General features: G+C 40.8%; 4 protein-coding genes across 5 annotated transcripts in view; 1 reads left to right on the plus strand and 3 right to left on the minus strand.

Annotated features, from left to right (window-relative positions):
- LOC115794739 (periodic tryptophan protein 2 homolog) overlaps positions 1-1817 on the minus strand; it is a 7801-nt gene extending 5984 nt beyond the window's left edge. Inside the window, exons 1-4 of the mRNA XM_030750383.1 lie at positions 1677-1817; positions 1226-1338; positions 628-722; positions 450-549 (exon numbers count right to left, since the gene is read on the minus strand). Coding sequence (XP_030606243.1) covers positions 450-549; positions 628-722; positions 1226-1338; positions 1677-1694 — 326 coding nt within the window. The 5' untranslated portion in view covers positions 1695-1817. The remainder of the gene's footprint in view (positions 1-449; positions 550-627; positions 723-1225; positions 1339-1676) is intronic.
- Positions 1818-6282: 4465 nt separating this feature from the next.
- pjvk (pejvakin) lies at positions 6283-12743 on the minus strand. Of its 2 annotated transcripts, XM_030754944.1 has the most exons (6): positions 12533-12743; positions 9929-10124; positions 9303-9444; positions 8444-8561; positions 6667-6810; positions 6283-6584 (listed from the first exon to the last, which is right to left on the minus strand). In XM_030754944.1, exons 1-6 carry the CDS (start codon positions 12741-12743, stop codon positions 6283-6285), a joined length of 1113 nt encoding a protein of 370 aa, XP_030610804.1. The 2 variants fall into 2 exon arrangements, with proteins under 2 accessions (XP_030610804.1, XP_030610811.1); XM_030754951.1 differs by lacking the exon at positions 6667-6810.
- A 4356-nt stretch (positions 12744-17099) lies between these two features.
- Positions 17100-53025, plus strand: col5a2b (collagen, type V, alpha 2b). The gene is made up of 54 exons (XM_030749047.1): positions 17100-17321; positions 30136-30354; positions 30479-30703; positions 30993-31009; positions 31093-31125; positions 31247-31279; positions 31523-31576; positions 31834-31926; positions 32030-32104; positions 32195-32239; positions 32342-32395; positions 32486-32539; positions 32612-32665; positions 32803-32856; positions 32940-32993; positions 34769-34813; positions 34894-34947; positions 35037-35081; positions 38247-38300; positions 38485-38583; positions 39953-39997; positions 40079-40177; positions 40275-40328; positions 40440-40547; positions 40637-40690; positions 40774-40872; positions 41668-41721; positions 41819-41917; positions 42052-42105; positions 42219-42272; positions 42360-42413; positions 42711-42764; positions 42886-42930; positions 44923-45021; positions 45127-45234; positions 45409-45462; positions 45987-46040; positions 46254-46307; positions 46426-46479; positions 46600-46707; positions 47864-47917; positions 47991-48044; positions 48180-48341; positions 48419-48526; positions 48651-48758; positions 49463-49516; positions 49611-49718; positions 50582-50743; positions 50870-50923; positions 51005-51112; positions 51271-51625; positions 51716-51906; positions 51995-52240; positions 52316-53025. Exons 1-54 carry the CDS (start codon positions 17228-17230, stop codon positions 52460-52462), a joined length of 4770 nt encoding a protein of 1589 aa, XP_030604907.1. The 5' UTR covers positions 17100-17227; the 3' UTR covers positions 52463-53025.
- Positions 53026-69354: 16329 nt separating this feature from the next.
- Positions 69355-71050, minus strand: part of LOC115794396 (calcitonin gene-related peptide type 1 receptor-like) — a 13837-nt gene continuing 12141 nt past the window's right edge. The window contains exon 13 of the mRNA XM_030749898.1: positions 69355-71049. Within this exon, the coding sequence (XP_030605758.1) occupies positions 70843-71049 (207 nt within the window). The 3' untranslated portion in view covers positions 69355-70842. The remainder of the gene's footprint in view (position 71050) is intronic.

Below are 71050 nucleotides of genomic sequence, written 5' to 3' on the forward strand. Positions count from 1 at the left end.
TTTGAGCTCTTCTTTTTGGTGTCAATCAACAAGCTTCTGGCATAATTCTGGCTGGATATTTGAGCACTCTTCTTGGCAGAATTGGTAGAGTTCTTTTAAACTGGTTGGTTTCCTGGCACAGACCCGGCTTTTAAGAAGAGTCCAAATTTTCAATAGGGTCAGAGGTCGGGGCTTTGGGAAGGCCATTCCAGAAGCTTAATGTTAGCCTGATTTTGATGTGTGTTTGGGATCATTGTCCTGTTGGAACACCCAACTGTGTCAAAGTTTCGACTGTCTAGCTGTTGAGGTGAAGTTGAAGAATTTGGAGGTAGTCCTCCTCCTTTCATTACTCCATCCAATCTGTGCAGTTTACCAGTACCATTAAGCAGCCCGAGAGCATGATGCTACCACCACCATGCTTGACAGTTGACAGGAAGCAGTAATTAGCCACACAGTTTGAACATCCTCACCTTCCATCAGGTGAGAAGCGGATGCTGCTCACAGGCTTGTGAAAGTGGAAATGATGGAGGACGGCTCGGGTGATGAGACTGATCAGCAGCGCTGCACCATCTGTTTGACACATATGTGATCAGACACTTTTTTCTTGTCTGAGTCCTACTGAAGATTTTAACAGTAAATACTTTGTACCTTCATCCACCACAATCGCCAAGTTCCCATCAGGAGAGAGACCCACACAGGTTATATTCTTTGTTGTGGAGAAAGGCAGCGTCTCAGATGTGTTGCTACAGGAGAGAGTAAAGTTTCAGTATTATTTTCATTTTTTTAAGGTATGGGGCTTTAAGGGCTACTGAGTGTGCTTACCTTACCGTATACTATATATGTCACGTTTCAATATAGCATTAAATGTGGACAAAGTGTCCAAAATGTAAGGTAAATACATGTAAAAATAACAGTTCAGTTGGTAAAGCTCTTCATGCAGCCCCTCTGCAGGCTCACAGAAGGTGTCCAATTAGAGGAAAATGGGCTTTTAGGGAGGAGGGAATTAAAGAAATTTATGCTGTTCAAAACACACAAACTGCAGCAGGTCAGCAAATACGATGTACTGTATTTTTAAGTGGACACCAGGGAAACAAAAACTTTTAAGTGAGCATGAAAACAGGCCTCATAACATCTGGATGCTAGGATCAACATCCAGATGTTATATGGCAGGACTTTTCACAGACACCACACATGTGTCTGCATGTAACCGTTTCCAGCTTTTGCTGTATGTTCCTCCTTGTCTTACTTCTTCAGGTCGAAGACAGTGACTCTGTTCCCAACTGGACTGATAACAGCGTTGCCATCTTTGGAGAAGTTCAAATTCCCCTGACGATAGACGGCCCCGAGCAAATTGGAAAACTACAAAGAAAAAAAAAAAAGAAAAGGATTTTTACTTTTAATCATAGATTCTTGTGTAACCAGCTCATGTCAAAATGTGGGAATTCAACACACTCAGGCGTAAACACATCAAAACACACAACTAATCCTTTTTCTTTATCATTAACATAAGCCGCAACAATTATGAATGCTACAATCTTGTAAATAAAAACTCGTGAATGTGCTGTGCCGTTTACAGCACTTCCAACATGCATCAACTTACTAAATCTAACACTTTTTAAACGGAGTTTGGTCTGACGCGTATTCCTGCTGCCAAAGCAGCGCGATTACACCAAAGTAGCTAACAGCGGCGCACTTACCCTATAAGCGAACTTCATTTTACTAAATATTCCTTAACTTTGGCACATTTATCTTCTTTTTTAAGCTCTTCTTATATCCCAGTAGGAGTATGAATGTGGGGCAGACATGCTTCTTCTTCCTCCACACGTGTTTGCGTTTTGTTGACACTCCACGCATCCGGCTTGAGTTGCGCTGTGTTGAAAAATAATACACGGCGCCCTCTGGCGACAAGGAGGATACCAAAGTAAAAGAATAGACACGCAAAGAGCCAAGAGCTGCATACTGGACTTGACCTCCACTAAATGAAGCGACTGAACTGAACCTCTCAATGTATGTGTGTTGTTGGTGCCTTCTGGGGGCATTTTAATCGACTTGTGTGACTCATTTTGTGGTACAGAACATCCAAGAAGTCTGTACTTCAGGTTTGGAGAGTGATATTCTAGTTGGCAGATATCTGCATCTGTGCATTGTTTATGTGCTGCTTTCGGGTAACTTAGCACTCCACCCTATCAACAAAATATAATAGAAACATCCTAGTGGCAGCCAAAAACATCAATGACGCCCTATAGTATTATCATATTGTAGGATTTTACTTTGGCCCATTCATTCCATTTTTTTAGATGTGCAAATTACTATCAGCAAACTATGTCAATCCTACCTTAAACTTGTAGCATGCCAGAGTTTAGGTGGAACTTGTAACATTAAAAAGCCTAAAAATAAGACTAATAGTAGCAGATTCTTAAACCATGGCCTTATGGTCCACCAGGAGGGGACTCAAACCCTCTAATCTGACCAATGACCACTTGATTTTTTAAAACCACTCCACTACTTAAACCTGAACTGAGAAAAAAAAAAAAGCACAGTTTTAAGTGCTTCAGTGCTACACATGCTACGTGTTTTGGAGAAAACTGGACAGTTTTGACGTGGTACACAAAGCTATGGGAAGGGGCCTTGAAGTTCAGGTGCTGAAGTGTGTTTGTGGACATGTGTGTCTTGTCCCATTTTAACAAGTATGCTACTACTATGCCCTGCTTCACACAGCAGGTAAGACACAAGCAGCCAAAATTAAGCTGATCCCACACAGCTGAGAAAAAAATTCCCAGACACAACATTATAACACAGACGCCACAGTAATTACACCACACACATCAGTGGCGCACACACAGGTGAGCCAATGCATTATGAAAGCATTAAAAACTGTGTCAGTTTTGCAACTAAGACACAGCAGTTAAGCCATCAAACAGGCCTACTAGAGCCTATCCAAACATGAATAATTTACCTGACCATCACAGAAAATATTCCAGCAGAAAGATGCACTTCTTAATAGGAATTGCACAAACTTTCAGGTCCCACATGTTATTCTATAAAATGGCCCAAATCAGGTGAATGGTTCCCCAGGTTCTTCACCATGGGCCAAACCCAAATGAACTTCTTGAGAAAGAACAAGTTTCCGTACATATCCAGTATCTGTGATTGTGTTCTGTCTTGTTTTCCCAATATTCATTTTTTAATCAATCATATTTATGCAGCCAAAGATCGCTTTGGAAGCAGACCAAGATGTTTAGATTCAGTTTAAGTTAAGCACCGCCATGGCCCACTGTGTGATTTAGCCTGTATCCTCAAATGGAAATCACTCCACAGGCTGTTAGAGGCAGCTCAGACAGTCTGGAGCGCCATTATGTTACTATCCTTTCAGACACTGCCAATAAAAGCAGTTTATCACATAAAAAAAGAAGGTGGTGTGTTTATTTCTCAGCTGGAGAGAGAGAGAGCAATGAAGGGGACTCAAACCCTCAATTACTCCCGATTTACCATCAGACACCTCAGCCATCAGGCCACATGGTCTCACACTGATGTCGCCTAGATGAGAGTCCTGATGGGTGACTTTAATGTGTTATAGGTTTTGAAAGACAGTAGTTATCTAAGTATCCCAGAGGATGATGTTTAACTAACAACTCTTCTGTAAGAATGAGATGCTTTGGGATGATTTCTATACTTCAAGGATCCTTAAAGGTATTTTTTGTAATAACCATTGGCAGAATTTGACTACAACCTTCACCTCAAGGGGCAGCATTTTACCAGTGGTTTTGGTTGTGTGTGTTGACGCTTAACTACCCCCATTTCCCCGAGAGGTTTTACCTTTTCCCAGGCCTCCATTGTAAATCTACTTGTTATAAGTGATGACGCATCAATCATCTCATGTCTGAATTCCTACTTCACTCACTGAGGTTGTCGTCTTTTTAACACGTTGGAATGCTTTGTATCTTATTTTATTCAATGGAAACAAGGCCCTAAAAACAATCAGCGGTCATTTGTAAAATCTCATGGTGAACACTACAGCCCACAGTATCCTGGACACCCAATATTTATTTTATTTTACTGTTGAAAGAAAAGGGATTGACAATACAAGTTTAGATTACAACAATAAGTTCTCTTGTTTTCTCTCTTTCTTGTCTCTGTGCATATAAAAAAAAATGATAAAGAAATGAATAAAAATAAATAAAAAGTAGGGACAAAGATAAATAAATGAGTAGACATTGTATAAGGAGGTTAATCTACAGTGAGAGTCGATAAAGAATTAAAATAATCAATGAAAGAATTTCTGAGTAAACAGAACAGCCTTCAATGGTTAAAGCTGATACTTCCTGCTTTAAGAAATGAGAAACATCCTTAAGCCACAAAGAAATAACTGGAGGACTGAGTGACTTCCAGAGGTGTGGGATGTGATGTCTTGCCAAGAGGGATTAAAAGTGAGTCTTTTGTATTGCAAAGAAGATACCTTGAGGGTAACAAACAGAACCCAAAATATGTTTTGTATGTAAACTCGAAACTGTTGGTTTGTACGTAGGTTCCTAAAAACTTAGACAAAATCATAAAAAAAAAAAAAATCACTCCAAACCTTAAACAGTCTGGGGTACAAGAAAAACATATGGCTCAGGTTGCAAAATGAGGCATGACATCTCTCCTGTTGGTCCAACATGTTGGGATACATTTTTGATAAATGAGACTTTGACCTATTCAATATCTTCAACTGTATCAGTTGCGACCTAGTACAGGAAGTACCTGAACGTAAACTAAGCACAGCACTTATCCGACCATTGATCTGTCAGCTCGATTCCAGTTCAGCTGAACACCACACTTTTGAAAGCTTCAGAAAAAAAAAATTGATCTTGCACCACCTAAGATTTCAGCGTGGATATTAAGCTTAGGATCAGGGCTTTCTCACAGTGAACAATCTAAACCACGCAGCAACATATTCTCGTGTTATGGATGCATCATCTCAGACATATTTCCGGGGTTTTCCTCTTGCTATATGATGGCATTTGTCTCTGCCCATTGAGAACTCGAAAAATGAATTTTTACTGAGAAAAAATAAACTGTGTTAATGTGTTTTTATTAACCTAATCATAGCTCTGTAGCTAGCCACCAGGTAGCACATCAATATATGTCAGCTAGCCCGGCTTTGCTAACCTTCCAAACAAGGCTGCTGTTTAGTTTTCTGCCTTCATCTGTGTCCAGAGTGATTGCAGAGCTGTACATTTGATTTTTTTTAGAAATCCTTCAGTCAGAAAATGATGTATCATCTTTAGATGAAAACTAGCAAGCTAACTTCTAACTCCGTAAAACCTCAAAAATCCTCTTATTAATAAATGCCTGAACTTCATTGTAACACCTGGGAAAACAGCCCCACATTTACTGGAGCTGAAAGAATTTGGATTGTTTTTAAACTCTTGGTTTTTTGTTTGATTTTGAAAACCGAAGGAGAGTTAGGACCAGGAAATGGCGAATAAGACTTAAGCAGATAATAACTTGACCTGGTTAAATGAACTTTGACTCACTGCACCATCTTGTGGTACAAACTAGTATTACACAAAAGTATAGCCTGGCCTTATTTCAGCTTCTCTTCAACACAATACATGCATAGGCATTTTTGTACATACAGTCAAAAAGCAGCAGTTTTTTCACATTCTATTTTTTCACATTCTATAGCTTCAGTTAATTTCAGAAAGTATTTTTAAACACAGGTTTTTGCATTAAAAGCTGTTTTCTCTTAATCAGATAAAATCAGAACACAAAGACAGAAACATGAAACTCAGACCCCACAGTCACGTCATATTCCCAGAAAGAAGAAATACAGCCTTGATAGATTTGCTGACTTTATGGCTCTTTTGCAGTTGAGTGTCTGTTGAACAACATCTTGTCAGAGGTACACTACTGATGAAGTATCAGAAAATAAAATTCAGGTGAGATAATTTTAAAACAAAAACTCAGTGTCAGTGACACACTTGGAGCTTTCTCAATCCTCACACAATCCCATCTCCTATCCATTTTTAATACCTTCAGTTAATAATTAATCAGCTGGCAGATACAATATACACACAGCACATGTGTAAAAATGGGCCAGTGCCAATGTGAAACCAAAAACGATACACCGCAAAGGTAGAGATAGCAGCAGGTTTATGTTTACATCTTTTACTGGATCAGTTGGCCGCGACTGAAGTAATGGCGCGTTGAGGCTGTGACTCTAGTTTTCCCAACAGCTTGTTAAAAAGTCACATTTCTATGTTACAATTGATGCTGCTCATGGGGGTAAAAAAAAACAAAAAAAACCAAAACAAAACTTTTTCACCTCAAGGTTTTGTGCCACAGATCGAAACAGGGTACCGCATGCAGCCGGACATATTTCTGGCCCCCGGTCGAGCACTCTAGGCAGCCGTACACAGTCTCCCGCCTCTGGTTTCCCATCCCGCAGAGCACACAAGGGCCCTTGGGGATGTTGTGTTTAAGGAGGTTGACCCGTGTATGGGAGCTTTCCCTCAAGTAAGCGGTGGAGATGTCCGTCATGCTGGCAGCCTTCTCGTAGTAGTCGGTCACCATGTCGTCCATGTAGGTGTCAGAGTGGGTGAGCTCTTCAAATGTTCGGTCATCTACACAGGCATTGGAAGAAAGTGGATTCAGTGTAGCAGAAGTAGGGCTTTGTTTATTCAGTGTAAAATATTGTTATCACACCTGCTCTAAAGGGGTTTCCATAGATGATCCCAGAAAGGAAACGGCGCAGTTGCCCCATGGAGAAGCGATTGATGAAACCACCGAGCTGCTCCCTGATCTGCTCCCGTTCAAATCCTCCTTGTGACTCTGGGGCCACGCAAATATCTGACACAGAGGAAGAAGCGGGTTATTAGTTTTGATTCAAAAAAATGAATGTTCAATAGATGGAGCCTGGTGGTACTGAAATGTGACAGTGTGAGAGGATCGAGTCCCTTTGTTGTTCTGGCGTGGCTCAGATCTGCAAGAACACAAGGGACCATGTGACCCAAGGTGTCTAACATCAGATGCCTTATCTGTTAGAACATACAGCTGTCATGATCCTGAGCCATTGGCCCAGTGCGCCTTATGTTTCGTTGAGTTGTGTTTTGAGTTATGAATTAGGATTTTAGGTTATCCTGATTTTTGGTTATACTTATCTGTGTTTTTTCCCATGTCCTCCTGTTCTGTCTTTGTTCTCGTGACTTAGTCCCTTGTCTCATGTCTTGTGTTTAGTTTGACTTCCCGGTGTTTTCCTGTGTGTTGTGTTTAGGTTTCTGTTTTGCTTATGTTTAGGTTTTCTCTGTGTCAGTCTGCATAGGCCATGTTTAGTTAGTTCCTGTTTTATTGTGACAGTCTTGTCTCCCCTGTACTTAGTGTTTAGTTTTGCTTCCCCTTGTCTTGTTTCCGAAATTATGTTCAGCTGTGATCCCACCTGTTGTCACTCCCCTCTTCCAAGTGTGTATATATTATCTGTGTTCATGTTCTCGTTAGGTCGTTGTGTTTAAGTTCTTGTTTCTTGCTGTCAAGTTAAGCCAAGTTACGGCAAGTTAAGCCAAGCCAAGCCAAGCCAAGCCATGTTAGGTTTTGTTTTAGAGGTAAAGTTTGTGCTGCTCTCCCCGACCAGCTCTTCCTATGTTCTACACCAGGGATCCTCAAATCCAGGCCTTGAGGTCTGGTGTCCTGGTCCTTTTAGATGTGTCTCTGCTTCAACACACCTGAGTCAAATATAGAAGTCATTAGCAGGACTCCGGAGAACTTGACTGCATACTGAGGAGGTAATTCAGCCATTTGATTCAGGTGTGTTGGATCAGGGATGCATCTAAAAGCTGCAGGACAGACCTCGAGGCCTGGATTTGCGGATCCCTGTTCTACACCCTATAATAAAGCTAACATTTTAAGTAAAGCTTTTTGGCTCTGGTGTCCTGCATTTGGGGTCCTCTGCCTTGCCTGCCACAGCAGTACATGACAGTGGTCATATTCAAGCAACAGAAATCCAGCTGAGATTGAAGGTGTCTACAAAGGTGAAGGTGAACTACAAAAGCTTTTGGTTCCAGATGTTTGTAGCCAAAGTGTAGTCAACCCAGTTAAGCAATTAACTGCTAGTAGACTGCTATTAAGCCTGCCATCGACCCAAGGCAGTGCCTAGCTTGGGTTGATGACAGGCTTTAAACCCTCAAACATCACACAAGCTTGCAGAAATGGTTTCACACCATTTTGACTATTTCAGTTAATTTTGACCTCTTTCAAAACTTACATTTTGCCATACAGATTTTGTCAGTGCCTTCTTGTCAGTTAATGTTTCAGTTTAGCCAACTTCAGCTGTTAGTTCACCTGTTTTCATAGTGACAGTCTGGCCTAAAGGACTTGAAAGACTACATCTAAAATTTCAAAAGCTTCTGGTGTCAGACACTTAAACTCCTTTTCAGTGCTTTGTTTTTAGAAGAATTAATTTAAAAATTAACATGGCTCGCCCTCCTACCAAGCCGTCCATCCAGTCGAACAAACAGCTCACAGATGCTGAAGGCGATGGTGGTGTGAGCTGGGATGACAATGGCCTTGTCTTGACCTTTGGGGTTTCTGCCATCGTCTATCTGAAACTGGAACACAGCAGAAAATTACAGGTTACAAGAGTTACAGATGGATAAGGTGGTTGAACAGAGAATTCAGGGTTCAGGGCAGGAAAAATATTTGGGTATTTGTATCAGTAATTGGGAGCTGGATTGTTCAAATGAAGCGTTCATATCGAATATAAAGGGTTTCTCTCTTTATCCTCTCATCAGCCACTCAGTTAGCTTGTTTATGGTTATGCCTTTAAGCACGAGGCCTTTGGCCACATGTTAAATGGGCAGATACATTTTGGCATGAAAATCATGAAATATCCTCATCCAAAGTCAGATACCTTTTCCTTTAGGACACATGGTAACAAGCAAAATTAAAGGTACTGACCATATGAACTTCAGCTATGTTTGGTGCTAGATGTTTCCAATAAAATCTAAAAGGAATTCATTGTTGGAGATTAAATCCAAGCCTCTGCACATCTCAGCTTACCTGCCAACAGTTAACAAGATTTTTTTTAGTAAATTAAAATGGATCTGGGCACTTTGGATGGACTTCATTCTTAGGTAATCTGAAAAATGTTATAAAAACTGCTCCATTTGTGGATTCCAGTCAAGTCGATCAAAGTCAAAGTATATTTCTTTTTAAAACCTCAGTTGAAAAAGATTGGGGGCCACAACCAAAAAGACTACTTTTTGAGCCATGGCTATGAAGTAATGGTGTATGTATGTGGAAGGAGGTAAGCTCTTCAAACAGGTATCCTATGCTAGAGGAATGTTTACCCTCATGGTGGTCCCTCTCATGCCAGCATGGACGCTCAGAGAGCACTGACGAGTGGTGCGAATACTCTCCACGACGACACAGAGGACACTACGTCTGCTCTCCTTAGACTGACGAACCAGGCAGTGATCCAGGTCCACTTTCCTGGAAGGCCGAAAAATGAGAACCTCTGTCAAACATGAACCCGTTAGCAACTGCTAAAGTCAAGCAAGGCATTGTCCACTTGCATGTAGCCCCTGTAAAGGTGTAGAATAACATGACTGCTTATTCATCCTTACAGAGAAACCCTCTTCTCACATTCTCCCTGTCACAAAGAGGTCAGAGGTTAGACAGCTTATTGTGGACGTCAGAAAAGGTGAATGTAGGTATCTGAAATGTCCCATTTAGAAAGAGCTATCATAAAATAACTCTTCTTACAGTATGCGTCTCTTTTCAAATTGATGAATAATTAATCAAAGAAATATATTCTTCTACTTGATTATTAATAAAGCATTACATCAAAGGCCCTTCATCCAATCTGTCTTGTGATACTATAATGATATGGATGCTTTAATACCCAGCAGATGATGACAGGAGCCCCCACTGAGCAACTGTCAAACCCATACAAGCGCACTGTTTGTTGGGATACCTGGAGTTGAGTTCACGCAGTAACGTGGGCACCTCCAGCTCATGTTTGGTCACGATCCCAAAGGAGGCTTTGACTGCCACTGAGTCTGACCCACTGATGTTGAGCCCAAAATTGTTAATGATGTGGTTCCCTAACCGACCGTCGAGAGCTACGTCAGATTTGTCCTCATAGTTGAGGAGCTGGTAAGAGGACACCCCTGTAAAAGAAAACAATTGTTAATACTATGCTTTTTAAAGTATGTCCAACTCCATAAGCCACAACACTAAAGCACTACTTGCTAGTGCTAATTCAAGCATCAGTAGAATAATACATTTATGTAACATGTAAATAGCTGTTAGGTATTTTTATATTTGCCTGTTTAAGTACATTTTCTAATATTCTTTACTTATAGTGGAATATAGAAGAGCGTCTCGGCATGCACAACACATTGAGCTTAGAAGCAGATAGGCAGCAGAAGACCACATTGGGTGCCAGTGTCAGCTACGAACAGGAAAATGAGGCTACAATACACATGGTCTCAACAAAACTGGACAACAGAAGATTGGAAAAAAATTGCCTGGTCTGATCTGTCTCGATATCTTCGTGATGCTGTCATCTTAATATGGACCAAAATCTTTGAGGAATGCATCCAGCACCTTGTTGCGTCTATGCCATGAAGGGTTATGGCAGTTCTGAAGGCAAAAGGAGATCCAACCCAGTACTAGCAAGATGTGGCTTACCTAACAAAGAGTCTGGCGGTGTGGCATACTGTGTGTCAAATGTTGTACAGCATGGAACAGTGAATGTCCTGATGATGCTGCCACAGACCAACAGCCCTACACCAGGGAGAATATATTGGAGGCAATGGAACACGCATGTGATGATGTTACTGTAGCGTCCTGTCAAGGCTGGATTCGACACAAAAGGGGGGATGTTCCCCCATTGCCTGGCAAGAGACCGCATTGCCTGTGATGTGGATGACATCCTCTGGCTGGACCACGCACACAGACACGACGGTGCCCACTGAAGCTGTGTCCTACAGTGCTGTGCTTTTCATGTGCTTTTTATTTTGTATTTCTTATTTTGTCTACATTCAGCACTGTCATGTCACTCCGACTACGGCAGTATTTCACTGTACACTCTTGAAATAAACATTTTCTGTCGACTACATGCCCTGGATGCTGTCTTAAATTATTTGATGTAGTGTCTAACAGATGGTCTTTGTGAATTTATTACTTGCTGTGTGTGTGATCTGCCCACAGTGTTTGTTTTTGCACACAGGTAACTGATTTTTGCAGTGATAGTTTGATTTTAACAGGAAAGTCTGGGATTTTGGGAAATTAGCTTGAGTTTTTGGATTTGTTTTTAAGGTTTTTGGACTCAGGAAATGTGTGATAGCGATTCAGAAATACTGTAATTTGACCACCATTTAAATCATGGTGATAATGTAGGATCAAGTGAAGAATGCTCCAATCACATAGACCTGGAGACAGGTCTGCAACCATCTGACAACCACCAGTAGTGAGGGAAAAATTAGTATTCTTCGACTGGTTGCTTATGGTTGCTAGAATTGATGATGGCAGATGCAGGGAAAATCACGCAGACCTGCAGATTGGTCTGTGACCCCCTGGCAAACTAACTATGGAAAAGTGTGTATTCCGTAACCAGTTAGCAAAATCCTCCTTGTGGTGGCTTTGGTTGCTAGCATATTGCAGCAGTCATGGTTTGATGGCACTTCTCACTTGAATCTTACAACTCATCAAAACAGTTTTTACTTTTGTCAGTCACACCTCCAGACCGCACACTTTCCTGAATACTGTCCAGCACTGCATTAGTGTGTTCAAACAAATTACTTTGAACTTTTTTTCAAATCTGTATGACAGCTGGGACAGGCTCCCCGATGACCCTTCAGCGGTCTGTCTTGACCATGTTTACATACCTAAATACTTTAAATAGCAGATCCATGATTGGCCAATTAGATATTTGCATAATGAGCAGTTGAACAGGTGTACCTAATAAAGTGGCTGCTGAAAGTGTGTAGCATGACCTTATTGGGCTATACAGTAATTGATGCTCTGTGCTCAGATTATAAATATTTTCTTTGTCTCTATTCTCTTATGCATATAGTTTCACAACTATGATTTTACTTTTCTCTATTACAGCAATTTTGTAAGTTTCAAATAATTCCTTCACATTTCATTTTTGCGTCTGAACACTTTTTTACTCTATATTAGGCCCATATTTTTGCAGTACTCTTTTCAAAGTCGGTAAGGTTTTGAAGTGAAAGGGTTTTTAGTCATTGGTCACAGAGTTGAAGTGATTGACTGACTTTTCATGTTTTCACATATGTGAAAAAGAATTTGAGTGTTGCTGTGTCTTACCCAAAGGTGAGTCTGTGTTATAAAAAATGCCTTAACTGTTTTGAGAACTGCATTAAGAGTAGTGAGAATGACTTTTCTGATGTGATAATTGCACCAAATCGATAGAGAATATTCGACAAAGTGGAGGAACAGAGTGGAATGTTATTTTTTTCAATCCTAAGCCTCTTAAAGGGAAAAAGTCATGTTTTAACACAAAATTCATCCACATCCATACTCAGGCATTAATTTTCTGACATTACTGTACCTGCTGTGATCTCTTTTTCACCCACCAGGATGTCTTTTAGAGAGAAAGGTGTTGTTGCATATTTGTCCTTCTTCCAGAAAAGCTTCTTCCTCTTTCTGGTAACCAGGCTGAGGGGCTGGTAGTGGTCAGCCTCACTCAGGCTCGGGACTGGGATCAACCTCCCTGTGTCTCCCACCTGCTTCACAAAGTTTTTGGTGGCTGCTGCAAACATTGGTAAAGATGAATAAATGTCAAACCAGGTAGGAAAACAGCCTGTACTCCACTGCTGGGCCCCCTTTCCTGGTCTCAGGTTTGGTGTGGAGTACTCCCTCTCAATGGGGAAGCTAATTCAGGAGTGTTCTTTCAGACTCGTGAAATGTTAAATAATGCAGGGAATGTGTAAGGGAATATGGACACTGAGGTGTGTGTTAACCTGATAGGTCGCTATAGGCCTGCAGCTTCCTGCCAACTGACAAATAAGGTGGGAGAAGTAATTATAAGAGCTTTTTTTGGACTTTTCTCTTCACATGAGTCCATCTGTATTTGGGAAATTTGGTTTTCAAGGCATACCATGGAAGTTCAGTGCCATTAAGAATTACAGGAGTTATACAAAAAATGTTGTAGCTACATGTTCCACTTTGACTCTAATACATGAAACATCTGCTTTGGCCATGAGTCTATCTTTAGTCAGCCTGAAGACAGTCTGGATTTTTTTCTTTGTTGGGGATGCCTCTGTGGTTTTTGTAGGATTAAATGTTTTTGCATCTGAGCTTTTTTTAGTTTGGATAATGTCCACCTTTCTGACTGGTGGCTTCCACGCACAGCGTGTCCTGCATGCATGCATGCATGCATGATGGTGGGTTGATCTCTCCTGTGGTTGCACTGCTTTCTAGTCTACACAACCAGAAATAGCCTGTATGTTTGAAGGTTTAAAGCTGTCTTACCACAGAAGCTGGAGTCAGTATTAGCTTTCTATGTATTACACTCCCATTTAATGTTTTACTTTTTGGTCAGAAGAAGTCATGTATTTGCTTGTAAGCATGATTTCAGTGTTAAAATATAACCTTCTTCTATAAATTCAACCAAATATAAACTGTGTTATATTTGGCTGAATCCCACCTGCACTCACTGAGTAAGGCCATTTAATCAAGAAAAGAAGAAATTCTTCAAAGTTTAACTTTGATTCTCCAACCATTTTTTCTACTGCTTCTAGGAAAATGGGAAATAGGTGCAGCGATTTATTGAAACGTGCAAACATGGATGCATGGAAATACAATATATAAGGCAAAAAGAGAGTTTTGTACAATTCAAACAAGCTTGAAAGTCAATATTTGGTGTGACCACCTTTATTCTTCAGCACAGTCTGAACTCTCTGAGGCAGCTTTCTTCTCATTTCTTTAAGTAGTCTTCAGGAATAGTTCTCCAGGCTTCTTCAAGAACATTCAAAGCTCTTCTTTAGATGCTGGCTGCCTTTTGTTCTGTTCTCTGTCAGGATGATCCCACACTGCTTCAGTAATGTTGAGGTCTAGGCTCCGGGGAAGCTAATCCATGACTGATAGTGTTCCACTCTTTTCTTTTCCATCCAGGTATGCTTTGCTATTTTGTGTCAGCCCTGCCAGGGTGTACCCCTGTACCCCAGGGTGTACAACCCGTCCAAGGTGTACCCTGCCTCTGTCCCTATGACAGCTGGGATAGGCTACAGTCCAACTGTGACGCTGAATTAGATAAAGGGAACAGCATGAATGGATGGATGAAAAATAACTGTAAGTCTACAGTATGCTGCCTGAAAAGCACAAGATACACCAGTGTTGAAGGGATGTGGTTGGTTAAAGTGTATGACCAGCAGCCTGGCTATGGCATAGACAGTATAAAACGTGACCATAACTTCCAGGTTGGAAAAATTAAACTGATGCGAAAATACCTTAAACTCAGCAGGAAAGTATTTGACCTCTGTAAATACTTTCCTGCTGAGTTTATGGGCTCATTCACTTGTTTGGGGTCATACTGAATAAAAAATCTATTGTCGCTTATTGGCCAACAAGTTGTCATTCACAAGTCATTAGCCAATGAACATGCAGTTTCACAGACAGATCCACCCACCCTCGCCAGATCCAGTTTTTTGAAACCAAGATGGCAACAGTGAAAATGTTAATCTGGCTTCAGTTCAGAAACCTGTGGATGACATCACAGAAGCTACGGCCATCTTTTATGATGTCTTTAGGGGCTGGTTATGGTTTATCAAAGGAAAAAAATTCCTCTTAATTTACATGGTGTCGCTGGAGGGCTTTTGATCCTTGGTGGTATTGATTTGCCCACATATATAATGCCCAACCACCTAAAACAACCCACATGAAAAGTACCTGTGAACATACAAGAGATCAATTAGGACCATTCTTGTCCATCAAAAATTAGGTTTATGAGGTTAGGGTCGTGGGTATACCAGCTTTAACCATTCTGACATATTGTGTTAATAAAAGTAAAACATGTACTGTTGACATGCTCGGTGTCCTTGGAGAAAACCGACAGGCAACCAAGTTTTTGATAGTCTGACCTTTATGACCTCTGGTAAAAAGGATATCTTTTCTAACCATTAGTCTACCACAGTGGAACAAGTCTATGGATATGCAGAAGCTGAGCCCTCATCTGACAGAGGAACTGTCTTCCCATCTGCCTTAGTTTCCATCCCTTGGTGATTCAGTGATGAGAAATCAATGTGTTCTTCAAGCACCTGAAACACTTCCTGTCTTGTTCAGCAAAGGAAACAAGTGAAATCCACCTCACCCACTGAGAGAAATGTTACTTTAGAAGCCTCTGACAACTCAACTGAAAGCAAATATCACTCACAAAGACAAACATATTCTAGTGGAGACAATGGCAGAGGAGTCATGGTGTTTGTTTTGGTGTCCACCTCTGGGACATCATCTTAGGGACTGAGAGCCAGCTTGACACACTGACTTTGGCAGACAGCTTTCCCCTGGAAAACACATCAAATGGATATAACATGCACGCTGTATACTGCTCCAGATGGAGTGCACAGATGTAGGAGAGAAATATCAGGTAGATTGAAATAAACTCCTTCAGATATTCAACAAAATAGAGGCAAAGATTTGCAAACACTGCTGTTAATTTAGCTTAATTTGCACATCATGTTTAAATGAAACACAAGATATGAGGTGTACCAGCAAAAACTGCACCACAGTTCACTCAGACTCTCTCTTACAAAGCAAGAAATCACCAGATTGATAATCCTCATAGTGGATTATCTTTTCATGAGTATTGGCACAACTTTCATTTTGAGACTATGGTGTGCAAAAGTCTTGAGCCTCCCTTCAATTCTTTTCATTTTCCTTCCAAGAAGCCAGACCTTCTTGTAAATTTTTAAAGACCAATAGGCTTTCTGAAGCTCTTTCAAAGTTTTTCGTTGGAAATTAGCTGCCTTTTCCTCTCATTTTCAGTCCAGTCCTTGTACCTCACCATTATTTTGTTTGTTAAGCCACTGAACAGCTTGCTAATCATTCTAGCATAAAAAGGCAATTAACTCAAGGGATGAACCAAACAACTTAGCAAAGACCCAATTTCAAATTGTATCTTTAGCCACTTTGTTACTAGCAACCTGTCTGATTGGCCACAGCTTTTCACCATGACACTGATCCCAAACACACGCCACGCCAATGCAGTAAAAGCATACCTGGATAGAAAACACGCAATGAAACACCATCAGTCATGGATTGCCCTCCCCAGATCATCTTAACAGAGTAAGGAACAAAAGGCAGAAACATCCAAAGAAGAGCTTTGAATGTCCTTCAAGAAGCCTGGAGAACTATTCCTGAAGACTACTTAAAGAAATGAGAAGAAAGCTGCCTCAGAGAGTTCAGACTCTGCTGAAGAATAAAGGTGGTCGCACCAAATATTGACTTGCAAGCTTGTTTACAAGAATTGTACAAACTCTGTTTATGCCTTATATACTATATTTCCATGAATGTTTGTTTGCACATGTTTCAATAAGTCTATGTACATATTTCACATTTTCCTAGCAAAATATAAAGAAATGAGGGGTGGCTCAATTCTTTTACACAGTACTGTATTTTTCAATCAGACTGGATTAGACATCAAGGAAAGATGGTTAATCAGCGTTGAAATGTTTGCTGGGAACCTTTATCTTGAGGTTAAGTAGCAGTTTTAGCACTCCAACCCAAACGTAAAAGAAACTTTCTATCAGCAACTAAAACATTAACTAAAACTGAAGAGAACAAAATTCAAGGGAAAAAGGTCAACAAACTGCAAATTATGTGCAATCCTTACTGTAGCTTTCAAAAATAATTTCTTCAACTTCACCATCCAGCCCATCTTCTTTCATCAGCCTTTCAAATGGACTAATTTCATGCAGCCTTTAATTACTCCATCTTTCAAGGCAAATGCAGTGGGAGGAGGAGGTTGGCTCTGACATAAAGCAAAAAAAGAAATGATGAGAGAGGAGACTAGAGAGAGGAAAGGAGGTTGAGAGAGAGAGTAAGAGGGAGGTGTTGGTGGGGGGGCGGTTGAAGAGGGAGCTTCTTACAGTTCACAGTAATCGCTCATCCAGGAGCCTTGTTGCACTCAGGGATATTTGGGAATTTTCAGCCTGGATGCTGTAGCTCGGGGTCGTGCTCTCTCTGACTTCCTCGTCTCTTGCGTGGCAGCTTGTGTGTGAGGACGCTGCATGTCTGGCATGCAGACATGAGCCCCTCATTGCGCTCTAGGATTACTGTCTTCCTGGCCCTCACCTTGGCTCAGGTGATCGCCGTGACCTGCCAAGAAGATACCAAGAATGGTGAGTGCTATCTGCCAAATTCTGACTTCTCCTTCTGTCCTCTGATTGGCTTTCTGTGTTGTTAGCTTCCTTTGCTTCTGTGGGCTTTTTTCTGATATCATATAGACCTGAAATTCAGAAAATGACCAATTCATGTGCTTGATATATTTTTTCATGTTTGTATGTATGTTTAACTCCTGATAACAATGTCTTCCCTTGATTTACTGTCTTCTAATGATTCATGAATCAACAAGGCCTGTGAAAATTCTTTAATTTGTATTTTTTTTTTAAATAAAATTTTCATGTTCATATTCTGTTTTTCCCAATTATATTGATGTTTTAATGATTTTTTTTTCAGAATTTCAGGATGTGGTTGTCCTGTAAAGTTAAACTGGGATATTCTGCCTCCTAAAGCTCATCCCACACTGGCCTTGTGGTTAAGGAACGAAAGGTTAAATTCACACCCACAACCAACACCAGAAAGGCTTATCCCGCCTTAATGAGGCACCGTTTAGGGAAAGCTGCTACAAGCCACTAAGTGATGATTAGAAATGGAGCAAAACTGATAACGTTTTAGAAGTCATTTAAAAGTCCTAAATTTGATAAAAAGCTTTGATGGTGAAATGACAAAATTCAAGAGGATTTCTCAAGGAGATATGGCTCTTGTCTAAAATAAAATATCCCAGTGGATGTGATCCTGGGTCAAAAATACCCCCCCCCCCCCCCCCCCCCCCCCCACCCCCCCACCCCGACAGGCTGCAGTGCACACTTAAAGAGCACACAGGGCTATTTCAGTGCAAGACTGAGGCTGAATGAAGGGGTTCAGAGTGCCACGGCTATAATGATGTGGCCTTGTGGATGGGATGGACAAAAGAAGGCCACTAATTTTGGTCAGACTTGGGCCAGTTGCAGACAAGACACACCCAGGCTAAGACTATGCTGAATATGAAATATGCTTCTTTTGCTTTTATCCAACTGTACCTCCAATGAAGCATTCATGCTGCAAAGAGATAAACAGAAACTAAAAATATGTGCACTAGCTTTTTCTGGGTCTGAATCTGCCATATTTATATTCAGTAATGTTAAGAGGAGGCATTTTCTCCAGCTGTGGCCTGATAAGTATCACTTCAGGCCAGAAATTAAATCTGCTGTCATTTTAGTAATTAAAAATTGAATAAGAAGTCATAACTGTGTTTAGAGCAAATTTCAAGAGAAAGGTGTACATGGATATGTGACCTCAGTATGCAGACTCCTGAGAGGCATATATATGTATATATATATAAATATATATTAAACAATAGCAGATTAATAAATAGCTATAAAGACAAGGGGCATTCAAATATTGGGCTTTGTAAAATTGAGAATTTGCTTCTTTGTTTGAGACAGATGGCAAGATTGATATCACTCTTGTACTGTGATGCTAATGGCAGCAGCTGTTTCGTTTCCAGACTACAAAACAGGAGAGAAACAAATACCTGACTCACTAATTTACAAGTTTTATCTCATTTTTAATCAGTACAAACATTTCTTACAGTTTTTTTTTCTGTTAAATAAACCCAATTTATTTTCATTTATAATGTTAATGAGTGAGCCTCAGATGTGCAAAGAGTTATATTTTGCTAGCTTCAAACACTATCTTGCTAGCAAACAGCTAGCTGTAGCATCATCTGTAGTATACAGACTATTAACAAGACAGCTAACGAGCTAACATAACTCAAGTCTCCTCTAGTTGCTAGCTTAGCCCAAAATTAGACTTTTGTCACATTTCACTTTTTCTAGTTTATGTGCCAAACTATGCTAACAGACAAATGACTGTAGCTTCAAATTTAACAAACATATGAAATAGTGCATCAACCTTTCAACTAAAATCCCTACAAATTGGCTAACGAGCCAACGAGATTGTACTTCCCACTCTTTGGAGTCTGTGTGCCAAGCTAAGCTAGCAAATTTAAAATACAAATATCTGAGCATAATAAACTTTTTTCCATTAATCTCTATAAAATATCTAAAAAGTTAAAGTTACCTCAAAGAGTATCACCTGGTTGCCTGCTGAGTTTAGTCATCACTTCCCTTTTCCAGTCTATGTGCTAAACTAAACTAGCAAATAGTTGGCCATGGCTTCAAATTTATATACAGTTATAAAAGTAATAAACCTCAGAAGTAATCCAAACTAATCAACCTAAAATTTTCCAAATAGCTCACAAGCTTAGTGGTTGCCAACTTAGATTACAGTGAGGCTTCACTTCTCACTCTTGGTGCTAAGCTAAGCCAGATGAGAGGTGGCTATAGCTTCAGATTTAACATACACAGACAATATTTCCCCCTTAATCTCAGCAAAATAGCTAAAACACTAATGTAACATTGTAGAGCATTGTCTGGTTGCCTGTTTAGTTTACACTGAGTCAGTTACACTTACTTCTTACTGAGAAGAGTGAAAAATAAGCCAAAAGTTTGAGATATGTAAAATGAAATCTTGAGAACGACCCAAAATGTTGACTTTTTGTTTTTCATTGGCGGAAACAAACTTTCACATTATGTTTGACACTAATTCTTGCAAAAATAAGTTAGTTTGCTTTTTTATCTCTATACTCAGCTTGTATGCAGTGTATGCATTGGGGTTCTTTGTTGTGACCCTTTAAATCGAAGGTATGGCCTTCATGACTGGTTTTGTTCCCTTTTAAACCAAATTTATAGTCTTGGGTTTCTTCATTTTAATCATTTTAATACATTTTAGAACCTTTAAAATAATAAAATATTCAGGGGAATTACTGATTACCATCAAAGGAATACCTTCCTGTCCTAATTATTGAAATAAATATTAATAAAAGGTAAAGAAGACGGTAAAAGAAGATGATAAATGCTCCTTTATCATAAATCCTCTTAACATGACTCAGCCCTGACTTTGTGAAACACTAACCTAAAGTCTAGCTTTTGTGGACTGAATATGGTTTAAAAACTAAGCCTGTATTCAGACAGTATGGGTGGAAAGCTGAAAAGAAAACCACAGCTAGTCATGATAATTGACCTCATGCTGTACTGTATATATAAGCTATAATCACATAAAATATAGCTGAGCCACTGCCTGAGAGAATAAAGTTTGTAGGATAAAGTTCCAAGTAAAAAACAAACAAACAATAAAACTAAATTTTATCTGCAGAAGTGATTAAAATAAACAATTTTTTACACATTAAATGCCAGTGCTCATTACTGCTATTAGGCGCTCTGCAGGGTAAAGAATTTACAGCCACAGGGTGAAGCAGGTTTCACAGCAGGAGGTTTCTCCGGGTGTGGCACCTCCCAAATAAAGTAAAACCACAGCTTCTGAGCCCAACGTATAATACAGCCGCTGTGGTTTCCCCAGAAATAACTGCTGCCTTTAAGAAGCAGCCTCTCTCGTGGGGAGCGGCTCCACCACATAATTAGTGCTTAGGGACGTCACTAAACTGCCAGGATTAAAATGCACTCAGAAATTCTGCAGCAGGTGGCCATATATACTTTCTTTTCCTTTTTTTTTTTTGATAGTTTTGGGACAGTTTCATGGTGGGGGCATGGTTTGATCCAAGGCCAGCAGAATAAAAGTGCCCAAAACTGTCCTTACACTGCAAAAGAATGTTAGTACATGTCTTACACATTTAATTCAAGAAAGCAAGTACATTTTATCACAGATGTTTTTATTTTTTTAAATCCCAGAATGCAGTAGCTCTACTTTATCTGTCTTCTTTATACATTACAATATTTCAACACCTTTCAATTCATATTTTGCTCTTGATTGACTGACATGCTGATAGATTTTGCACCGTGCGCTGTGCTGCAATGAAAACTCTACATCTTGCTTTGCTCTATGTATATAATTGAGCGATGAGAGACATTGCTGTTGCACAGATGATTACATACATTCGTACAGACACATTTATAGTCAGGTTCACAGCCAGGAGCTGTCAACTTCAACCGCAGTCTAGTCACTGACTGCTCAGAAGCAATTTACCAAAAAGTATCTGTCACGGAGGAGAAGGGTGTTCACGGAGGTTCTTACTAATTAGATAGACACATTTTGTTTCCTAAATGTTTAGACTTAAAGGTTAAAGAAATGAAGAACAAGATCAACAATGCATTTTATGTTGATGCACATAACATGAGCCTCAAGCTGTAAGTTTTATGGTAGTGCCTGAGTATCTTCATATTATGTGCTGGCCATAGACTGTATATAAAAGATTGATGGAGCCACCGTGATGTCATCTTTTGGTCAGGGTAAGACCATACCTTACAAAATGAGCTTCATGTTTTATTCAGTATGATGTGAAACTGAGCAACTGAGTCCATAAACTCACTGGGAAACTGTTTACTGAGGACGCTGAGGCCTATTTTCCCCTAGACTTCTATACAACCACAGTCGCGCCCCCTGCTGGCCATTAGAAGAGATGCAACATAACATAACATAACAATATGCAACATAACATTTTAACATTTTCGCCCCCACAGGGTTTTAATGCCAAATTAAAAAGATCACTTTTCTTCATCTTTAAACTTGCTGAACAGCTGGTTTGATAAAGGACCCTAACAGTTTGATTTAATCATGGTTACAGTAACAAACACCAGCTGGTTGTTAGTTTATGTAGCACATTTACTTTCACTGTTGTATCTTTGCTGTGTGGGGGAGACTGCAGCTTCACCAAATCACAGCTTCATCTTCACTGCTGCTTGTTGTGGATAAACTGGAGTCTGTTCGGCTGAAGCTTTTAACGCTTACTGTTTCCACACGTGCGCCTAAATATGCTTTAAAATCCATCTATTTTTGGTAAGAAATGTGAGTGAGTTGTTTACACTGTCATTGTGGTATTCCTGCTGTGTTTCCCACGCCAGTGAGAACAGACTCTTTCTGTAGCCTCATACAGAGGACGTTTCTTCTTCTTCGTAATAGCTTTATTGAACCCATTTTAATCTGATTGTTTTAGGTTATTAAGATATCTTAACTTGACATCAATAAATCTAAAGACACTGCAGCCCTCTAAAGTAGGGTTAGTAGTACCTCACCTAGCGGATAAGGTGCTGTTCTCCTAAAGCAGGGATTAAGGGACTGAATCCCATCTAGTGTGATTTCTCTTAAATTAACCCTCACATGGCAATTTAGTGAAATCTGGTGGTTAGATAGTGCTGTGGAGGGCATCAAAAACAGCACTGTCTCCATTTAATATCTATTAAATAAATGAACTTATACCTGAGTGGCTGTTGGTGCAACCTGCTGGCCAAATATGGAAAATGAATTAAAATTGGCATGTGACTGAAATTATAAAACATTTTTTGTGACCCTTTTTTTTTTTTTTTTCAAATTAAAGCCAAAGGCAGGATTTAGGTTGTTTCAGATCTACTGCTCCAAAAGAAATGTTCTCTCTGTGGTGTGATTTAATAATATTAATACACACATACTGTTTAATGACATCCAGGGGTATAAGCCCTCTTTGCCAGTGACTGTGTGCTGCTCCAATTGTTGGTTGTTGCTCTGCTTGACTCAGGCAGCTGTACAGAAAAAGGAAAAGTCCACCGCAACTATGAGATTTGGAGCCCAGAGCCATGTCGGGTCTGTGTGTGTGACTCGGGAGATATAGTGTGTGAGGACGAGGTGTGTGAGGAGCTAAGTGGCTGCCAGCTGGCGGTGACTCCAGAGGGCGAGTGTTGCCCCGTGTGCTCGAGCACAATACCGACTCACACAGTAGACACTAAAGCAGGTAAACCACTGCAGCTCTATCTTCGGTATGGGGATTTAAGTCCACCTTCAGCTCCCTTTCGCCTGGTCATTATGGGGGTTTCAGTACAACGTGGCTGTAAGTTCCCAGATGTTTTGTATACAGCTGTGGATATGATAATAAATCTAATGGCAGGGAAAACCAGCCATTATTCTGTGTTGTATATAACAAGGTCTTCAAAGACAACATTTCAGACAGCATTTAGAGAGATTCAGCTGTCAAATTGTGGTTCAAACTGTGCTTGAGCTGCTTTTAGCTCGTACGCTGCTCACATCTGGAACAAATCTTTCAAATCTAAATTGTGGAAGCATCTATTTGCATCTTTTGGAGGCATAATGGTGCAGTGGTTAGCACCCGAGAGGGTCCTGCTGGCCAGCTGAGGCCTTTCTGCTTGGCGCTTGCATGTTCTCCTTGTGCCCGTGTGGTCCTCTCCAGTTCCTCCAACTCTTCCCACAGCCCAAAAACATGCATGCTAGGTTAGGCCCAAGTCACACTGGCCTAGAGACTGGTCTGCAACCACCTGAAAACCATCAGTTGCTAAGGAATAATGTGTATTCCCTGACAGTTTGGCTAAGGGTTGCTGCAAATTTCTGTAAAATTGATTGCTAAAGCTTTAGTCACGCAAGCCTAGAGACTGGTCAGTAATCCCTTGGTAACCTCTGGTTGCTAGAGAAAAATGAATCAGTCAGTTAGCGAGTCAGTTAGCGAGTGGTTGCTGGTAGGTGCCATGAAATCGGTTGTAAAGAGGGTGCTGGACCAAAAACCTTGTGATTGCTTTGGTCGCTAGCAGATTACCACAGTTGCCCATAGTTTACATGGAAAACAGCAACTCATCATCGAGTGATAGCGAAGCTTAAAAAAGAGCAACACGAACTGGAAACTGAGACATCAACCTCCAAAGCAAAAGCTGAACCTTTTGAAACAGCCTTTACTTTGAAGGTGAATGTTCTCCCTTTCCAGGTTGTATTGCACATTTTTAAGTTTTACTACATCTCAGCTTGTAGTTAGCGCTTGCAGACTAGTAGGTGTCTTACATGCAAATGATGGGCAACTGCATCAATCTGTTAGTGACCATAGCAATCACATGGAAGCTTTTGGTGCAGCACCCTCTTTGCGACCGATTTCACCTGCCAGCAGCCAGCAGTCTGCAGTAACCACTTGCCATCTGGTTGGGGAATACACATTTTTCCCAAGCAACCAGAGGTTCCAGGCGTCACTGACCAGTCTCTAGGCCCGTGTGACTGAGGCCTTATGCTTGTTCTATGGTACAGCAGTTTTATCACCATTTGTAGGCAAACATCATTTGCGTAGGTGTTTTCATACGAAGAACTTAGTGAGAGGAGTTTTCAGCCTATTAAACCTGCTCCTGTTCAGTCCTCCAAAAACCTAACAGTGCAAGTTGGCTGGAACAGGGAAGTAAGCAACAGCGGAGTTCAGCAGAAAAGGGCGAAGCATGAAAAGCACCGACAGTGGCTGCAATGGACACTTTTCATTGTTTTTAACACTCAGTTTCACTTCAGCTTAGCTGTATGTTAGAACGTCGCGCTTCTCCATGCCTGGCTAATTGACCAACAACAGCACAAGCAAGAGTGGCCTACAGACTGCTTGCACCGCATCTTTTTGACAACAGAAACTCTCTGCAGGTAGATGGACAGTCTGAAGCTCCCTAGTCTGCCAGTGCACTGCTAACAGAGAACCATGCTGAGTCCAGAAACTGGTGATTCCAGATTGTCTGTATTTGTGAATATTAGGGTGAATGGTGTCTGTTTCTGTGTTGGCCCTGTGATGGGCTGGAAACCTGTCCAGCTGAACCCCCACCTCATGCACTAGGTTCCAGCAACCCTGCAATTGCAATAATGCAAAAAAAAAAAAGGATAATTGCTAGACTAAAGTTTGCAGATGGTAGTGAGAACTGCTATAATGTGTGGGTGGAGGCTGAGCTGGAGATGGCAGAGCTGACGATACTAAGTGACCAGGATGGACAGGATAGGAAATTAACACATCAGAGGGACAGCTCAGGTTGAGCGATTTGATGGAGATGGAGGCAGATGATTCGATGTGCCAACTCCTAAAGGGAGCACCTGAAAGAAGAAGATCTTGCAAATTTCATACAAGTTAAATACAAATCAAACAGACTTTACAAGCCATTGACAAATCATGTAACATGAAATTTAAAATGTAAATAAAAGGTGAAAATTAGAAGTAAAAATAAGAATAACACAACATCAGAAGATAAGTTCATGGAAAAGACTGCTTTAAGAGCAATTTGGAACAAGCCAAAAATGATTAAAAAAAAACAACTAAAAAAACAAATAAAAACACAGGTTTTTAGTCTATCAAGACTATGGTTATTTGAACATTGTAAACAGTAACAACTTGACATTCTTAGACAGCAGTTCAGAGGTGTTTTTAATTCTTTTCGGCTAATTAAACCTCTTCTGTGGGTGTGTGGGTGTTTCTTATTGTAGACGTCATATCTTTAAAAAGGAGTCTCAGCAGTAGATGGACACTGTAGATATTTCATTAGCCCAGTTTACAGTGTGGTGTAATGCTGGTTATGTTGTTGTGCCATAAACTGTCAGAGCTACATTTGCATTTTATACTGTGACTATATTAGTGGGCTGAATAAGAGCATCCTAGAGGCTGACCGAAGGTTTTTAGCAACTGTGGCCTTTTCTCAGACGGGTATAGCCTACTAAAGGGGAAAAAAACTGTGTCTAATTAATGGAACCCCCACAATGATGTACAGGCTGAAAGGGACTCACCCACAATTCTCATGTGGCTGCTGTTCTGTCTCATGAAGATACCTGCACAGAAAACGGCACAACCTACTCCAACAATCAGATATGGAGCCCAGAGCCGTGTCGAGTCTGTGTGTGTGACACGGGGACTGTGGTGTGTGAGGAGGTGGTGTGTGAAGAGCTAGGCGACTGCGAGACCACCGAGGCGCCTCAGGGCGAGTGCTGCCCCGTGTGCTCAGCAGCCACGCCACAGCCTCCGAACACGGACAATAAAACTGGTAATAAATATTTTGAGTTTCATGTTAGACAGATTCAAACACCGGGCTGTCTGTTCCGTAAATATCCACACAGGGTCTACTTTTTTTAGATTTTATTTTCCTTTAATAAGAATGAAAATGGTAGCTTTTTAATGGTGAACTACTGCTTTCCCACTTTTTTACAACCCATGGTGCTGTTATAACAAAGTATGATCTGTCCTGTGTGCTGTGAATCATAACTTTATGACCCTTTTTATTCAGTACAGCACATGTTCACAGCATTAAAGAAGCAGGAACTGCAACCTTTGTCAGTGGGACAGAGGATTATTCAGACTTCTTGCTTGTCAAAATACATTTATTTGTCACAGCTGATCATTGCTTCTTGTTCTGGCATTAACATGCTTGAATGATAAGGTTAATAATAATAAAGAAAACTAAATACAGACTGAAAGCTGGACATTAAAGCAAAAAATAAATGAAGATAAAATTAAAGGAATGATGTAAATGATCAAAATGCAGAGGTCATGCACACATTGCTTGAGAGATTACTGCTGTATTGGATGTGATTATAGACAGTATAAAAGATGGCAGTGGCTACACTGATGTCACCTGTTGGTTTCTGAAGTCCCGCTTTGAAACCTTGAGATGACCGTTTCCACTGTTACCATCTTGGTTCCAAGAAATTTAATATGAAGAAACCTCTTGTGATTGACAAGTCGTTAGCCAATGACGATGGTGAATCCTCAGGCACTTCCATATTGGCTTAATTTTTCTGACCAGGAAGTTACATCTATATTTTTTGCTGTCTATGGATGTGATACAACCATCAGAAAAATGCATATTTCTTCACCACTTAGCGACTGGTTGCTGGAAGTTGCAAGATGTTGCTAGGTGAAATTGTCATAAAGAGGAGGCTGCACCAAAAACCTCCTTGTCACTAGCAGATTGTTGCAATTGCCTGTAGTTTGTGTGGACGCCACCAACCTTTCTGCAAACACTTGCCAACTACTAGCCGGGCGGAAACTTCAAAGTAAAAGTTATGCCTCAGTGTTGCAGCCATAGGCACAACTTTTACTTTGTTGGCAAACAGTTTCCATTTGCAGTTTGTGTCACATTTTTCACAGTTTGATCACCATCCCGGACTAGCTGGTGAGTGTTTGTAGACAGGTCAGCATCTTCCATACAAACTCTAGTTGACTGCGGCAAACTGTATTATATCTAGACTGTATAAGTGTTGCTTATAATCATTTGGTGCTGCCCCTCAGCTGGTTTCCAGAAACTGGCCAATAAGAAGAAAACATGCATTTAAGGTGGGATCCTTTAAGAGACGTGCACTAAACTTCTAGGCTACATAATGGGCCAGTATGAGATGAATAATGCTCTTTATGAATAGTGACAGATATAAAGTTACTCTGGAGGAGTCCATCCATCCATCCATCCATCCATCCATCCATCCATTCCCTTCTGCTTATCCTGTTCAGGGTTGCGGGGGGTGGGGGGGCTGGAGCCTGTCCCAGCTGACATAGGGCAAGAGGCAGGGTACACCCTGTACAGGTCACCAGCCTGTCGCAGGGCTAACGCAGAGAGACAAACAACCATTCACACTCATGGACAATTTAGAGTGACCAATTCACCTAACCCCAGTAACTGCATGTCTTTGGACTGTGGGAGGAAACCAGAGTACCCGGAGAGAACATGCAAACTCCACACAAAAAGGCCCAGACCAAGGTGGATTCAAACCCAGAGCTTCTAGATGTCCTTTTAGCTGTGAGGCAGTAGTGCTAACCACCACACCACTGTGGAAAGCTGGCATTGTGTTTAATTGGTTCTCTTTAAAGGCAAATTTATTATTATTATTATTATCAGAAAAATCTTTCCCCAAACCAAAGTTTTGGTGCCTAAACCTCACTAGACAGAGACTGTCATATTTAGAGAGTAGGACGTCATGACCTGTGAATCTGGGTGCCAAATTGGAACAGTTGGAAAAACAAAAACAAAAAACAAAAACAAACAAACAAGCACAAATGCCACCAGAGGAAGTCAGGAAATAACTGTAAATTAGGCTTCATCACAGGGTCAATCAATGTCTGATCAACCCAAGCAGTGATTCTCAAACTGTGGGGTGTGGACGCTTATATGATTTTTCTAGGGAAAAATAGCAAACAAAAATCAGATGCAGACATGACCTTTGCTGACCTTTTATCACTAAAATTTAACTATCGAGCGCCCAAACCATTTTGAGGTCATTTATATATTTTATACAGGACTTTTTTTTTTTAATGGCTCCATTTGTGTTAATGATACCTCTACTATTTTATTCTAAAATGTTCTAAAATTATTAATTATGGTTTTCAATCATGTTTTTATAAAAAATATGAGATAAAATTATATTTGTTTAGATAATCCTTGTCTTTTACTACTCACAAAATATTTTTTTTTTGATACAATAAAACTGAACTAAATAAATAACTAAATAATTAAAACTTCAAGCATGTTTGAGTGAATTATATGTATTACAGTGTACTTGTAGCATTTTGACATTAATACATTAAACTCTTTGATCAATAACAAATTACAATGAAATCATCAGGATTTTTTTCCTCCTTGTTGCTTACATGCTTCATTCTTAGATATGTAACAATTATTTGGTGAAGAAAAACAATCTTAATCAAGGCTCCTGTGTTAGTAAATCTTGTTATTCTCTGTTAACCATAGTCATGAACCAGTTCCTGTAAAAACTATGAAAAGTTACAGAAGTAAACTGCAGAATCCAAGGATGGAGCCATTTGTGCAATTAAAAATATTGCAGCAGCACATATGAATAAATGGCTGGGATCATAAATGACTCCTTTTGGTCACTTGAAGGTTAAACTGAATTTGTTAGATGTTTCATTTTGGTGGGGCATGCAAGAAAAGTCTGAAAACTACAGAACCAGAGCTGATAATGTTAGCAAATCATGTCATCGTGACTATTCATCGTTTTCTGCAGTGAAATTGTCAAAACAACAGTGGAAACCCATGAACCACTTATCCATACTGATGCCTTAATTGTCTTATACCATCTATTTTATATACAGCTGACACAGAAAAAGACTGATACTGATGCCAGCTGCTGTTCTTTTTCATAAAGATTCCTGTACAGCGGACGGCAAAGTCTACTCCAACAATCAGATATGGAACCCAGACCCGTGTCGAGTCTGTTTGTGTGAAATGGGGACGGTGGTTTGTGAGGACGTGGTGTGTGAGGATGTAGGTGACTGCCAGACCACAGAGATCCCAGAGGGCGAGTGCTGCCCCGTGTGCTCGGACGCAGCACCGCGGCCTCGCACAGTCGCCCAAACTGGTAAAACTGGAATGTAACCTGCGCATTTGTCCCGACGTCAGTCATCTCTCACAGCCTGAAAGCCTCCGTCTTCAGGCTCCGTCCTCCGTAAACACCCCTGTGATTTTTAAACCTGTACTGAGTTTCCCTTTCAGTTTGCAACAGGAATACATGAACTTTTTGTCCGATAAGTTCACTTCTCAACTAAACGTGTGCAATAAAAACTTTGGAGGCAGCTTCATTCTTGTGTGTGTGTGTGTTATAAGAAATAATGGAGCTGCAGCCAGTTTTACTGCCACACAAAAAACAAGCTGAGATAGTAACTTATTCACCAAATAAGGTGTATTCCTCTGGGAAATCACCATCTCTTTTGTCATGTTCAATGCCATGTTAAGCATTTCTTTATGTGCACCTGTGATGATGTATTTCTGCTGGTCTAAGCACAAAGCTCGGCTTAATGATGCACCAGAAGGATGACTTTGGGCATGGTCATGGGATTTATGCATGTTAGACTAAGATGTGGGAATTTTGAGGACCAGAAAACACACATGCTTTATATTTTTTGCAGTCCTTTTTACATCTTTGGTCGTATTTTGCTACATCCGAGGCAGCCGACGGTATGGCTTAATACACAAGTCTGTTATGTTTTATGTATGTGTGTGTGTTTTCCTGTTAAAGTGCAAAGTTGTGGTGATTTCCATTAAAAAAGTGGGCCCTTTTTTTCCAGTGACAGCCAGTTGCAGCACATACTAACTGAGTTTTTCTTTCATGAAGACACCTGCACACAAAATGGAAAAATCTACGCCAACAATGACATGTGGAGCCCGGAGCCGTGTCGGATGTGTGTGTGCGATAAGGGGACCGCTGTGTGTGAAGACGTGGTTTGCGAGGACCTTGGTGATTGCCAGAAAACAGAGATTCCAGAGGGCGAGTGCTGCCCCGTGTGCCTGACTGCAGCTTCATCATTGATTCCCAGTACAGACCCCGCAACAGGTAAAAGCCTATTTTATATGTGTTTATACAATATAATATGTAATATGATTCATCCAGGGCCAGACTAATTTATGGTTGTCCAACCATCTGTTTGTGTCCCCACCCTTTTTTTTTTTTTTTGCAGCTGCAGATGAAAAGAAGGAGCAAAACTGCAAGGTCGATGGGGAGCTCCACCATCACAATGACATCTGGAAACCCGAACCTTGTCGTGTGTGCGTCTGTGACAACGGCATCACCATCTGCGATGAGATTCAGTGTGAAGTCCTGGCAGACTGCGAGAAGGTTGTCACACCTGCGGGAGAGTGCTGCCCTGTGTGCGAGAACTTCGCAGGCGCCAGCAGGTTGATAGGTGAGACGCATTTACCTGTGAGCCAGTAACAGTTATCATTAAGTTCAGACATCAATAATCAAGAGATTTTCTCTTTGTAGTACATTTGTTCCCCTTGTAAAACTGAAAGATTTTATTTAGTCTCTTTGTTTATTGTTTTATGTACTACTTTAAGTAGATATTTACTTTAAGTAGAATAAATTGTGAATGATGAATTCAGTGCAGAAAAACTATCAAATCTAATGAGACTGCAAATAAAGCAGAATATGAAAGTAAATAAAAGTGTTTTTTTTTTCTCTTTTTCCCCAAGAAATTATGGGCTTCAAGGTAAGTTATTTATTCACATGTATTTAATTAATTTGATTTAAAAAATACTGTTACTAAAAGCTGTTGCTTGGCTTTCGTATTAGGGACAAAAAGGTGAACCAGGAGATATCCCATATGTAAGTAAAAAGAAAAACTATAGTCATGGATCCAGTGGCAGTAATATACATTGGTGCACTCTGCATATATAGGGTTATTTTTTTTGGATGTCTCAATAATTAATTTTTCCTCTGTTGATAGGTGGTGGGGCTTCCTGGACCTACCGGACCCTCTGTAAGCATTTTTTTTTTTTTTGCTGTTATCTTTGTGTTTGCTGTGATAGACTGTATTACAAAAAATGTCATGCCAGCATTTGTTACTATGATTAGCATTAAAAAACATTCAAACATTTGAAAATGTTTGCTTTTTCTTTCATTTATAAAAAACCCGCTCCATGATTATTCCATAAATTGGACACTGACTTATCTTTCACTGCTCTGATATCTTATCTCACTTGTCCTTGTACTCTTTGCTCAGGGTCCTCCAGGGGCTCACGGGAGCCCTGGACCTAGAGGCTTCAAAGGCAGACGGGTAAGTCTGAACCAATACCGAATGAACTAATATACACTCACATTCCTGGGTAGTTTAAAGTTTAACATAACAACTTTTTTATTGTGACAATATTGGGATAAGATGCCTTCTCTTTGATATTTACTGATTATTCATGTGGAAAACTGTAATAAAATCAGAAAAAGAAAAAAGAAATCAGAATCAAACCTCTACTCATATAACTGATCAGTTCTTTCTCTGTGTCACTCATTAACAGTGTCTCATCATCCAAATTGCAGGGTTTCCCGGGGCCTCCGGGGTTTGATGGTGAGCCCGGGATACCAGGAAATCCAGGAGAACCAGGACCACCTGGGCATCCCATGCCCCCTGGGGTGAGCTGTTCTCCAAATCCTTTTAATTAGTTCATGCAAATTTCACAAGAAACAAAAAAATTATTTGCGAAACAATCATTTTTGATCAATCTCTTCCTAAAAGGGCAACCTGGTGTCACAGATGGCTTCGGGTTTCAGTGATAAATCAGGTCCTTCTGGGATGTTAACAGGAGCAACAGTGAGTGCTTTTAAACTGTATATTTTACATATGCAAAGGCTGGAAGCTTGTGCAATTTACACTGCAGTGCATAATCAAATGTTATTTCAGGGTGAAGCAGGACCACGAGGACTTCCAGGGCCGACTGGATCACCAGTGAGTCTTTGCTTCTGACCAATTTTTAGGGCCAAATTTTTATTTTACTTGTAGGATTTGACATCAGAAATTGGGCTAAAAATCTTTGATATTCCTGTTCAGGGTCCTACTGGTGGTCAAGGAATTCCTGGAGAAGCTGGAGATCCAGGACCGATGGTACGATCATTTCTTCATCTTGGATTCATGCCAATGGTGCTTGACCTGTTGAAGAGGGAATTGTAAATGTGACTATGTGTGTGTCTGCAGGGGGAGCCAGGTCATCGAGGACCTGATGGACCACCAGGAAAACCTGGACCTGATGTGAGTCGTGTAATAAATATAGATTTCTTTTATCAGTAATTATTTAGTAACCGCTCTGATGTCTTTCTGAAGGGACTACCTGGACCTGCAGGTGCAACGGGAGAACCAGGATATCCAGGATCAGCGGTAACCAGGCATCATACCCAAAAATATTTAATCCTTGTATTGCCATGATAATAGTGATGCATATAGCCTAATCTAACCTGAGAGTGGGAGTGAGAGAAACACAATCAGGAATGATGTGGTTACTTTTTTGAAAATAGGGTGCAAGAGGATTTCCAGGACTTCCAGGTCATCCTGGACTCAAAGGCCAGAAAGTAAGTCCTCACTTTCTATGATTATTTTTCATGTGTGGAACATCAAGAACTGACTAGTTTGTGAATTTAAACCTCTACAACAGGGTCATGGTGGACTTGTTGGACCAAGAGGCGAGTCCGGAGCACTTGGAGCAAAGGTAGCAAACTCTCACTTCTAGAGGGAATAGTAGGAACTACAGTTGCAGTCTTAAAGGAATAATATTCAATCCTAAAAAGACAATTTAATGTAACAAAAGACTCAGAGTTTGTTATATTTGGTATGTTTCGATCTCAGAAAGCAGTGCTGGGTTTACCTCCCTGTTGAATTTGCTATACGGTGCACAGACAGTATAAAAGATGGACATAGCCCACTGGATTTGTACTCTGCATTGTGAAACTTTAGAACAAAGTCAGTTGACCCTTTAACAGCAGGTAATCACTGCTGATGCACCTGTTACCTGCCCTTACTTGTCATGAACAACCAGTTAACGGCAAGCGTATAACTGCTGAGACGTCTCATCAAACGCACTTTGAATTACTGTAATTGCGCATTTGTCCTATCAGAAAAATTTGAACAGTTTCTGAAAGCTGAGAAATTGTGCTTCACAACATAGGGTTATTACAGTAATTGTTGCCACAAATGGTTGTGTAAATTTAGGGTTAAACTTCACAGATGTCAGTCTGTCGAGTTATCATAAACCATTATGAATCATTGTGCAGCTTGATTGGCATTTGTCTGAGAACAGAAGAACTGACAGATCAACAGCTGGTGCCCTGCTCTCTTCAGTGATGTTGTTGCAGGAAGTATAACATTTGCCACAGCATCTCCAGGTCCACTAATGCTCAGTGTGAACCTGTCTCTGATCTATGAAGGGAGCGACAATGAGCACAGGTCCCACTGAAGGATATTTGACCTACTGCCTTCCTCATGGAGTCTGTTTCTGACATGTTTGCTCAGAAACATGTACTTGAGTAACCCGCTGGAGGTCATTGTGCCAGGTTCTGCTCCTCCTGTTTCTCTTCGCACAAAGGGACAGATACTGATGCTACTATTTGATGTTGATACATTTCTATAATCCTGTCTAGCTCTCCTCATGTAACAGCCCATCTATTGTATCTCCTCCAAAGTCTTGAGACTGTACTGAGAGACACAACAAACCTTCTTGGATGGATGTTCCATCCTGGAGGAGCTGGGCTATCTGTGCAACCTGAATGGGCTGCAGGTACCATCTTGTTCTACCAGCAGTGACAAGGACACTAGCAAAAAGCAGAACTGTAGAAAAATTGGTCAGTATGATTAAGGGGAGAGCAATCGTCTGTGGTCACCTTCTGCTAAACAATTCCTGTTGTGGTGGTTGTCTTGTTGCCTCTCCAGTGCACCTGTTGTCACTTTGATTTGCACCAAAACAGCTGAAATGGATCACAATGGTTTATGAATCCTAAGTGGACTGATTGATATCCTTTAGTTTAACTTACTTTGTGCTATACTATGATGATTCTTTTTTTAAAATAGTTTAGCTGAAGGGTCATAGCTATCAAGTGTGTATCTATCAAACACAGAGTGGCTTTAAAGTCCTTTCAGTATCCATGCATTGTCATAAAAATTGCATCAATCTCATGTTCTAGTTTGAAAATGAGACTAAGAAAGTCTGAAGTTCTTAAGAGTAAAAAATCTAAATTTGATCCAGTGTTTGAAGTTCTGGGGTAATCTGGAAATGACAGTCATCTTGGACAAATTAAAAATGTTGAATGTGGGACTTTTCAAAGTAACGTCAAATGAGGGACACGCACAGAAATGATGGCATTTGTGGCCACATTTGAAAGGTTCTTTAAGCGACATCTGCTGCACTACAAATCCACATGATGTTCCAATGATTTTTTCATTAAAACTTCTTTTATCTGTACATAACTGCACTGTTTCTGTGCTTCCCAGGGTGCATCTGGTACTCCTGGTGGAATGGGAGCTCCTGGTCCACTGGTAAGTAAAAAAACACAGTTAAAAATGACCAACAGAATCTTTGTCTGCTGCAAAGATACTGAACCCATCTTTCATTTCAGGGGCCACCCGGGATGCAGGGAGAAAGAGGCAGAGCTGGATCGACCGGTGCTGTGGTATGAGATGAATAATTAAGCCATGAAAAAGGACAAAAAATGTAAAGAAATGTTTCCAGATTAAAGTAATTTCTCTGTTTTTCTCCTAGGGTAAACGTGGCACGCCCGGCCATGTTGGTAAACCAGGTCCTCTGGTAAGAACTGAGGTTACATCTAATTTTTCCAACCTTCTTACTACACCGAGGGAAGACAAAAACAACTCTGTTCAGATCCTGACTAAGAGTCTAATTGATCCTGAGATTATTTAAACGTAAAAATATAGTTTTATTCCTTTAAAAGGCTACTTGTTTTGGTGTATAGCATGTCAGAAAAAAGAGAAAAATCTCCACCATGTTTTAAAAGCACATTGATATCTTTAATTTGTATGTTTTGATTAATCAATTTATCAATCATACAGGACAAAAAACTGGATGTCGCTGATCATAAAAGATTAGTTTTCAGTTATTTAATACTTTTAGCAGAAAAAAACATTGTCTATACAGGATGAGGCAGAACAGCTTAACAAAACGTGAGCTAAACCCACTCTCACACATGAAGACTTTATACCAAATTATACCATATTTATACCAGACAAGACAGAGGGAGGAAGAGAGGGAAACAAGAAATAACTCAGCAAAAAAGTAAGAATTCAAAAACCAACAAACTAGAACAGTAAAACAACCCAAACATGCAACAAAACTCCATAAAACCTAAACATGAACCTCGACGGCTGTTCCAGGAAGTTTTAAGGGACTAAAACTGTGAAATTTAGAAATTTGGAATCAGTTACTCTGAACTTCACCTGGTAGCTGGACATTATGGATTTATTATGAGCACCGAATAAAATCTGCAAGCTACTTCTTTATTATAACATTTGTGGACATTAATGTCAGATCCTTGTCCAGTCAGTTCCTTGCACTGAAACAATTTCAGTAAGGAGAGATCATTAGAAGGAACTGAACATGATTTATTGATAAGGAATACAATTAAGCTATTTGGGGATTAGATTCCGATGGCCCATCATAGCAGAACGAAATCTCAGTGGAGATAGGAATTACGGCAGGACTCTAGACACTTGTGGTGGTGAAGGCAAACATGGAGGCTTGGAAGGAGCTCCGAGAGACTTGTGTTGCAGAGATTGGGAGGACGTGGGTTGCACGAATGAGTCTGAAAGGGAGAATGACGGATGAACAGTGATATTTAACATGCACTGAGCAGAGGCTGAAAGATGAAGTTTGGCAGTGTGGGAAAGCGATGTAAAGAATAGATTAGCAGCCAAACATCTGGGAAAGTAGGCAGGTGAGTGATTACAGATCTTCCTTATTGAACTTATGCCCAAGCTTCCTTCCTGCAGCAATCAATAAATGAAATGAAATCAACTCTTTGACTAGGTGCTCCCATTGTAAACTGTAATAATTTTTTACCACATTTCCAGCAATGATATTTACATCTACAGCAAAGTGTTAAATATAAATGTTCAAATCAAAGCCAGAAAGTTAAATTTAGATATACTTAAATCTAAATATTTTTTTTCTTAAATCTGCTGATGATGGCTAATAATAGTTGTCATATTGTAATTGGCCACACTGATGGAAAAATGTCTGACACAGTTGGGATCTTGTTAGAGATATGGTGACAGTTTAAGTGAAAAATGAGGCTAAACTAGCTTTAAGATTATAAAATGGGATTAAATACAGTTTTATTTATTAAATGCAGTGAGTCTGCAGAGACTCTGATTGTTAGTTCCCTGAAAATCACCTAAATCAGTCTTACTGGGGTGAATATCATAGGTCTGTGTGAACTGTGTTTTATCTGTTTCTCCACATTTTTATCTTCAGTCATTTTATTTTGTCCATGTCAGCTTACAGTATTTTTTGAAAAATGTCTCCATCCACATTAACACTAACATTAATATAATAAATGTCCTCATGCACATGGGTATTTTGGCAATGTAATTTTTTTGGTGTATATTTTGGCCTTTCGTCCACACGGTTTATATTTAGACAAGGAAAACTGAGATCTTTGCCTTGCATATTCAAAGGTGTGTGTCTTAAACTCCGTGTTTGACTGTGCATCATGCTTGTTGCGGGGTTTTGACTGATCAACATTTCTTCATGGCTAAGGTTATATCACCACCTGTTGCTTTGGCTTGCTCTTGACAGGGCTTGAGATGGTTTTTCATGTTTTCATGTGGATGTAAAGAACCTGGAAAAATCCCTGTCTTAAAAAAATATCCACGTACGTGTAAACGTAACCTAAAACACAAAGCAAAGTAAACGCAAAGCAACAGGTGGCGACATAACCCTAATTGTATAGAAATGTTAGCCAATCAGAAGCCAACAAACACTTTTCAGCGTGCACTCTGATGTTGCAGGGCAAAAATCTCAGTTTTCCTTGTCCACACATAAACACAGAAACCAAAATTTTAAAAAGCTCCGTTTTCAGTGAGCTAAACCCTTGTTTACATGTGGACAAAAGGCCAGAACAGATGGAAAAAGCTACTTTTACCAAAATGCACATATATGCTTGGACAGAGCCTGAATAATTAGGCATAAAAATCAAAGGTAAAATCTGGTCGACTTCCAGCTGCATGTTTGGGAAAAATTAAGTTGAGGCATGTTTTTCTTTTTTGTTTCTTTTTAAGATAAATATCATGGCCCACACGTTCTCAGTCCACTGGATTAAAATGGAAGCTCTGCTAGTTATTTACCCGTTTTCATGGTGAATCTTGGAAGGTCGGAGTTGATTGAGCTTGCTTCGATCAGCCTATCTAGAACTGGAAATTGAGTTTACCACCTGGATTCTTAATCTAAGCAGTGAATGTGAATTGGAAATTTCATTGACAAACTGACAGCAGACTGATTCCTTGTTATTGCCATTTTATCACCATCTTGATCCACCAAAGTTGCTTTGAAAATGGCAGTGGTGAGTGGTCGCAGACCTGGACCTCATTGTCGATGCAACCATTTCAAAGGCAACAAAACTGCAAGTTAATTGTACACAATTATAATAATTTTGGTTAAGCTGTGGTCTCCAACCACTTTTTTTCCCTGGTGTGATTGGCATGACGAAAAATAAAAACCTCAAGCTCTAGAACAACAATGCAAAACAAACAGTAACCAAAACACAAAAATATTAAACAAAAATCGAAAACACACCTTAAAGAAAACCCATGACACCTGCAGCATATCCTCTAGTTGATCTAATTATCCAAATAATTTGTTTTGGGTTTTTTTTGAAGCACTGTTTACCCATACTGTCGAACAAAACATGAAATTTAATTTTTCGTGAGTACTGAACAAACTTTCCTTCAACCACAGGGTCCAATAGGAATCCCCGGTATTCCAGGATTTCCTGGTAACCCAGGAATGAAGGTGAGATTGTCTGACGCTTGAATTGTACGGATGTGTGATAATCATGCCAAATTATGAGTCTCATTTGAAGTCTAGATAATTCTTAGACACAGTTTAATCTGTATATAAGTGATGAAGATTTTAAAGTCATTAAATTTGCCTGAGAAGTCCTTTTAATATGACTTGAATGTGCCTGCTGGTGTAGGGTGAAGCAGGACCAACAGGGGTAAGAGGAAGTGCAGGACAGCAGGGACCGAGGGGTGACGCTGGACGTGCTGGGCCACCTGGACCCATCGGACAGCAGGTGCTGTGATTTTATCATTCTAAATACACTGCCTGGCCAAAAAAAAGTCACCACCTGGATTTAACTAAGCAAATAGGTAAGAGTCTCCTATTGGATAATTACTACATGGGCGATTATCTTTCAGCTGATAACAATTTATTTAACCCCAACTGGTGCAATGAGTTGCTTCTCATTTCTTAAACAACCATATTGAAAGACACATCACGTGGTCCTGGAAAAGATGCCAGTATGCTTGAGAAGGGTCAAATCACTGGCATGCATCAAGCAGAGAAAACATCTAAGGATATTGCAGAAACTACTAAAATTGGGTTAAGAACTGTCCAACGCTTTATCAAAAACTGGAAGGATAGTGGGGACCCATCGTCTTCAATGAAGAAATGTGGCCGGAAAAAAATCCCAAATGATCATGATTGGCGATCACTTAAACGTTTGGTGAAATCAAATTGAAGAAAAACAACAGTAGCACTCAGGGCTATGTTTAATAGTGAAAGTAAGAGCATTTCCGCACGCACAATGCGAAGGGAACTTAAGGGATTGGGACTGAACAGCTGTGTAGCCTTAAGAAATCCACTAATCTATGAGGCTAACCGGAAAAAAAAGACATGAATTTGCTAGGGAGCATAAAGATTGGACTCTGGAGCAATGGAAGGTCATGTGGTCTGATGAGTCCAGATATACCCTGTTCCAGAGTGATGGGCGCATCAGGGTAAGAAGAGAGGCAGGTGAAGTGATGCACCCAGCATGCCCAGTGCCTACTGTACAAGCCTGTGGGGGCAGTGCTATGATCTGGGGTTGCTGCAGTTGGTCAGGTCTAGGCTCAGCAACATTATGTGCTCAAAGAATGAGGTCAGCTGACTACCTGAATATACTGAATGACCATGTTATTCCATCAATGGATTTTTTCTTCCCTGATGGCACGGGCATATTCCAAGATGACAATGCCAGGATTCATCAGGCTCAAATTGTGAAAGAGTGGTTCTGGAAGCATGAGACATCATTTTCACACATGGATTGGCCACCACAGAGTCCAGACCTCAACCCCATTGAGAATCTTTGGGATGTGTTGGAGAAGGCTTTGCGCAGTGGTCAGAATCTGCCATCATCACTGCAAGATCTTGGTGAAAAATTAATGCAACACCGGATGTAAATAAATTTTGTGAAATTGCAGAAGCTTATGGAAACAATGCCACAGCGAATACATGCCGTAATCAAAGCTAAAGGCGGTCCAACAAAATATTAGTGTGTGAACTTTTTTTTTTTGGTGGCAACTTCTTTTTTGGCCAGGCAGTGTAGATATAAACCCATTCTGCTGGAATGCACTAGGCCTTACACTACCATCATCCCTAGTTAATATCTGGTTTTCAAACAGGGTGCACCAGGACAGGATGGAACTCCAGGTGCTCGTGGCTCTACAGTAAGTGATTGTGATGAAACACTTTAACCAGCTTCTAACCAGTTTTTTAAATTTAATCTATTGCTGCTTTCTTCTTTTCAGGGTATAGCTGGTATCCAGGGTCCACCTGGTTTGGTTGGTCCATCTGGTCCTCCCGGCCCCCAGGGATCAACAGGAGCTACAGGACCAAAAGGCCAATTAGTATGAGCTCTCATTTTCATTTACTCTGACCCTGTTATGTGAGTATTCATTTCTCTGTCTTTAAGTATCTGCTTTAAAATCTCGTCTTCTTCTACAGGGTGATGTTGGAGCTCCTGGATTTAAAGGAGAACCTGGAATGAAAGGAGAGCGAGTAAGACCAAAACCATCCTAAAATAAAAACCCTAAAGTTCATCTTTACTGTTCTTTCAGTGGTTAAGTGATTCATTTGTCAATTGACTCAGTGGGTATGGATTTATGTTAGGGTGACCATGGTGTACCAGGTCCTTTAGGCCCCATGGGAGAAGATGGAAAGCGTGGACCCCGAGGTGATGCTGGATCCATTGGGCCTCCAGGACCCACAGGAGAGACAGTGAGTCCACCATGGATTTTCACAGTCCTATGAAAATAACTCCAATCTGCGAACAAGATAGACTGAAGTGTTCTTTTTCTTTGTTACAGGGAGCACCAGGAAACAGAGGTTTCCCTGGTGCAGATGGTTTACCAGGCCCAAAGGTGGGTATTCATGACTATAATTCAGTATCAGTTTTGTCATATTTGTGTCTGTGATTCTAAATTTTTCTATTTTTGCTGAACAGGGGGCCCAGGGTGAGAGAGGGCTGCAAGGATCTCTTGGTGCCAAAGGTTTATCAGGAGATCCAGGACGCAATGGAGAGCCAGGTTTAACAGGAGCTCGGGTAAAGTCACATATTATGCTTCATTACCTTGACTAGAATGTTTGTTACCTTTAAAAATAACTACATCTGTAGGCTATGGTTAACCTTTGGTCACTGTCACACAGGCTCGCAACCACTGGTTGCGAGGGGAAACAAGTATTCCTCAACCAGTTGGCAAGTGGTTGCTGCAGGTTGAGGGTTGTTGCTATAAAACTGATTGCAAATGCCAAGATCACGAAGGCTTAGAAGCCAATCAGTGAGTACCCAGAAACCTCCAGTCACAGGGGAAAATGTGCATTTCCTGTCCAGTTGGCAAATGGTTGCTGGAGGTTGCTGGCAGTCACAAGGTGAAATTGTTTTCAAGATGTAAACAGTGGTGCACCAAAAACCTACTTGCAATTGTTTTGGCTGTTAGCAGGTTGCTGTAGTTGCTTGTAGTTTGCATGGAAGACATTGACTGTTTGCAATCAGAGAATGTCTGCAAACAGTCAGAGTAGTTTATGGCTAACTACTGACTGTTTGCAGACAGTCAGCTAACTACTCTCTAGGTGGTTGTCAAACTGTGAAAAGACCACTCTCCTTCAAATTAAAAGAAAGATCCATTGAAATAACTCTTACAGTACTTCGAAGGCAAATGGTCTTCATTTCACATTTTTTCAAGTTACTCTACACCTCGGTGAGTGTGTTTGCACTGTTTCAGCATTTGTTTAAACCACGTTTCCCCTAAAACACAACAGAAACTGGAGTAAACAAACCTCAAATCAGATAAAACCTACCTAAAACTAACTCATGGGACTTGTGTGTATTACTTCACAGGGTCTCACGGGACTTATTGGCGCCCAGGGAGCAGAGGGGAAGCAAGGACCATTGGTATGCAAATAAATACAATTAATATCACCACTTTATTGATAACTCAAGCAGACTTCTACATGTATGCTTAGCAGTAAATGTGTTTCTGTCTTTTCAGGGATCAGCTGGAGACGACGGCAAACAAGGCCCAGCTGGTCCCACTGGAAACAGAGGCCCAGCTGGATCGATGGGCCTGCCGGGGCCAAAGGGCTTCTCAGTCAGTATGAATGAGTGTGAGATTAGAGTAAAGCTGTTTTTAGGCTGTGCATGCAAATAAGTCCCAAAAAGCTCCAGATTAAGACAAAATTTGTTGATCACTGGTACCTGTTGGGTTTTTTGGGGGTGGTTTAGGGTGATGCTGGAAAGATTGGCGAGGCTGGAAGTCCAGGAGCTCCAGGTCAAAGGGCAAGTTATATCTACACATAATACAAATATAACTCATACTTCCTACTGGGACTTAAGTTTTTTCATCTCAAGTGCAAATATACTGAAAAACACTGTCCTTCACTGTCCTCTAGGGACCAAATGGAAAAGATGGTGAGAGAGGTGCTGCCGGTTCAACTGGGCCAGCTGTAAGCATCCGGCTCAGTTGAGATTATTTCATTATTAATGATGTAAACTATTATGTTTTTACTATAATGTATTTGTTTGTCCTGCAGGGTCCTGCAGGAAAGAGAGGAGAGCAGGGACCTCAGGGAGTGCACGGCTTCCAGGTACTCTACATCCCATTTTGCTCCTATTACTGGAGCTCAAACTGCCTCACACTTTTAATTACTTATTCAACTTATTTATACTTATTTATTCAACCAGGTCACCACTTTATCAAAGGAGATTTGTCCAGGATGATAGTCAAAAATACCCATTTATTTACATATGTACAATTTAAATTAACCTTCATCTGGCTGATTGCAAAGCTGAAAGTAAAGCGTGACTCCAGCATAATAATAAATTGAGATTCTACTGTTGTTTGGATTATTAACAATTATGTGTTCTGGGATATTTTTTTTTAGGGTTTACCTGGAACACCAGGCCCCCCTGGAGAGTCAGGAAAACCAGGTGATAAGGTAGGACACATGGTTATATTATATGTTAAAGTTAACTGACATAATATAAATTGTGCAGAGATTACTGCTCCAATCATGTAAAACCCACTTAATTGGTTTTTTTTGTTTGTGTTTTTTAAAGGGCCTTGCTGGAGAGATTGGTGATGTTGGTGCTACAGGCCCAAGAGTAAGTTCATTAGTCCAGTTTCCACTTTTCCATCATTCAGTCTTTAAATAAATTGTCTTACATGAGTAGCTATGAAACTTCAGATCATCAAAGTTCAGTTTGAAAAACCCACCCAAATGTTGAGCTTACAGCTCTGATCATCACAAAAGCGGAACATTATGTTTATCCTATTGTGTTTTCATTGATTAAGTTTGATCCTCTGATAATTGCTGAACTTGATTCTCTTTTTAGTTGAAGTTCTTTCCAACTGTAAGACCTGTTAAGAATTAAAGATAGGTCAGAAAAAGAAGACTGCTCCCGTGTAGTTCAGTTTCTTATTAAGACCAAAATATTTAGGTTTACATAAAAATTATGAAACCAGAGTCGGAAGTCCTTTAGTATTATTTGATTTTGGAGCCATTCTCAAAGGATCTTACCACATAGGGCATCTATCCTAATGTAAATAAAATTTTTAAAATGCATCTTTTATTATTATATGTGCAAAAACCTAGCTAAAATTCAAAATGTTCATTTTTTTAAACTTTTTGATGTTTCCTAAAATATCAAAACTTCTAGATTAACATGCAAAACATAGATTTCATTTACTACCTACCTTTGCTTATTTTAAGTTATTATCTCCAAGCTATCCAAAGTTATCCATTCTTATTGTAGTTTAGAAATGATGCTGATGAAACTTCTAATTAAAAAAAAACTCTACTAGGTTTACCAAAAAACTTTTATCAATCACAATCCACACAGAATTGTTATGTCAGGCTAAAGACGGAAAAGTCATCAGCATCACTGAGAGGGCAAATTTCGCTGGTGGACTGGCCAGGTTCTACCCCCAGCCATTCCTGGCTGAACTGTTTTTTACATTTTTATAATGTTTTTTTTTTTTTTACAGTTTTTCCATCAGAAAAACTGTAAAAAACATTTTTCCAACATATTTTTTCTGAAATTTTTTGCTTTGGTTGATTTGTAAACATGTTTTTTTCTGCTGTAGAGTTGAGTATTTTAACATGGGACTCTAAAGGCATTGACTCACTTTGGGGGGCAGTCTCTAGAGGCCATTCGTGGAGCAGCAATTTCTTTTTTCTTCATTTTTTAGCCTCAGAAGTTGCTGCTCACCTTACATTTATATTTTGTTATTGAATGCAATAAGGGAATGTCAAACTTTTACATCAAGGGCCATGTACAGTCCACTTTGATCTTAAGTGGGCCTAATTAGTGAAACTCCCCCTTCTGTTCATGTAAAGAAGTTTAACTACACATTCAATCCCTGAGATATCTTAATAAAAGAAAAAGAAGTGCAATTTCAACAGTGCGTCTCAGTTTTTCTATATGATAGAGAAATGTTGCTTTAGTAAATGAAAGAAATCTGTTATCATGACTGAAATTGTAAGAAATAAATGTGTCAAATTTTGTTTCTGCATCGATAGATAAAAAAAATTCTGTAGTTGATTGTAAAAAAACAGGAACTGTTTATCTGTTACTTAATTTCAATTGAATTCAATTTTATTTATACTGCACCGAATGACAGCAAACAGTCGCCTCAAGGCACTTTGTATTGTAAAGTAAAGACCCTACAATAGGTACAGAGAAAACCCAATGGTCAAAACGACCCCCTATGAGCAAACACTGTGGGAAGGAAAAACTCCCTTTTAACAGGAAGAAACCTCCAGCAGAACCAGGCTCAGGGAGGGACAGTCATCTGCCATGACTGGGTGGGGCTGAGGGGAGAGAGACAGGACAAAAGACATGCTGTGGAAGAGAGCCAGAGATTTATAATAACTAATGATTAAGTGTAGTATGAATGGCCATGGGGGAAGTCTTTATCAGCAGGAAAAGCTGTACAACGTATGAAAATACACTTTTCTATAATTTATGCCCACAAAGCTTTCCAGTGGCTGGATCTGAGTCTTTGCCAGGCCAATTCTGGCCCCCAGGCCTTATGTTTGGCACCCCTGCAATAAGGAATAGATGTATATTCTTATCTTCTGGTTGTTCCTACAGGGAGAAAGAGGCTCTCCAGGAGAAAGAGGTGAAATTGGACCCAATGGGCTGCAGGGACCCAAAGGTAGCCCAGGTACACCTGGACTAGATGGGCCAAAGGTATCGTAGCCAAAAAAAATACTGATGCTCAAACCTGATCAAAAGATTTGTTACATGTAATATGCTACTTATAACAAACCTTACTGATTACTTTGTACATTTTAGGGTAGCCCTGGACCAAAGGGTGCTGGTGGAGAGCCAGGAGGTCCAGGACTTCAGGGGATGCCGGGTGAAAGAGGCATACCGGGACCTTCAGGTCCAAAGGGAGATGCTGTAAGTTAAAGAATACCCTTCATTACACCATAAAAATACAGCAGTTTCTCCACTAGCATGACTGTAAGTGGATCAAAATGTAAGGTGCTCTGAGAACTCGATCCACTTGGGATCATCAAAACTACTTGTGGGAAATGTAGGAAACCACTAAGTGAACTTTATGTCTTCTAACAGGGTTCTACAGGAGAGAAAGGACCCGAAGGCAAGGCAGGAGCTGATGGTGCGAGGGTGAGTCATCATGATCCTGATGGCTGAGAAACAAATTATACTGCACATGAAAAAAAAAATTGTAGGAAAATATTTCCTCGAAGTGCTGAAACAACTGGCACAAGTGGTTTTGTTTCTCCTCATTTTATTTCAAGCGTTCTCTCCAAATCCACTGTGAAAACTAAACACACAGCACTGACAAAAGGAAGACTGTTAATGTGAAAAACAACATGTGAAATCACAGTCTGCTAACGCAAATGCATACAAGACAAAGCTAAAAAAAAAAACCCTCACTGATGGCAGTGCAAAGGGGAATTAGTGCTCACTACTTGCTTGCAGCTGTGGCTTAAGAACTTACTCAAACAAAAGGGGGCACAGCAAAACCTGTAAGCAAGCTTGACCTTCAGAATAGAAGCACTGCAACGTTAACCAAAATAAAAGATAATATATAAATTGTAGAATTGCATATGACATGGACCGTGGAAGCAGATGAGTTGTGCTTGTATAATATATGTCTAACATATTTTCTCACTTCATTACCACAGGGGCTTCCTGGTCCTGTTGGACCTGCTGGTCCCAGTGGACCAAACGGGGAGAAGGTACGCATAAAAGCCTGCTTTTAAACCTGGAAATATGTTTGTTCAGGTTTTTATTATTTTGCCAAAGTCTGCAAGATAACTGGTGCACATCAGATAAAAAAAATATCATCTTACAGGGCTTTAGGGGCTTTGTATGTCTGCCATGAAAATAAGCCCAGTTGAATGACTGCTGGATATGTGTTTTATTAATAAACATTGAATATTTTATTTCAGGGTGAAACCGGCCCACCGGGACCAACAGGACGCAGAGGATCAAGAGGAATAGCTGTCAGCAGAATGTCTTATTTAACATGTTACATTTATTTGAATCAATATCAGAGTTTTTATTTCCATGCTTGAATTTATTCTTGATTGTGTGTATTTGTGTGTGTGACCATGTTGACAGGGATCTACTGGTGAACCTGGTCCCACTGGTGCTGCTGGCTTCCCTGGACCTTCTGTAAGTGGCTTCTAACAGTGGTGACCCCAAAGCCACCGAAGAATAAACAGATAAAGAGCTAAAATTAAAGTTAACTGAAGAGAGGCTAATTTCCAGTTGTTGTTTTGTTTTCTTTCCCAGGGTCCTGATGGTCAGCCTGGGGTCAAAGGTGAAACAGGTGAGCCAGGTCTGAAAGGAGAAGGAGGATCACCTGGACCACAGGGGACGGCTGGAAAACCAGGAGAGCAGGTACACTCTCAAATGTTTTAATCCATAAAAAGGTAAATGGTCCCTAAAGAATATGGGTTACAGTTTCTGTGAAGCAGAATGATTTACATACTTAAAGAACCTTTCAACCATCCATCGAGAGGGAAAAATGTGCATCCTCCATCTGGCTGGCAAATGGTTTTGGGTAGTTGCAATGTAAAATTGGTTGCAAAGAGGGTGCTGGGCTGAAAACCTCCTTATGATTCCTTCAGTAGCTAGCAGATTGCCACAGTTGCCGGTAGCTTGCAAGGAAGGCAACTTCTCTACAAACACTCATCAAGTAATTGCTTAGCAGTAGTGAAAATAAGAAAAGGAAGAGTGTGACAAACTGGAAATGAGAACATTACATCTTCAACAGAGAAGCACAGCTTTTACTCTGAAGGTGAATGTTCTTTGTTTCTGGTTTGCACTTTTTCAAATTGGCGAGTGATTACAGACAAGTTGGCGTCTTCCAGGCAAGTGTGGCAACTTGCTAACAACCAAATTATTATAAGGTTTATTATAAGGTTTTTTGCAACCAGCACCCTCCATGAAACACTCGCCACCCTGCTGGAGAATACCTTGCGACCGGTGGCTGTGTTACATCCAATATGGTGGACAACTTTCAAGCAATGTGCACATGACATTATGCAAGAATTTAACAGTGGACAGATGTATTTGTTTGAGAAATTAGCAAAGAATAAAAAAAAAAGACGTTTTCAGAGCAAGCACACTGAAAGAAGTGTTCAGAGCATCTAATCAATTATCCAAAAGCAACAGACAGTGCACAGAAGAGGTGAAGATGGAGCTGCCAGGCAGGAGAAAAAGAGGAAGACCACAGAGAAGAACCATGGATGCAGTGAAGGAGGACATGCTGAGGGTTGCATGTGGCAGAGGAGGATGCTGGATGGAGGGTGAGATGAAGGCAGATGATTGGCTGTGGTGACACCTAAAGGAAAGAAGAAAAAGAAGAGGAAAAAGCATCTATTCTTAGGCTTCAAAAACAAGTGTTAATTCAGAAAATGAAAGACATGCATCTTTCATTTCAAAGATGGGACCATATAAAAGGACCATTTACAACTTTGCCAATGCTGGCAATAGTTTTTTTTTGTTTGTTTGTTTGACATGGATGAAGCATTATTCTCTCCTGTGTTTCTAGGGACCTGTTGGTGTGACTGGGTTGAAAGGTGGCAGAGGAACAAAGGGTCCAACAGTGAGTATTTTGACCCAACCAAGGCTCCGCAACAGTCATCATTCCCCTTCTAAATCTTGTTTCCTTCCCACAGGGCTCTCCTGGTTTTCCTGGATTGCCTGGAGGAGTCGGCCCACCTGGCCCTCTTGTGAGTTCCTTATAAAACAGGCCTGAAGTTAAAGTTGATAAATAATGGTGCCAAAATAGAGTAAAAGAACCAGAAATAATCCAGTACAAGTACAAAAACAGGCAGTTTTCACTCACTGCCATGTTTATAATTCAGGGTGCTGTTGGAGCAGACGGTCCTATAGGTCTCCAAGGAAAACAGGGTCCTTCCGGTATTCGAGGAGAGAATGGAGCTCAGGGACGTCAAGGCGAGCAAGGACCTCCAGGTCCACCAGGCAGCCCTGGAGAGAAAGGAGAATCTGGAGAGGATGGTCCTTCTGTAAGATGAACTTTATGTTTGTCATCCAAATTTAGAGATGTTTCAGCTGCTTATCAGCTCTTGTTCTTTTCTGTCAGGGTCCTGATGGGCCTCCAGGACCTGCTGGCGCCGCGGGGCAGCGAGGAATTGTTGGTCAAGCGGGAGTCAGAGGAGAGAGAGGCTTGGTGGGACTGCCGGGCCCCGCTGTAAGTACTCCTGCTGATAAGGTTTCCTGTTCATTGTTAGCCTCATAAAGACATTCCACACCTCAGCACTGCTGTTATTGATTTTAGATTTAGGTAAGGAAGTTTGTGTTTATTTGTGCCTCAGGGTCCACCAGGAAAACCAGGAGCTCCTGGACCTCAGAGCAGCAAAGGTCCTCCTGGGGGTGTTGGTTTGCCAGGAGCCACTGGGCCAAGAGGAGACCCCGGCCCCGAGGTTTGTCCTTGAGATGGAGCTGTATAAATAAAACTTGAGGCTATTCCATAGCTTTTATCTAAAAAGTCTGCTTTTTAGGTCAAAAGCAGACTTTTTGACTGGTTTTGTATTCAGCAATTTATTAAACATATGTTAAAATGACAGTTCTGCCATGTCTCGGGGTGGCTGTAGCTCAGGAGGTAGAGCAGGTCCTCTACTAGTTGGAAGGTTGGTGGTTCAATCCCTGCCTGCTCCAGTCTGTATGCCAAAGTTTCCTTGGGCAGGATACTGAACCCTAGATTTTTCTCCAATGTGTTCATTGGAGTGTGAATGGTAAAAAGAAAGCACTTAAGTGTAGCAAAAAAACTGCTTGAGTGATTGAGACATGTTGTATAAGGTGCTCAGGTAGAGTAGAAAAGTGCTGGATAAGAACCATTCCATTTACCATTTCTGTTGATGTCGCAGCTGGAATCATAACCTGCCAGTCATGCTGACCTTCAGGTTTGTGGTCATTGGCAACAACAGCATATGAAATCTGTCCTTAGTAATAAGCATATATGACTAAAAAACTGGACTTCATAGTGGCGTTTGATTCTTTGTAGATGATTCAGCCTTTTATATTACAATTCCTGTTTTTTTTACACCTTCCTCTGATCATCTGAGAACAGTTTTTAAAAATAAACTCAGATCTCAAGTTTCTAATATCACCATGTGTGTTTATTCAGGGTATTGCTGGAGCAGAGGGACCTCCTGGTAAGGACGGTCTAGTTGGAGAAAGGGTAAGATGACATGCATAGTATACTGTAAGTTTGTTAAAGCTGTGTACTTGTTTTAGATGCTTGTTGTGGTCTAATCTTTGGGTTGTTTTTGTAGGGCGACAGGGGCAATCCTGGCTCAGAGGGTCTGGCTGGTGGTATAGGGTCTCCAGGTACTGAGGGTCCAGTGGGAATAACAGGCAGTCCAGGACAAAGTGGTGAAAAGGTGAGTTTAATAAACAAAACTAAATGCAGCTGGTGGAATAATTCTACCAGGGGTAAACAAGAGTTTGACACCTAAATAGTCCCACACCATTCGTCATATAAATGCTGTTCAAGCACAAAGGCAACACTTTCGTTTCCATGACCCTTTCTATTATTTTTCACTGAGCTATTTAATACTGTTCCTGAATATTTAAAGATGGAAAAAATTTCATTAATTTCAGTGGGAGGAATGCTCTGAACTAGAGTGGACTAACTGACAGAGTGGGAGAACCAAAAAAATTCTTCTGAAAATTTTATTTCTAATCTGCCACTGAACTCATATTTTTTTACTCCGTGGTCATCATTCTGTCACTGAAAAGTAGGAAAACTTGTCTTCTTTCAATCAGTGTCTTTCTGAGAGCTATCAGACCTCTACTCTTTGATCTGCTGGCATTTGAATGACAGGAGTGCCGTCTGATTGCCAAATAGACGCCCGTGATCTTTTTTGAATTTTGGAGAAAAGCAGAAAGTACTTCTTTTCCTTTTGTTCCTGTGACCTTTTTTTTTAACATTTGGAACAACAACAACAACAAAAACAGATTTGAAAAGTAACTCCCTGGTGAACTCATGGTCACAGTGTTAGACAAACAATCCCAGACTCTGACATTGACAGTCTACCCCTTTCCAGATTATCAAAATAAAAGCCTATTATTTCTTTTACTCTCTGTAAATAACTTGCTATAGCCCTTCAGCTTCTTCAGCTGACTTATTTACCTCTAATTTTTTTTTAGCAGCAAGCAATAGATATAATTCAGCAGCAGCAAAAATCCAAGTGCAAATAATACATCTTTAAATCACAATTGTTTAAATCTTTTTTTACTTTAGGGTGAAAGAGGCCCCCTCGGACCTCAGGGACAACCTGGAATACGAGGTAAAGTGGGCCCTCAAGGACCACAAGGGGATAAAGGAGCTGTTGGAGATCAGGGAGAGAGGGGTCAGAAAGGACACAGAGGATTCACCGGGCTCCAAGGCCTGCCAGGAACAGCTGTAAGTAAAGAAGCTTCAGAGGCTTCTGTGTATTTGAAACAGCAGATTCTTGATCTATGCCAAATATAAAAGTTACTTCAGAGAAACAAGACATCAAAAGATTAAATGTAATTACTTGTGCTTTAGGGTGCCACAGGAGATGCAGGAGCTATAGGGATCGTTGGACCAAGTGGACCAAGGGTAGGTGAAAATCAAAATCACATAAAAACCTGAACATAATATCCCTTCCTGTCAACATGTAAATCTTTTTGTCTCACACAGGGGCCTCCTGGAGTGGTCGGCCCTCCAGGAAAGGAAGGAAATATTGGCCACCCTGGAGCTATGGGTCCTCCTGGAAGCAGAGGTAGCGGTGGAGACTTAGGAGAACAGGTGAAAGACCCTCATTATTCACGTCGTAAGCTTTACGTATCAGTAAAAGAGGAGTTACAGAGTCATAGTGAATCATCCCGTGGATTAAAAATAGCTTTATTTGTTGATAAGTAGAAAGTTCACTCAGTACTCCTAGTAACAGATCTTTTCTTTATCAGGGCCCACCTGGAGAACCTGGACCCCCTGGTCACCCAGGACCCCCAGGGCCTCCCACCTCCCTTGCAGAAGACCTCTTTGCTGGCCTGGTCGATTACGATGAGCAAGGCATTCCTGACGATGTGGAATTCATCGAGGATGCTGTAGCCGCAGATCCTCCCCCACCTCCAGAATTCAACAAAGATGAAGCCCTTCCCAATAAGAACTCAGCCACCCTGCGGGCAGACTCCGGCATCCACGCCACGCTGAAGAGCCTCAGCGGAAATCTGCAGAACCTCCGCAGTCCCGACGGCAGCAAGATGAACCCGGCGAAAACCTGCCAAGACATCAAGCAGTGCTACCCGCAGAAAACCAGCGGTCAGCAGCTTCTCTTCTTTTACCTTTTACTGATAATTAGATCCTTACTCTTCTACTGTTTCAGTCATGCTGCTTGTGTTTCTCATACAGGTCAGTACTGGATTGATCCAAACCAAGGAAGCGTAAAAGATGCCATCAGGGTCTTCTGCAATATGGAAACTGGTGAAACCTGCATCTCTGCCAATCCACCAAACATTCCCCGCAAAGTCTGGTGGACAAAATCCAGTCCCAGTGACAACAAACCCATCTGGTTTGGAGCTGACATGAACAGCGGCACCAGAGTAAGAAGCAGACATTTATTTAGCACTAGCATGTGTAGTGTGGATGCTTGAAAATCACTGGGTTTTGTTACATGACGTCTGATTTCAGTTCCACTACGGGAACAAGGAGGAACAGCCAAACGCGGTGGCGGTTCAGCTGAAGCTGCTGCAGCTTTTGTCCAAAGAGTCGCACCAGAACATCACCTACCACTGCAAGAACAGCGTGGCTTACAAGGACGAGAAGACGAATGGGAATCTGAAAAAAGCGCTGATCCTCAGAGGCTTCAACGGCCAAGACCTGAGAGCACAAGGCACCACCCGGCTGCGATACACCGTCATCGAGGACGGCTGCTCGGTGAGTCCTCAATAAAATACCGAGATTTATTTTATTGGAAAACATGTGAGCTGATGTTTCTGCCGTTCTCCTCAGATATCAAACGGAGAGTGGGGCCGGACAGTGATCGAGTACAGGACTCAAACTTCAGCCAGGCTGCCTATCGTGGACTTGGCCCCCATGGATGTCGGAAAGGCCGATCAGGAGTTTGGCCTGGACATCGGCCCTGTGTGCTTCTCATAAAACAAAAATCCCCAACACAGGAGTGACTCAAACAGCTCTTTTCGCAGGAGTAACATCATCATCATCATCAGGAATTATAGGGGGGGGGGCTTCTCTTTCTCCGAGAGTCAAGGATGTTTCACGGAGGCTGTTGAAGCACAGCATATGAGAGCTGCACAACTGCTAGGATATAACTTATTCACCTCGTCGATAAATTCAGTTTAGAGCTCAGGTTCTCCACAGGGAACGGAGCAAAGTGCAGTTTAGATGGATTGTAACCTTGCATGAACTGTGCAAAAGTCTTTACAGCAGAGTTAACGTAAGGAGTGAAGGTTTACAGTGAATAAAAGCATTCAAACCTTTTCATTTTTATGGCTTTTTTTTTCAGTACATGCACATCCAGAGGCCAGGACAGAGAAAGAGTTGACAGTAGTTATTGATATTAATTGAAAATTATGCTTGAACCTAAATTATTAAGTTCTGTGCAGGAACTCATATAGCAGAAACCATTTGTATCTCCTTTTTAAAATGACTGTAAATGCAACGAATGACTGTAAATGACAAATTATTTGTTTATTGTTGAATATGGATGTTGAATAAAATGTCTTTCTTTGGACTGACTCTGCTCCTCCTCAAACCAAAGTCAGAAGAGTTAAAAAGAGGCTCTGCGCCCACCTCAGTTTCTTCAAAAATGTGCACAAATAACCGTCTCACCGCTAGAGGGAGGCAGTGTTTTATATTCTAGCAGCTGAGAGCTTTCACCAGACATCCCAAGTGGCTGGGAGAGATCAATCCTCATGATTTTTGTTTTATAGACCCTGCATTAGTGTTAAGTTATTGAAGTATATATATAAAAAAATGATCTGGCTGCATGCTTTTTGGCTCCATTTCCAATGAAAAGAATAAAAGAGAGCTGGAGTGAGAGGGAGAGGGAAGGCGTTCTTACAGGAAGAAAAAGCCAAAGTTCAGGCAGCACATGTTTCTGGGTCGACCTCTCCTCTCCTCGCTCGATGAAAGACGTGACACTCTCTTTGTTTCCTGCTGCCCGAGCTCGCTGCACATCTGTCGAGGTGGTCATTTTTAGCCGGACCCTGCTATTTTCATTTGAAGCGTGGAAAGATTTTCAGAACCAGATTGACAAGTGTGGCTGAATAACTCCAGGAGTGCATGTGTTTCCTTCAGTTTATTGCACTTTGAAAGAACTTTTTCAGTGAAAGCAGCTTGAGTTTTTCCACTGAGCACCTTTAATGCACTTTTGTCTGCAAGTAAAATTCCATTGGGATAATTTATTAATAGCTGAGTTTCTCACTGCTTTACAGATATAAGACATAACTTAATGTTATTCATTCACCATGGCCATTTTTAAGGCCATCGAGAGCATATTAACTCTTATAATGAGCTTATAGCTTGTGTTTTTTTTATATACATATTCTTAAAATACATAAGCATCATATTTACCTGCAATTTACTGCTTTTGTTAGAATATCAAGAATGGCTATGCTGTGTTGCTGTGTTGCTGTCACTGGTGGGTTTTACCTTAATTTAGTTTACATGGTTTACATGGAGTCTAAAGCCATGCTAATACATGGGGGTGAAACAGATTTGAAATGTCTTTAAAAAAAAAAGAAAAAAAGCTACTTTCAGCTGCTTGCTTATTCAGCAAAAAATTAGCAAATTTTTTTTATTATGACAGATGCGCTTCCTAGTACAGCCCGAAAGATTCCTTCCAGAATCAAACCAGGGATTTTTTGCTTGTCAGGTGAATGTGTAAACCGCATTGGTGTAAACTCAGTAAAATAAATTATCTGTGATGGGGATTTTTTTCTGGCTCACAACTGGCCTTTGGGGTCGTACTGTGCATGTAAGCACATTTGGTCTGCATGTAGTCTATGCATTTCTGACCATGTGACCGACACATCCTCCACTTTACTCCCTTAGGTCACACAGTCAGCACCCCCCACCCCTTGACGGCAAACTCCAGTTGGTAAGAAAAAATGTGCATTCCCTGACTGGTTTTTGAAGGTTGCTGGCTGTCATTGGGTAAAACTGGTTGCAGTGGGGGTGCTGCACCAGAAACCTCCTTGTAATTGTTTTGTCTCTTAGCACATTGCCACAGTCACCCCTAGTTTGCATGGAAGGCCTGCTAACTATTCGCAGAGTGGCAGTGAAACTTGAAAAAGTGTGACACAAACTGGAAATGGAGTAAAAGTTGCACCTTTGAACGCCGTACTGCAGAAACAATGAAACCAACACATTCCAAAACACATTCACCTTTTCAACTTTTACCTTGAAGGAGACCAGTCTGATTCTGGTTTGCGTCACACTCTTTACAGTTGCACAACCGCTTAGCAAGTAGTTGACAAGTGTTTGCAGACAAGTTGGTATCTTCCATACAAACTATGACCATGGCAATCTGCGACCAACCAAAACCATTGCAAGGTTTTCAGCACAGCACCGTGCACCTCAGCTAGCAGCCTCCAACCAGCAGGTGAATAAACATTTTTGGCTAGTCACCTGCAGTTGCTAGGCAGTTGCCAACCGGTCTCTAGGCCTGTGTGACTGAGGCGTTAGTCATCTTAGTCCCTTCCACAAAAAATGTGAGCATAGTAACCGCGAAAGAGATCTGGGCAGAGCGAAGACGAGGCACCAGGCATTGAATGGATGATACAGCCTTGCCTTGTAACCATCATTTTAGAGCAATGCCAGTGAATGAGCCAGGCATTAAAGTGGGCTGGAACTGTCCAGAATCTCCTCCCAGCACCTTCAGTTAATGAGTAAATAAGTCTGATTGGCAGTTATATTCAAAATACTGTTTAGCAATTTCAGTTTTTATGAGATACAGTCTCAGTGTCCTTCTAGCTGATGCCACAGAGACAGTTAGGTCACCCCCTGCACACATTCTTTTTCCATCTCATCTCTGTGATGCGTTTAAGGTTCAGATGTAAAGCTGTGCTCGAGGTACCTCAGCATCTAGCAAGCACTAGAGAAGTGGAGTGAATATAATCAGAAGATTTTTTTTTTTTAATTCAGCATTTCAAACAGCTCAGTATCTGTGACACACAAATTGTTTCTGTGCAGGCTGGCGCACAATGTGTCTGCTAGCTGAGTGGCTGCATTTCCCAGAGAATAAAAAACTGTTAATGTGCGATAATTTTACTTTCTGAAATTGAGAGATGTAAGAAGGAGAGGACATGAGAGGAAGAGATTTCTTTCTAAGGTAAAGACCACAAAGCAAGTGTCATTTGATAAACTAGAAATATAAATCTATAATTACACATTCTGTCTTATCGGCATTAAGCTGCAAAAAGATATTTGCAATCCAAGCTTTGACTGCATTAAGACAATCATTTAAAATGAATAGCATCATATATGCGAGACTTAAAAACGAGGTATAATTGAATGTCATCGGCATACAAATGATAAGAAACTATTTTAAAACTGATGGTTGTAGAACTGGGAGTGGAAATGTAGCAAATGTAGCAAGGTGTCCTTTAAAACTGAAAGGGGCAGCTAAAACCAGTTTGTTTCAGAGAGAAGATGAACGTTTTTTTTTAACTGTGGGTTTCTACTAGAAAAGCAATAAATATAGAGAAATATAAATCACTTTGTACTAATATAGAAATAATAACATTTAAAAATAGATATTTTGGTCATGAAACAGTCTCTATGAGCATGGCAACATACCCATAATGACAGAGTTACAGTAACATGCAGGTTTGCAGGTCATAAATCAAAGTGTAGGACTAATTAAAATTTTGACTATAGAGGTGCTAAATAAGAAGTGATAAAGCAACAGTTACAGATCAACAAAGCTAGGAGGGTAGTTATCAGGGCAGTAGGTGGAAGAGGATCACTGTAACATTGGGAGTCATCATCTGGAAACAATTCATGTCTATCCAAACAGCTGGTCTCTATTTTTGCCCTGATGGAGTGCTAAATGAGCACAGCATGAATACATATCATTAATGTTATTATTATAAATGGGCATGTGGAAGCGCTCGTCCCCAGAAACAGCACAATCTTCTGCTAATCTCGGAAAGGAAGTCATTCCTCATCCCTCAAGGAAACACTGCATATGAGCACGGAGGCTCCTTCTCCTCTTTCCACCTCCTGCTGCTCACATGCATGTTTACATTTTAAGGTTTCTCTGCAAGACTTTTTGTGCCCACTTCACCAAAACGATGGCCGCTGCATTCTGCGACCCTGAGATGACTTGGCATCAACGCCCAGATCCTGACTGGGGTGTCCTCTTGTTCGCTGAGGAGCCTTGATGAGATTTCCCAGCTACACCTTTTCCTTCCTCTGCACCCTCCAACCCCACCTCACCGACGGCCCTCTAAAAAACACTTCAAGCACACTGGGAAAGGAGCATGAGAAAGGATCAAACTGCTGGCCTGAATTATTCTCACTGGCATGAAACCTCAGGGCTGACGAGAAAATTCTCACCATTGAAAGACAGCACTCAGATGCTGTTTTCTCTGTCAACAAAGAGATAAAATCTCCTGGATATCCTGGGAATATCTTTTCTTGGTATTTCTTGCCCTTAGCTTTATTTCATCTTGAGGGCTTTTTGTTTGTTTTTTTCCTCTTGTTTTTCCACATCTGCCAGTTCTAACATCCTTTTAGCCAGCACAGTCCCACCTTTAAGGGACACAAAGCTGAATGACATTTAAAACATTTTTCAAAATAAGCCACTGAACAGTTTTAATATAGCCAGAGATTGAATATTAATCAGACTACACAAAGAAATTTGTCCAGGACTGATAAGAAACAAAAGTATTTTGAATAGAGCCTTATTTTTCAAACCTTATAGTTTGGTGGTGATAGGTAAAGCTTCCCATCAGGACTTCAGGACATCCCCTGTGAAACAATGTTCAGTGTTGACCTTTGATTTTTTTGAACTTTTTATTTTCAGTGGCAGTTTGGTGAGCCAGCAAAAGCAGCCCAATGGATGCATCAGAGGGTCTGAGAGGTTCAGGTTCAGCATCTTCAAGAACTGGAAGAACTAGGGACTGAACTACCAGCATTCTTGGTGACTCTCTTCTCAGTTATGGGCCCAAAAGATGCTCTGGCACTCTGCAGGACTTCACACCAGATGGGACTCAAACCCATAACCCCTGGCTTCGGAGGCCAGTGCCTTATCCCTTAGCTGCATCTCAACTGCAAGTTAAATGTCTGGTATGGCTGGTGCTGCACAAAGCTTTGCAGATCATCATCTGAATGATCATGATGTAGTTGTGTGTGGTCATCAGGGAATGTGTTAAAAATAGTCATGAATGGATTGTAGGGGACAGTGTCCAAGGGGCATCGCACATCTAGCAAAAACTGCAGTTCCTCTAATGGCCAACTGAGACTTGCTAGAACACTGAATCAGTCCCCATAGACTCCCATGTTAATTCAATTCAATTCAATTCAATTTTATTTATATAGCGCCAAATCACAACAAACAGTCACCTCAAGGTGCTTTGTATTGTGGGTAAAGACCCTACAATAATACAGAGGAAACCCAACAGTCAAAACGACCCCCTATGAGCAGCACTTGGCGACAGTGGGAAGGAAAAACTCCCTTTTAACAGGAAGAAACCTCCAGCAGAACCAGGTTCAGGGAGGGGCAGTCATCTGCCGCGAATGGTTGGGCTGAGGGGAGAGAAAAGACATGAAAAGGTCCAACTTTACAACACTGAAAAAGGAGATTTAAACCCCTGTATGAATTACAGTTTTGCCCTCTGTGGATAGTTTCTAATTCATAACAACTCTGAGTGGGGTGGTGAAGCGGCAGCACAACGTATGTACACAATGTACACAGCAGATGGTGACGGTGGAGACTTTTGCTACTCGCTGTGCTAACATACCTGCTAACATTTCCTTGTTTGAAATTTGTTCCGCATGGCTTTTCTCTCAGGTTGTTCGTGCCCCACCTGTCATGATGCACTCCACCAGTGGGGTGCGCTCCACAGTTTGAGAAACACTGACTTAGAGTAGGTATGTTACAATCAACGCAGCATATCCTAGCAACTTTCTCCAAGCTCACCTGTTTGGAGCCTCGGATAACACTCTGAAGCGATGTGCAAAAATCAGACAAAGATGGGTATTTTCAGTGTTTTTCTTTTTCTATGATGTAGGGGGAATCCCCCTGAACAGCCTCTTTTTTATTACATTATGTCAAGTCTTCCATATTGACCGATTGCTTTTGAAAAACTCTCTGAAGTGTAGTTAGTGTAGGATTGTAATATATCTTTTAAGTTTGTTTCAGTGGGAATATGCCTCAGAAGAAGAAACATAGATCCCAGTCCAGTCCTCATGGTGTTGGAACAAGATTCCTCCAAGATAATTAACAAAAGAACTCCAGTTTTGGCTATTGGTGTGGTTTTTGTATCAAAAACATTTTTTCCCATGCTCTTTCTATCTGCACAGGTTTCAGATATAACTGGAAAAAATGTATCATACCTACTTAGAGTTATTAAATTGGACCTCGCTGTTTTTGTGCCTTATTAATGGATTATCTAACTGCTCTTAGGGCTTACTGTGTGGTTAGACTCTCCAAAGAGGTTTGAGTATTTTATTAGTCCATTACGTAGCATTTAGTAGCTTGTATGTGGGTATGTGCACCTTTCAAACAACCTGGTTAGCATTAGCGAGTAAATTAGCACTCCACCCTTTCTATCAAAGGTAAGTTCTGCCTACAAAAACCCAACGTGGTGGTGGTCAAAATGCTAATGTTGAGGCCAAAACCAATAGGTGTCCATCTTTTATACTTTCTATGGGAATAACCAATATGGGGAGTAAATGTTTAGCTTAGCTTGGGTACCAAAAAAATTGAAGTCAGATTTTTTTTTTTAAAATGCACCCAGGGAGAAAACAAACCAGAGACTGATTTAAATGAACAAAACAACTCATGTTTGAAAAGACTTTTACATAAAGACAGTAAAAGAAAGTTCCCCACCTGTAGACGAACAGTGTGATTACAAAGACTGATATTATTTCCTTTCTAAACTGTAGGACTTCAAGTTCTAAAAATGCAGAACTGCACATAAGTCCCTCATTTCTTTATATTTGCTTACAAGCAGCCAGACTCTATTGCAATTTTTTTTAAGTGGACCTGAGCAACAATTCTCCAGGCTTTCTGAAAGTTTTTCAAAGATTTTCTTTGGACATTGGCTGCTTTTTCACTTGTTTTCAGTCCAGTCCTTGTACCTGACCATTTTCAGAGGAATGTTGTTTTTTAAGCCACTTAACACTGACCTATAAATCATTCAAGCATAAAAAAGGGGGACCTAACCAATGTTGTGTCTACACAGAACAGTCAACTTAGCAAAGAGCAATTTTTAAATGATACTATAACATTACGCATTTTGCTACTAGTGCACCACAAGCATCGGCTGTTTAGCCTAAAGTTTAGTGTGAACACTGCCATGGAGCCCCCAACATATGCACCGAACACCAGTTTACGGTTCACAGTTCATTATCTTTATTTTTGTCATACACAGCTTTTGTACTGTTGCTGTTCATGTGAGGTTTTGCTGAGCTATGGTTAACTTGGGCCACTCGCAGACCCTGGTCCACTATGCCAGTGGTGTGAGTCCTGTCCATAATGCCAGTTATGCCACGTTTCCATTCCATTACTCAGCGCGGGTTGACTCGATTCGGCAAGACTCGCCACAGTTTTGTTTTGTTTCCATTACAACTGGGAACCACCCCACCTGTGGGTGAAGTCCCTATAGCAACCCGGGCAGAAGTCTCGTGAAGTAATTTGTATGCGACTCAAAGTGTGTCAGCTTTTGTCTACACTGCTGTGTTGTGCGATGGTACCCATGAGCAGCAATTAGCACAGAGACCTCAGGAACCCTGGCTGAGTGGGTGCTAAAAAAGTACCTGGTACCTGGTACTAATGGAAATGCCTACAAACCATGCCGAGTCGAATTGAGCCACGCTGAGTAGGTACTAATGGAAATGCAGCATTAGTAAGCCAGCCAGCTATTACAAAAACGGCTTTCACTATTAATTGAGGTCCTATTTGAACACATTGGCATGGACCTCATCGGGCCATTTCACAGGATATAGTTTTCTGTTAGTCCTGGTGGATTATACAACACAATATCCTGAAGCAGTGCTGCTGTGAACCAGTTCTCCAAAGAGTGGGGTGCAGGCACTGTTTCAGGTCATCTCCTGAGTCAGTGTCCTGAAAGAAACACTGACTGACCAGGGCACTTTGTTCATGTCTCGCACATTAAAAGAGCTGTATGAATTATTGGGCATTAAATCTATTCAGAGAGGCGTGTACAGCCCTCAGATGGGCTGGTGGAGTGCCTGAATAAGACCTTTAACTCCATAATATTTAAGTTCACGAAGATGAGCTCAACTGGGATCGCTGGTTAGACCCTCTATTGTTTGCAGTGCAGGAGGTACCCCAGGTCTACATGGCATTTTCTTCCTTTGAACTGTTTGGCAGGAAACCAGATCAGCAATGCCTGTACAACAGAGGGGCTAGATTCAGACAATTTACAATGGGAGACAAGGTATTTGTATTACTCCCTTTACCCAGCTCTAAACTACTTGCCAAGTGACGAGGCCCTTCGTGGTTACACGACAAGTGGGGGGCATTGATTATGAAGTGGTGCTGTCAGACAGGGGTGGAGCCACACAGATATACCACCTTAACCTCCTGAAAACATGGAGAGATGTGGAATCTGTTTAGGTCAGGTGATGGGGCTATATAGTGACAGGGTGTGGTTTGTGGCTCAACAGGAGAGGTGAGGTGCAATGGGGTCGGGGGGGAAAGAGTAAGGGTAGGTTGGCTGGCACAGCTGACCGATATGGTCTAATTATGCCCTTTTATATGTGTGCAGTAGCCGGCTGGAATGGGGCTGTGACTAAAGGAGTCTGGCACTGGCAGTAGCAAGCAGAGACAAATGCTAGCTAGAGCTAGCGGGCAAAACCGCATGAACAGCACATGTTCGGTACTAGTTCTGTACATGTTTTGGGAGCTCCCTGGCAGTAGTCATGCTACATTCTCATTTCTTTAGTTGAATCTGTGAACAATGCAAAAGCCAACACAGTCTGACAGAAATAAATTAGTATTTATTTAAAGTTATTTTACAACATCAAAGGCCACTTTTCTACAAGCCTATTGCGCCACATGAGCACATCAAAGGTCAGTTTTCTTAAACAAGGCCTAGTACCACATGAAGATGTGTTCATAACAAAATTAAATTCAAATGAAGACCAAACTGACTGCAAAAACCACCAAGTTTTTGTGGTGTGGGTAGTTTCTTATGCACATCTACTCTAGGGATAACTCCTTCATCATTTTCTTTGAAAGTGAAGATGGGCTTTCCATCCACAGACCTCTTACTACTTTGCCTTAGAAACTTTGCATTGACGTTGGCACCATCAACCTTCTCAACCAATCCAACGTAGTTGTAGGATTTGGTTTTGCCTGCAAAGTTTACAATTACAAAGTCCCCAGCAGACAAATCCTTGTCACCATCATCATCATCATTCTGGACATCTGAACTCTTGTAGTGAGTCATGTCGTTAAGTGGGATGGAAATGCGACTCTCTTCTGAGATGCTGGAGACAACCATTTTCTGTTTTGGTTTGGACACTTAAAGAGTCCCTCTCTTCTTATTTTCATTCCTTTTCTCCTTTTCACCCACTTCATTTTCTCTGTCATGTGTCCTCCAGGCCATCTTCTGCTTCATCATAGTCCATCATGAGTTTACTTTGATTTGATTCTTTGAGAGCCCTTTTCTCCTGCCTTTCATTCTTTTTCTTTTCCTTTTCAGCCATTTTATCTTACTTTTCTTTTTGTGCCTTCTCCAGCTCCATCTTCTCAGGTGTGTCAGTCCTGATTTTTTTATTTTACTTTTTCTTCTCCTTATGGGCCTTCTTGCTGTGGCTTTTGGCAAGGGAAGTATGGCTTCTGGAGATACATAACCCAAATGGGCAGAAGAACCAGTTTTGTCACTTGCTGATCGCTTGGGAATTGGTTCTGGAAGAGTGGGTGGTTTACCTGGGTCTGGACCTGCTTCAAGACCTGTGGTGTGGGTTGGCTCATCATGTGATGGTCCAGGCAGATCAGCAGCAGCACTGGTGGAGGTCTCTTCTGGGTTTGGCCTGTCTGTTAGCATTAATGGGGCATAATCTTCATCTGGGAAGATATCCCTGTTGAAATAATATATTTAAAATATTCATAAGTGGGGGTGAGTTGTGCCACTGGTACAACTTAACCCAGGCCCTCTGGCACAAATCACCCCGACCCCAACATTTTGGAAAAAATGCATCATCCAGCAGTTTTAACCTAATGTAACGCTAGCTGTATAGACTCATAGTGTAGCTTAGCAAAGCATTAAAACATTTGTAAAATGTTTTCAAACTTGTCTATAACTGTTCAGACACAACAATAAAAAACCTTGATCATAGAAATTTTACTTTGTAAGGCCAAAAACATTTTTTTGAAGTTAAATGTGTTTACCTCTCATGCAATGAGGCTCTCTTCTTTGCAGGATGAGTAAATGCTGACTCCTCAAAAATGTGTGGTCACATGACAAATTTCTTCTATGGCACCACTTCCCCGCTGGCACAAATTTCCCCTATATAGTGTATTTCCATGTATGTTTACATGTTTCAATAAATTGCTGCTCCTATTTCCCATTTTCCTTGCAAAATATTAAGAAATAAGAGGTGAGTCAAAACTTTTTTGCACAGTTGTATGTTACAGTAACCTGATCTCAGCTGTCAGTACTCATCTCTATTCATTTTGGCTGTCATGAGCTAGTATTTGTAGGTTTTGTGAGAGCTGCAATATTAGTCCTGAAGTCAGGTGCTTTGTAAAGCTCTTTGGGGCAAGCAGAGGATTTTTTGGACCAACACTTTCATTCACATGACTAAAATGTTTTCTTGTGGCGCAGTTAATCCTGTGATGCACTGTAACTTCCAACAGAAAGTCAACAGCGGCATTTTTCAACACCTCTGTGCCATAAATCCACAATCCGCCTTTTTATTGGAATGAACTGATTCGATTTTTTCCAGGAGAAACCCACTCACACGGTGTGACAGGAAACATCATGAATAGATTGTAAACTTAAACTGTGGGAACTCATGCAATCTGCACATTTCATCTGCATCACAAAACCGCAATCAGATCTGAATTTGCTTTTAAAGTTGTATCCTTGATAAAAGCAAGATTTTATCTGTGTGAGTGTTTAAGTCCATTTATTTGTACATGTCAGATCTCCAGGTTGGTGTTTCTGCCTCTTTGACATGGTATCAAAAATTAAATAATATCCCACATACATACACATGCAAAAAAGCCAGTCACTTCTATGGATTCTGCTCCTAACGCACCCCTCCTCCACCGGCTGTGGTCGTAGCTGATCAAAGGGGAAATGGGCCGCTATAACATCCCACCTTTTCCCAGATCCTGGGAGGAGCCTGTGCCTGGTGGCAAAGAGGAGAACAATGGCAGGAAACTAGGAGAGGAGCTAGGGAGTTCCTGTTGGCAGAATGATCGTGAAGACAAGCGTGACGGCACGCCTCGTACAAGTGGACACTGGCCCGCCGCCCTGAGCAGGAGGAACTGGGCTCTTTAAAACTGGAGTAAGCTTATTGTTTGAGAGGTTTTGAAGAGTTTGAGTCCAAATGTCTGACGTTTGATGGGAGGGATGTCTTTGATGTCTTGCTGCTGAATGTAAAAAAAAAAAAAGAACATCAGAATAAAACTGTAAACAAATGGTAAATGTTAATGATGCTTATGGCTGATCAGAAAGGTCATTACTTAGGTTGTCAGGTTAATTTTGGCTAGCATCAGGCAGGGCTCCACCTAACCTAGGGGGTATTTCTGCAGAGGCTGCATGGAAAGATTGGTTCAGCTATTACAGTTAGAGAATAAAGTGGATCTTATGATTGAGCAGAAAATGTAACAATTAAGCATGCATTCAGTGACTTTTTCATATATTAATTGCTTTTTAATACAAATGTCTGAACAAATCGTGATATAACTTTAAAAAAATGTTAAGTTGCTTCTAACAGCCTGGATATCATGAGGGATCATTGAAAAATATGCAAACACACATGGAATTACAGCATATGAGGCAAAAACAGAGTTTGTGCAATTCTGCAAAACCAGCTTGAAAGTCAGTATTTGGTGTGACCACCTTTATTCTTCAGCACAGTCTGAACTCTCTGAGGCAGCTTTCTTCTCATTTCTTTAAGTAGTCTTCAGGAATAGTTCTCCAGGCTTCACGAAGGACATTCATAGCTCCTCTTTTTTGAGGTTGGCTGCCTTTTTGTTCTGTTCTCAGTCAAAAATGAAAATGAATGAAAAACTTTAAAAGACCTCCAGAAATCCTGGAGAGCTATTGCTCAAAGTCTGGTTCTTTGGGAGACATTTATAAAGAAATGAGGGTGGGTCAAGACTTTTGCACAGTACTGTAACTGTGCATTTTTTGTTAAGCTCATTTTTATTTGTTTTTTTACCTTGAAATAAAGTCACTAAGATTAATAGTTTGCCACCCGTCTGTGTATGTGTGCCCTAACTGAAAGAAAAATGGCCCACCCTACAGCAGCAAAACATTAAAAATGAGTGTTTTTCCTTTAAGGTTTGAACTTCATACAGCTGCAGAGGACAAAAAAAAAAAAAAAAAAATAGAAAAAATAACAGCACAGTAGGATTAATTATTACCTCCTTTAAAAAGGTGGCATTCTGTCACGGGTCTTCCTAGCTACACGTCTGGCAGGGTAGAGCTCAGGAAATGAACTCTCCACATGACATATTCACACATTTGATCGTCACGTTCTTTTTGAAGCCTCCGGAGTAGACAACCAAGTGTTGAGATCATGCTGTGATGAGTCGCTTAGATAATTCATGACCCTGCAGCGGTCTGAGAGGGCCGTGCAGAAAGCAGCAGACTTCCTGCAGTTCCACCCAGGCCCGGGTCACATCCACACAGCCGGGGCCGCATCGCTCACCCCAACCCCTACGCTATACACCCTCCACACCCTTAAGCAAGGCCAAGAACTCATTCCATTGTTCTCAGGAGTGAAGCATCCCAATGCACAAGTGGCCAGAACAGCACGCCATGAGACAGATGTGCGTATGGTATGTGTATGAACAGGGCAAAGCATTGTTTTCACTAACAAAAAAAAAAAACAGAGCTTTCTAATTAAGTGCAGTTACTGGAAAATGTCACACCATATTGTTTCAAGCTTGAGTCATTCTTCCTTGGAAAGAGAAATTCATTCTAGCTATTTTAATCCGCTGCAAGATGCAATAAAGTGCTCGTCGTGATGCGCAGGATGTTGTCGACTCTCCCTCCAGCTTTTGGCACCGCATGCTCACTGGTGGCTGCTGTCACTGCATTTTCTCAGTCAAACCACAGCAGAAGTGATATAACACCTTCTTCCCGCATTTCTGAGCACAGTTGGACTTCTCTAGCATTCCTGACATACCACCCATGATGCTAGGAAGGTAGATCGCACTGTCTCTTTTGTATCAGAGGGATTTTCCAAGCATACGCTGCACTCATGACAAATGGGAAGTGGGGAGTTTCCTTTTTCAGGAGAGGAAAAATCCATCTGACTGACCCAGAAACTCAGAAGATAAACTATTAACTTACTTCAACAGCACGATGGGTTCATTGGCATTTTTATTCTCTTGTTTCCATGTCTGTCAATTTTTTTTGTGTGTGTGCAGTATATAATCACTGCATTATTATTAATTGAGCCAGCAATGCAGGGGTTCTCACACCGCTTCTGGCATGCCCCATTTCAGAAGCTGGACAAAGTTCATGTCCCACATCACGTAGTGTTTTTTTTTTTTAGCTTTTATTTTTATCTTTAGTAATAAAACCACAGACCGAGTTGAATTTTTTTGTTATATAAAGATCTGCTCAATAGCATCAGCAGTGGCTCAGAAATGGTCTCAGTGAAAGGGTGGCTGTCAAGAAACCATTGGTTTCCTGGCACAGACCTGACATTCAAACTTAGTCCACAAATTTTCAATAAGGTTGAGGTCGGTCTTTGAGAAGGCAATTCCAGAAGCTTCATGTTAACCTGATTTATCCATTCCAAAACCAGTTTTGATGTGTGTTTGGGATCATTGTCCCTTTGGAACAACCAGCTGTGTCCAAGTTTCAGCCATCAAGCCGTTGATTTGAGGTGAAGTCGAAGAATTTCATTATTTTATCCACTTTGTGCAGTGTGCCAGTATGACTGGCAGTAAAACAGCCCCAGAGCATGATGCTACCACCACCATGCTTGACAGCTGGTACAGTGTTCTTAGGTTTGAAAGCCTCACCTTTAATCCTCCAAACATACCTCTTGTCATTGTGGCCAAATAGCTCAGTCCTTGCCTCGTCTGACCGTAAAACTCTCATAAATCTCCATTTGGCTCGTCCTCGTGGGCTTCTTCCAGAGCCTTCTTTCTTGGCCACCACCCTCTCAGTACACGGAGATGTAAAACTGGCTTCTCTGTGGACAGTGATGCTGCTGTTCCAGCAGTTTCCAGTTCATGGCAGGTTTGAGCCTTGGTGGTTTCTGGGTTGTTCCTGAACATCCAAACCAATTTCCTCTCATCTGACTTCGGATCTTCTTCCAGATGTCTTCCAGACACACATCTGAATAACTTGTACTTACGTACAGTTGTTTGAACTGATGGTCTCGGAATGTACAGTTGTTAAGAAATGGCTCCAATAGACCTTCCCAACTTGTGTAAATCTGTAGTTCTCCTTCTTAGAACTGAACTGAGTTCAGACTTTCACAAACAAACCCTTTTTTATGCTGGGAAAAGAGACACTACTAATTGCAGTCAATCATGATCACTAGTTAGAAGTTAACAGGCCTTGGCCTTGTCAAGTTAAAAGACAGAACCTTCAGAATCACTTATTGAAAAATTTAAATGAGTGTATGCATATATTTGAGCCTGTATGTATACTTTTGACCCTGTGCGGCTCAGAGAAAATCTAAAATGAATCCAAACTTGTGCACCCAATTGTTGTTCTTTAAAGTCATTAAAGATGCTGTACAATCATTCCACCCTGGAAAAAAAACAGTTCAAAGAAATCATTAAAAGCCCCAAATTACCATGACAATCATGCCTGTGATGAGTGTCTGTAAACTTTTATCCACAACTGTAGAAGAAGACTCTACATCCCACGCAGTCCAAGGCCTAATTTGAGTCTCCACCTTAATGCCTAAACCATCACAGACTTAATTGACGCCAGCTGTGTGTGCAGCAGTAGTGCTTATGTGTGCAAGTTCATAATGGCTTGAAATGCTGTGTACAGGAATGAGACTGTGCTTTGTGACAAATGCGATGACGCTACTTTGGCAGTGTCAAAACATGTTTCATGCTATTGTAGATTTGTGACTTTTTCTTTACTCACAGCCACTTAGGGATTACCTGCCTTATCTTAACACCAGCTAGGCAACAGGTAATCTTAAAATACCAGTTTATTTATTTTCATTAAAGTTTGACTGAATTAAATTAAAAATATAAATAGAATTTTTTTCAAAAATAACACAAGTGATGATAATGGTAACTACAGTATGTAATGTAGCATTATTTTCTCCATTGCAGTTAACAGAATAGATTAGCTTAAAGGTATTTTTTCAAAATCTGATGAAACACTGAGTCACTGTGCGTTGCATGTGTTATCACTATCACTCTATCACTTATTTGCAGGAAATTCACCCCAGATCAGTGCAACAGTGACACTGAATTAAAGCTACATATGTCAATGCCAATATGGGACAGATTTATGTGAAGATTTCTGCTACATCTGCAGGATTGTCACCAAACAGGAGAGCACATGTGTCTCTGTTAAGTCACGTCCTGTGGAAATGGCCTTGACAAATTCACAGAACTGCTACCGAGTGCTGGAAACCTGGGGACAAAGCATGCATTAATGTTTCAGTGAAGGCATGAGGAAGTTAAAGCAGTAAACAAGTGTTAGTCATGAGGCTGAGGAAGCGTTTCCTACCAGCACACAAGAGCCGATGGCTCGGGAGTTCAGTGGCGATGTATTCTTAGAAACAGGAAGCCTGCAATATGTCCACCGCTCTGATTTCCACTGAGGTAAATACAGGCGGGTGCAGCTTATCCGATGGTGTTGTGATAGGTAAACAGCAAAAACACTGATCTTTACTGATCTTACTCTGATTTTTTTGCATGTGCATTGCTTCAAGCTGAATTTGCACCTTCGGTTTCATCTGTTTTAAAGGAAGCCCATGCTACTGGAAACCTCACAGGATATCACAATCTCTAATTTTGATCCAACCGATTAAGCGTCCTCTGCGTTAGTATTGCAGAAATGTTTCTGCAGAAAATAACAAGGGAGGAGACATTTCATGATTACCGTGATGATGCTCCGAGCCCTGCTCACAAAGCCGCAGACAGCAAGAGTCCTTTGCGGATTGAGGTCATGGCTTTGAAAGGCATGTAAGATTGTAAAAAACCATTCGCCACTGAAAACGGCCATGTGCACATGCTTTACATCGCCCTGCAGATGAATCTGTTTAAGAGAAAAGTAGCCAGTTGAGTGCTTTTACAGCTTCTCTGCTTTGAAGTTGATAAATTATGCACTGTAAGTACAGATATAGTACTTTTCCGTTGGGACCTCCTAATGGTACCTGCTCGCATACATTCTGGATGAGAAGCAGACAGTAACACACCCTGCTTTGTCTGGAAACAATATTCATTTCAGCGGGAAACACTTTCTGAAGTCAAGGAAATTCCTCCCTTAAATAAATATGTGGGAACGAAAAATTAAAGACAGTTAAAGATGTCCTTTCATTTGCCTTGAAGGTGAATGAAACAGCATGAGAACAATTGAAACACAAATCCAAAAAGACGTGACGCTTTGTGCTAAAATCTCAGTTTAAATCAGCTTGTTTTTATTTACAGCATTATTTCTTCAGTTTAAATGAATGCCAGTGGGAAAATGGCAGAAATATGTTGCCAAAATCACAAAAACGAAATAAAGAAAAAGCCACAAGATATTTTTTGTTTGACCTCACTGTGTCTACAACAGCCTAAATTACAGAACTCAACGTCTTCTTCCTAACCCACAAACAAAATTTGGTCCTGTATTCATGTTTTGCAATAAAAACAGAGAGGCAGAAATGACCGGCTGTGCGGTCGTTCAGTAAAATTTCACGCCACCTTACACCTGCACTGAGAGCCTGCAGTGGAAAGGCGCTTCCTGTTTTTGAAGGCTGAAACCAGCAGCTCTACAGGAAAGTTTCATCCTTTTATCTCAGACATGTACAGCATCCTGCCACTTACTGGGCTTAAATGATACTAACAGTGCTAATGCTAATATTGGTGTATTTTGTGAAATTAGTGGTCCAGAATTTTTTAAAAATCTGAGCTTACATGTCGATATTGCTATACACACTGACTGGTTTGTAGCTAAAAATCATGCAAACAACACTGAATATGATGTACAAATTCATGCTATGTGCCTTACAATATGTTATTCATACACAATCAAATCGATGCACAAGCACATCTTTTTCTGCTCACAATCACGTCTCCAGCATTTTGGAATAAAACAACAGAGAGCCTAATCCGAGTATCAATTTTAAAGATACCGGAGCTGTCGCCAAGCCAGAGAGTGCAAGCTTATGTTTCTGACAAAACTCTTTTGTGGACATCGTTTAGAAAACAGGAACCGCATAAATAGAAAATTCACCTCAAGGGAGAGTTCAGAGCACATCTCGTGCTGCATACCTTCGATTCACAAACAGCTAAAGCAGAAATGGCATTTTGCAAAGCGAGCTGGGTGTTTTTAATGTGTCTTTTCGTGTATTTGTAGTTTATTTTATGGTATTTTACATATGCTTTACAGATGACCACTACAAATCATATAAATAATGGAATTTCCTGCAATTCATGCTCGCCATTCAGCTTAACTCCAAACAACTACAGCGCTGATTTCATCCACTCAATTTGAAGCATTGCAAGGAGCCTCGTTCTCACTTTGGACGATCTTAGAGAAACATTCAAAGCAGAGAGTTTGCCATCTGTTTTTATAATTCCATCAATATCCTAAAAATGCCTGGAAAAGATATCAATTTTTCTGCAAGATTATAATAAGCAGCCCATGAAAACATCTTCGTTGAGGGCTCTGTAAGTCATATCCACACAATACAAAAAAGAAATAATTCCTTAGGTTAACTGCACAATGCAGCACACTTTAAGTCTGTTTGAGTGTCTTCCTCAGTCATAGGATGTTATTTCTTTGTTCTCACAGTCCTACTGAATCATCCAAAAAGTAAAATTTAGGAGTTTTTTGTTTTCGTTTTTTTCATTTTGCCTGGGAGATGGAAAAAATAACTCTGTTAGTCCTCATAATACCTTGGGAAGAGAACAAAACAGTGAGTGATGAATCTGAAGAGCTTCACACAAAAGGGCTGTCTGATCTGAAAATGTCTGAGTAGCTCTTGCCGTTCATGTGCTCGGTGTGGCTTTCGATGCTGTAGCAGCGGTGGACCTCGGTCAGCGACGACGCCACGTAGGAGGCGGAGCGGAAGAAGTCGGCGTTGGCAAAAGTGCCGGCAAACTGCATCCGCTGTTGATTCCAGTGTCTTCGAAGAACACTCTGAACC

The sequence above is a fragment of the Archocentrus centrarchus genome, chromosome 2, assembly GCF_007364275.1.
Source record: "Archocentrus centrarchus isolate MPI-CPG fArcCen1 chromosome 2, fArcCen1, whole genome shotgun sequence".
NCBI lineage: Eukaryota > Metazoa > Chordata > Actinopteri > Cichliformes > Cichlidae > Archocentrus > Archocentrus centrarchus.

Excerpts from the sequence above, each read along its gene's own strand:
- pjvk (XM_030754944.1), bottom strand. The coding sequence starts at position 12,743 with ATGTTTGCAGCAGCCACCAAAAACTTTGTGAAGCAGGTGGGAGACACA. Across the intron at positions 10,125-12,532 it reads TGAAAAAGAGATCACAGCAG|GGGTGTCCTCTTACCAGCTC; the intron begins GTACAGTAATGT and ends TTTCTTTTACAG. Across the intron at positions 9,445-9,928 it reads CTGCGTGAACTCAACTCCAG|GAAAGTGGACCTGGATCACT; the intron begins GTATCCCAACAA and ends TCGGCCTTCCAG.
- col5a2b (XM_030749047.1), top strand. The coding sequence starts at position 17,228 with ATGAGCCCCTCATTGCGCTCTAGGATTACTGTCTTCCTGGCCCTCACC. Across the intron at positions 45,022-45,126 it reads CTGGACTAGATGGGCCAAAG|GGTAGCCCTGGACCAAAGGG; the intron begins GTATCGTAGCCA and ends TGTACATTTTAG. Across the intron at positions 47,918-47,990 it reads GAGGAACAAAGGGTCCAACA|GGCTCTCCTGGTTTTCCTGG; the intron begins GTGAGTATTTTG and ends TCCTTCCCACAG.